A 72,089-nucleotide genomic window follows, 5' to 3' on the forward strand; every position below is an offset into this window, starting at 1 on the left:
CTTTTTTAAGTTTCCACTAAAAATTTTCATGCTCAGTGGAAAAAGTAGCTTTTTTATGGTTAATGACTGACATTCATAAAATAATCTTAATACTGTGTCCTTAAACGGAGAATCATAAGAATATTTATAACAATTAGGTTGTAGTAAGAAACTTTATAATGTGCATTACAAAACACATATTTATTTTTTTGGCCAGAAAGTATTTTGAGAAAAACATTGATTACTGTATAACAAATTATCAAACAAAATTCTCTAGAAAAGTCTGCTGCAGAATCTGTTATGGCCTATTTTTAATAAAACAGTTTCTAATATAAAATTAAAGTGATACAGTATTAAAATAGATAGTTTAAGCTTTCAAATAATATATATTACTTTGTATTTTGATGACATTGAAATTTTGATGCTCAAGTTGATATTTTCGTGAAATTGCCCTGTACAAAAACAACAATTTGAATACATAAATGTGCAAATGTACAGTAAATAAATAACTATAATAAAAACATCAGTTTCTTCTATTTAAGTGTGCATCTTGCCTCCCATGTTTAGTTAAAATAAGATGCGAAGGTTTCCCTGATATTTGTAAAAGAAAACCTGCGATGTCTCTGGTTTGTAGATGCAATTGGAACCCATGTTGTCTTTTGGCATTTCTAATTTATCACCATCATTTATGACAGTGATATTATGAGTCCTTAGCATACTGTGCAGTATGCAGCATGCTACGACAAGAAAATCTACTGTTTCTTCTTTCAATGCTATGGGGCTCTACAAACCCAATAATTGAATGTTGCTTTTTTCTTATCCTTAGTGGCTGAATCAAGAGGGTAAGGTTTCATCATATTGCCTGCAAACTGTCTTCTTCTTCAAAACATTTGTCCGCAAGAAAGGATACATCAACGTAAATAACTCCCAAAATAGTGTCCATTTTTGTATTTGAGGGTGTCCATACGAGAGAGGTTTTTAATACATTAAACTTAATGCCTTGTTGCCGTGGAATTTAAAACTGTTAGTATAAAAGGGTAGTCCGTTACAAGGAGTTTTATTACTTGCGGCTCTCCCCAGTCTTGTCAGGTTGAAAAATTATCCGGTTTAATTAAGGGCCACTAACCATTTTATTGGTGTAAAATAGGTCGTACATGGTGGGGGGGGGGGGCTATGAATGAATGGTTGCTAACTGTGAACATAAAACAAATGTAATAAAAAATGACATAAGCAGATACAATTTGAACATTCACTTCTTAGAAGAAAATACTTACATTTTATTTTAGTTAAAAAAAAGAAAAGCACTTTGAATGAGGAAAAAAAAAGTGTTGCACTATTGAGAAATACTTTTCATTTTATCGGACGTTTTTAGACAGTTTTATTTGGTTTAAATCTTGTAAAAATCCACACACACTAATCCAGTTTTAATTTTATAATTCGGTGTTACAAATGATAAAATAATTGTCCGAAATAATCCTTCACACTTGATTATTTTAGGGTCAAATCACTACCTTTAGGTAAGGTAGTAATCACTACCTTACCTAGGTATACCTATTACTATATACCTAGGTATCACTTAAAGGTAGTGATACCTAGGGGTATCACTACCTTTTTGATCATTTGTAATCGAATTTATTTTTTCCTTGGACGTGGAGTAAACTGACCGAGACGCTGGGATTTTGTCTGAAAACTGGGACTTCTGGAAAGCCTACCTATTAACCAAAATTTTATATGCTCCCTCTGTTTCACGATCTGCAAAAAGGAGACAATTTTTTTCCGATTAAGTACGTTATTAAATGATATTAATTCTTCATTTTCTTCCAACTCCAGCAGCAATGCTGTATAATATAGACGTCTTTTAGTTGCAAAATCCATCTTTCGACTATGTCTCGATTTGTTTCAGTTTTGCAACGCAACATCTCTCTCTGGAAAAAAACGTCGATTTCCCAGCGCGCGATTGGGGCTGCCTAGGAATCCACTTCGGCGTAGCTGCTCGTTGGTCTTCAACTCGTCGCACGCTGACGTCGGGGATGGGCGCTTATATCTAGGAAACCATAGCTTGAAGGTTTGCAAGTATAGGTAACAAAAGGCCGAGATTATTCATACATTTAATACAATTGAAGGGCTCGGGTCAAAAATGTGACAAGTCACAAAGAGGACTTTTCGATCAATATTTTTGCTTCTCATAACTAAGATTTAAATAAGCATGACAATGGAATATGTCGTTTGGAGAAAATTTGGTTGTAGTATTGAAAAATATAGAATGTATAATGTCTTTGAAAAGTTCTAAAAATATTTTTTTATAAGTTGAAAGTTGCCTACTGAAAAATGTCACATCATGACATTCCCCGAGCCCTTCAATTTTACTCTACTTCACAGAAATTAAAAAAGAGAGGGGGGGGGGGGTGGAGATAAATGATTTTAAAATAATTTCTAATTTATGATCATTAATTTTTTGTTAAACTCAAAAAGTAAAGGAGACTGAAATTGAATGCTGCAGAGAAAAATATTCTTTTTATGTACAGCAGAGAGTCTGCTTTTTTCTAAATCACACCCTTTTTTAGGGAATTTAATAGACTATTATAGAAGAGTCAGTTTCCGGTTTAGAAGCTGGTCATTACGATTTTTTTACAGTAATATAACAGTATATATTACAGTAATATAAGTGCACATGATAATGACTGTGAAACTGAAAAAAAAAAAAAAAAAAAAAAAAACAGAGGGAGGTGGACTTTTACAAAAACTGGCACTCGAAAGAGGAAAATAGTGGTCATATTCAGATTCAGGGGGTCAATTTTAATAAGAATCAGTCCGATTAATCTTACTTGACTGAAATTGATGTTTCTCTGATTTTTCGGGTAAACAGCAGTATCTGCAAAAATGAGTTTTCAAGGTATTTGAAAAAATGTGTGGTGGATTCAATACTAACAAGAGAAAAAAGTTGGAATTACATGTGCTTTCAGGCCTTCTTTGCAGCTGAAACCAAATAAGCGAGCTTTTACAATAGAGAAAGCGTGCAATAGATGACGAAAATATAACAAAAAAAAAATAAATAAAGACTTGCACATACTGCCCTACACCTCACCACTACAAAATAACTTCCACTGTTTCAGTCTTAGCTTTTCCTTCGATAGAAGGGCTGTGTTTGAAATTGGACTTAGCCTATTATTCGTAGTGTATGAACGAACTTGTTGATACTTATTTGTTACCGGTATTTTAAAATACTGGTAGTCACAATCGATAAATAGTAGATATATTTTTTAGGTTGATGTATGAACTTCTAACCTAAAATAGCTGGAAAATGGTTTGAATGACTGGAAAACCGACTGAAATAGGTGCGTTAAGAGCAAGTCGAAAGCGTCCGACTTGCGCTTAACGCAGAATCACACTTGAAAAACCTAACCCTCTGTTTAGACAAGGGATGAGAGTAAAAATTAGTTATACGGTGTAGTGAACCGAAAGAATGCGCAGTATTTGTCGGGTTCGGATGTTCCAAAATAACTAATCTGTACTTTGTGTATCAATAAAACTTCTCAATGTTGAACTTTTTCAATTTCCTTGCATTAATTGCATAAGATAAATTACTTCCCATGTTTTTCCCGAGTAAATTTTGCTGAAAATTTCGATAACATTATATTTTTTGAACTGGATTGTCAGAGATCTTTACTAATAGTAAAACTTTGGGGAAAACATTGATAGAATTTGGATTCAGGGAGACATTTTAAATAAGGATCAGCTATGATTATTTCAAAAGTATTTTGAAGATTTATTTTTTTTTTTTCGTAGCGCAGTGTAAGATCGATGTTTGAGGATTTTTAATAGTCCTCAAGATTTACTACTGTTACAAGGGTTTAAATTCAAAAGCCTATCCACTTTAGACGTGCTACCCACATCAGGTTCCCTTTCTCTTCGTATACTATCGGTTGTCGCCAAGATCAGGACCCTGAAATACCATACGGTTTTTAAATCCTGCAAAGATATGCAAACTAGGGATTTCCGTGGCTCTGTTATCGAAGTTTGCTTCATGAGTTGGAGGTCTTGAGTTCAATTTACACCGGTGCCGTAGGTGTTTTCTCCTCTTTTGTGCTGTAAATCTTTCTTATGTTGTATTTGTAAACAAAGTAAGAAGTTTAACCTCTAGAGCAATCGTTCCGTAGTGATTATAAAATACTGACTCGCAGAATAACAAGTAAAACAACCACGTCGTCTATATTCAGAAATGATCAATTTTCAAGTCACATATCGTGTACTTTCCTAATGGTACAGCAAACCATGTAAATGCACGTTTGTCAACTCTTACGGTACAAAAAACAGGTGAATGTGCACCTAGAGTAGGCTGCATTTTTAAAATTCATCTCACAAAGTTTATTGCTTGGTCAAAGGTAGTTATTTTCTAAATATGATTTATTTAGACAAGAGCCCGTATCAAGAAGAGCGAACATGCGATCTTATGACAGCACACACTCTTCTGTATAATCTCAACCTGGGTTGCCAGGTTAAAATTCAAGAAAATAGTCGAACCGCATTCAAGATTTGTTGTTTCTATATTAAAGTCATCTCCTTTCACAATAGTCCTTTACAATCTCTGAATCTGAAGAACAACTATAAGAGCCCGTTTAGGAAATGGTGGTAAATATTAATAGAGTCATTTATTACAAGTAAGTAACGGGGAAATACGTGGAAAGGATACCTTATCAAAACGGATGAGTTGGAAAATTCTCTGTAAATGATTTGATAATGATTTGATCCTCAATGTTTATACTGAAGCCAAGACTCCATGTCAAAATAGTCACACTTGAATATGCAAGAGGGCGCTAGCTTTTACCAACAATTTTGTGCATCATCCACATGAATCCCTTAATTCTCTTAACTCCCCAGGATTTATCCCAATAATTTTATAACGAAACTTTAATTTGCCTAATTTATGCTATAGCTAATTAAACCCCAATTAAAATCACTACAGAATAATATGATTTGGAATATTGTTCTTATAGCACCAGCAGCGGATCAGTTGCCTTATAATCCTTCCTTCCCCATGGTCCCTGCTTATTTCCGTTTCCAATTTAAGAAATTACAATTTCCAATGAAAACGTCCTATGCCATCACCATCGTCAAATGTGAAGAAGAAATGTGTCACTATACGATTCATACTACAACGTTACGTACATGAAGATTTTTTTGTTCAGTGGGAATTATATGTTGGTCTATCCTCATCAAGAGATGAGGTAAGTCAATTTGTTTCAAACCTTATTAAATCAAATCAAAAAATATTGTTAGCTATTAAATTTTAATAGTTAGGAATATTTTTTAGTTCGTTTGTATATTAGGCAAGCACTAAAAAGTGTTTGCCTAATATTTACTTAGGGTGCATAGTTTTTAATCCGAATAAGGTCGGGACGGGGGCCGCTAGTGATACATAAAAATAAGATAAACTGTGAAAGTTCTTTTCAATTAACTGCTTAAATGTACACGTTCCGTAAAAATTCCTTCTGCGTTGCCAGAAATTCCTTCTGGAAGAGTTTTTTTTTTGGTCACAACAGTCCTTACACGTGCATTAACTACTGTATTAGGATTGGAAACAATGTTAAAACCAATACATCTTGGGAGGGGGCTAATATCTCCAAACCCAACGCTTCGCTGCGCCACTGACGCAGCACTGGATTGACCGTGCAGGTGATGGTGATTTACCCTTGAGACGTTGGCCAGCCAGATCCTCAAACCTAACCCTACGAGATGTTTTTAATGAGGTTTCGTCAAAGACACTGGATATGCACCACCATTGCCTACAACATTGCAAGAGCTGTAGGACCGAGTACACTCCAAAATGTACGTTATAGATGTGTGTCGCGTTACGAAAGGAGCACACATAGAACATTTGTGAGTGAAAAAAAAACATTTCACAGTTTATCTTTAGCAATGTATTATATATAGTGCTAAGTATAACTGTTTATGAAATATAAGTTTTTAAAAGCGGGATATTCTTTTATGCTAACCCTGTAGTTAGTAATATACAAAGTATAAAGAATATCGCAGCACCATAAACTTACAAATTACATGTTGGGAACAATTGTTTTTGAGAACATTAGCACCACCAGTTTGATTTATAAACTAAATTAAATAAGCTACTACAGACACATCTTCTAAGAAATCTTCAAACCAGATCAAACTTCCCGTACGCTCGTTTTGCACAGTCGGAAGGAGTGACGTGTATCAAGTTCACTGCATCACGACGATGCCAATTGTTCAAGCTGAGATGCGCTGGCTTCGGAAGGAAACGGGTAGCAAAAGTTGCGTAACAAACTGAGTCATTCAATGTGAAGTGGGGACGAAAACAGGTTCAATGGAGAACCGTGCGTCGTCTCCACCCCACCATCTCCGATTTGAACGAAATTTTAAAGTGAACCCTTTGAAACTCATCTAGCTTCCAAGACCCAAACCCTGAGGAGATAGGATCAATTAAAAAAAAAGGGCTCCAAAATGGCGTATCAGCTTTGTGAAACGAATTATCATGTGTTCAGCACGGTTCCACATTGGAGCCCACTTTTTTTCTTTCTAATGTTCTTTAGATCCTTATCATTTGTGTCTCGGAAGCTCAAAAGTTGTGTCAGTTTCAAAGACATCCTGCAAATCAGAAATCGTTGGATGGGTGATATGGAATAAATGTAAGATGTTTAGATTTTGCAGCAGTTTTACACACCTTTGCTACCTGTTTCCTGCCAAACCCAGCGTGACTCAGTCTAAACAATAGCGAACCTTTCTTACCTGCAGTGATGTACTTTCGCAGAAAAATTTTCGGACTTTGTACTATGACGTACGTCTGGCACGCATGGGCTCTTGGACTACTAAAATGGCAGTCACTTGATAATATCGACAACCCCATAAACTCGCGACTCAAAGATTGCGAACCCCCGTTCTAAAATTAATAGTCCTACCAGTGTAATTTATAAACTAATTAAAATAAGAAATTACAGCCACATCCCGCGGTGCGGATTCCTGGTTTTGAGTAAGCATTCCATTGCGCTCGCTCTGCTCAGTCAGAAAGAGCATCGTAATTCAAAATCGCTGCATTTCGACAGTGCCAGGGCAGGCTTTTCTCACCTGATAGAAACGCTAGAGTGGCTGTCACGTGACTTAACAGTTTTTTTTACTCCGGACCGCTGTTACAGCAGATTCTACATCAAATTGCTTTTAATCAGCGCTGAAAAAAAGGGGGGCGGGAGATTGACATTTCATCTGTGAATAATTAATTTCCCTTTTTTTAACGCAATTTGATTGGTGATGAATTTGATTTGATTTCAATCTTAAGGATTATACAGGGTAATCATAAAAGAATATACCGGTTTTAAAAATTTATATAACCTAAACTATTAAACTTTCCGCTATAAATGATACACAAAAATAAAGATAAAACTGTCTAATTTTTGAACGTACAAAACTACTTAAACGTGCAAGTTCCGCACTAGCGCAGCCGGAAATTCCTTCTGGAAGGAGCTTTTCGATCACAACAGTCCTTACACATGTATTAACTACTGTATTAGGATTGGCAACACCGTTAAGACCAAGACCTCTGGGGGGGGGGGCTACCCCCTAACACTTAACTGCACCACTGACGTTACACAACGCTGGATTGACCCTGCAGGTGATGACTTACCATTTATGCGTTGGCCAGCCAGATCCCTAAGCCTTTACTCCATGCGATTTTTTTAAATGGGGTTTTGTGAAAGACAGTGCTTATAAACCATTATTATACCTACAACATTTCAAGAACTGAAATATCGCATATGTGTAGCATTACTAAAATTTGACAGTGAAACACTCCAAGATGTATTTAGATGTGTGTCGCGTTACGAAAGGAGCACACATTGAACATTTGTGAGTGAAAAGAAACTTGGACAGTTTATCTTGGTTTTTTTATGCATGATTTATGGTGCTAAAAGCAATATTTTATGAATTATAAATTTTTACAACCGTGAAATTCTTCTATGCTAGCCCTGTATTTTATTGCAAAAGCTATTCATTACATGAATTTGGTGATGTAACAAATATCAGTTTTCTATTTGCGATTCAGAAGGGCATTGTCTATCGAATTTTCTGTTGGGCGAAAAGGAATTCATAATATTCGGTGAAATGCATTGAGAGTTTTTGAAGGCTACATAAAAAAAATTTCACTATGATTTTTAAAATGTTTTTAAATGAATATAATGTAAAATTGTATGTAGCAGCTTATTATAAGAAAATGTTCTCCTTCTTGTCAATTTCCGATAGTTTTAAGTTGCAATATTTATGCCGAAATATCACGATGTCACTGCAGAAAAATATTAGATACCATAACTCAAATTTAAAGAATAGATGAATTTTGGTCTATTGGATCATGGGCGCCCATATGCAAATTTGTAACGCGGGAGGGGGGAGCTCAGATATTTTCCCCATGGTTTAGCAGGATATTTTCCACATGGAAATTGATTTTAGTACATATTGGAGTCATTAAAATTTGACATATTTAATAACTTATTCACTAACGGCTACAGAAGAAATGTTTTTACATTTTTTTCAATGAAAAAAGTACTAAAAGCAAGAAAGTTCTCATTTGTAAGGGGGGGGGGAGGTTTGAGCCCTACTTGCCCTCCTCCATATGGGCGCCCTTGTACTGGATATTTGTTGAGCAAATTTATTAAAAAGTGCAAATAAAGTAAGGATTTGCAGTAAAAAACAAATTTTTCGTTGGTCGGAATTGGGAGAGGAGGGGGAGGGGGTTATGTCTCGTTATCCCCAGGTGACAAATAAACCCTCTGGATTTATTTAATTCATAATGCAGGTGAAATAAGAAGACAAAACATCCAATTTGTACGTTTAAATGAACTTCGTGCATAGTTTATTCTTAATAATGTCAAAATAAATATTAATACATTCAAATTATACTAGTTTACGCATTATTAGTCATCCCATGCACATTGTAGTTTCTGAATTCCTGAGATAATTGAACTGTAACACAAGTTCATAAAGAGAAAAACTACAATTAACTTGGGTTTCTTTGCACACGCCTAACATGATTTATGTGAACCTGTGACACCATTGGCATAGAAGCAATGTCCAGTTTTTTCAATGTGCATGATTTAAATGTTGTCGAAGCTTTTATTCGTGTAATGAGCTTCTGTTCGTCTTTCATGTCTAGTTTCTGGTCGTCGACGTCCTTGGGGGTCAGGAGAAGTATCTTCGTCGTTGCTTCGAACCCTGGGAATTCTAACTGGTCTCGTTTGTTCTTCGGTCCCTCTAGTACGTTCTTGTACCCTTTCGACATTTGCTTCTTCTTCAACAGCTTGTGGAGGTCGGTGTGCGAATCGAGACTAAAAAACAGTTATCAGAACTTTATAAGGTAAAGCTAAACTTTTACCTGAAGATTTTATAGTTTCGCAGTACTGAGAGATAATTTTGCTCTAGTTAAAACTCAAGAAATAAACGACATTTATTTATTTTGAAACTTATATGATAATTTTCTTAGCTTAGCTTAGTTTTCTTAGTTTTAATGTTATTTTTCTTTCGAGGAGATCAGCTAACTTTGTAGGTTTTTTATGCATAAAAAACAAACGAGTTTTGTGTTACTCCTTTTCTTCCTTTGTAAACCATAATTTTTTTAGTTTCATTTATTAAACTTTTAATTGACACTGTCGACTGTTTAATGAAGAATGTAGTTTTTTTTTCCTTATGCAAACTAAATTTTCTTATTTATTGTTTTCAGCATCAATACTTAACTTTCTAATTACAATTTAAATTCAAATTTACTTGGAAACTTATTATTTTTTGGAAACTTAATTTTTCTCCATACTCTGCTTGTGTTCTTAATTCAATTGGTTATTACTATTATAGTGTTGGTAATTATTATAAATGATCTGTTATTTTATTTTACCAAAACCTTAAACCTTTCATGTCCTCGTTATTAAAATTTATCAGTTGAATCTCTATGAAAATCAGTGATTACCAATTTTCACTAAATTTTACCATTCTTTTTTTCCAGATAAGTACTTTTCGAAAAACATCTCTTTTCAAATTTCGTAATTTCCAATTTTGTATGAAGCAAGCTTCTCGAAAATTTCTAGTAGCGTAAAAAAAAAAAAAAAAAAAATCTGCATCATTTGCGGAATATTGTGTAAATAATGTCTTTAATTTGTAAGTTTTATGCGATGACGGCGGTATTGTTTCCATAAAATACAATAGTCGCCTTAAACTCAATCACATTTCACAAGGATCAATAAAATATGTGTTCTTACTTACGTTGTCTGATCAATAAAAAAGTGATCACAATTTAATAAAAAACAACTATGTGCTCTTTTCCCTCAAATGTCTTTTGAAACATAGTCCGCATTATGTGTAAATTCCAAATATCTTTTTTTTTTTTTTTTTTCTGTGTTGAAACCCATGCTGGAAGCCATTTTTGGATACATCCTTCAAAACCGTACAAACCATCACACGCAACCATTTCGTCGGGAATCAGCAGAGCAATCTTGAAGTAATTTACGCACAAAGACGTTTGTATTTGAACTGAGTTTGATTGGAGCGAATAGAATGGCCATTCTTTCTGATAGTTTTATTACGTGATTTGACTATTTCTTCTCACTTTTACAATAGGAGTGTTAATCTGCAAATTCCCAGTATAGACTGAAAACCCGTTTTTAACACTTTCAGAACAGTGTTCCAGTGATCCAAATGTGCTCTGCTAAAACGAAAGTTAATGAAATGTGCTCCAAATGCTCCGAATGTATAGTTTTAATTATATTTCTTAAACGTAAAAATTGCTATAAAATTTTAGAAGAGATTGGGGGCACATTTGAGAACAGATTGATAACAAATTTGGTTTCACAAGCGAAATTATAGTTTTCTTTCGTAGAAATAAAATTTCAACTTCCCAGTCAATAGAATCTTTTAATATCATACCACTTGAAGTTTACTTGTTGTAATGAGTCACTTTGACTTGGTTTAGCGATGTTACCAAGAAATATTTTTTTCCCTCTCTGAAAATCGTATATCGCACAGCGACGTGTGACATCTCCCCCTAGAAATGTCTGTTATATTTATAGCAAAATCAACTGGTATGAACAAAAAGTGCTGTAAAAATGGTGCTACAAAGTGTTGATAAAAAGGACATGCCTCAGCGTTCAGAAAATGTTTTCGAATGCGTACTCGAAAGTGTCAAAACACTAAAGTTGTCTGTTAGTGATCAAGGAGATGTTTTGAAAAGTGTTCCATAGTGTGCTTCAACCAGTTCGAAAAAAAGGGAACAAGTGTTCGTGTTTAAAAGGTTTGACTATTTGTAGTGTAAACAGGAATACTGCAAAACATTCAAAAAATCCACTTAACGTTGAAGTGATCCGCAATATAAATGGATTTAAGTAGAATTTAGAGAATTCGTGCAAACACAGAAATCTACACTTTACAGAACTCGTGCAACTGTTGCTTTGTTACACGTTAGATTAAATGTTGCATTTTTCATCTTGTCATTCTTCAAAGTTCTGGTGATGGACCGATAATTGCGAACTTTAACTTCAACCAAAAATATAAACTTTAACTTCAACCATAAACATGACTTTAACTTCAACCAAAAATATGAACTTTAACTTTAACTAAAAGTATGAACTTTCACTTCTACTTTACGATGAAGACAAAACAGCCGCCATTGCTCTCAGTCACGCGTTCACGTTTCCTTACTTGCTTCGTGTGATATCTGCCGTGCGCTGGCGGATATGAGAGCGACGCATTACGCTTAGAAATGTTTGCGGCCACTATTTCTTGTTTTAAATGTATGTTATTTACTTGTTTTATTGAACAAATGTTTAACTTTTTGGTTTGACATATTTTATCACAAAGAAGTGTTCCCTAGCACAGCAATGGTGCACTTAAGCGGTGCATCCCAACATACTTAAGAAGAAATAATTGTTTTATTCTAACAAAATCTGCTGCAAATTAATCCTGAAATATATTTTGTGAAACATTCCCATAACAGCATTATTTCTACACATTTCCTACCGTTTTGTAAGAGATACAGTTGTTTGTCCACCAATGTTTATAAAGGCGTAATTTTTCCATTCACACTGGTAAAAACCTATGTCAGCGTCCCCGTGTGTATATTTAAAGGAAAAGTAACACTATCGCTAACATTTTTAATTTTTAAATCTCATTTTTCCTCACCAATTTCGGTCACCCATAATTTTAGAACATTATTTAGCTAAGACATTTGTTAGAGATAAAGTTTATAAAGCACCACCGAGCGAAAAGCATTTTTCACCGATGTCTTTCCTGATATGATGCAAAAATATTATGCGTGCATCTTTTCTGAATTTTATGATTGGAATGAAAAATCAGGAACTGTTGCTAAATTTTCAGCTACTTAACTGCGAATTTTTAATGATAAAATCAACGACATTCATGTATAAATGACATTCTACTTGTAAGAAAGTTCTTTATGGTAAATTAAAAATTTCCTATTTTGCATGATACGTTACTGATTTCAAAGTGCACGGTAATATAATTAACTCTAAGGATTGGAGTTTATTCAAACTGGGCGGACCGTAACTGCATTAAAGCCGATACAATTAATAAACACGTTGAGTCAATCTGTAAACTGGAAGTTAAAAATATTTTTACACCAGTGAAAAGTCTGCATTCATGCAACTTGTAGCAATTGATGAAACTTTTTTGTATAAATGATTTTACAGGATAATAGATGAAAATCTGTGAGTTCACGAAATATTCCATGGAAATAATCAGTAACGTTTCAGAATTTGTTTAGTGATCCCCCTAACCCATTTAAGAAGAATTTTATTTATCTTGATAAAACATAATGTCGATATAACTGAACAAAGGACAAAACAAAAAGTAAAACTCATTGAAAAGACATTTAGTAGTAATTGAGTTTTTTGCATTTGTTCGTTTTAACTTTCAAGTTGCAAAAAAATCACTAAAGCTTCCAAATGAGTCACAGCATTCCAGTTAAAAGTGCATGTATCCAGGGCGTACCTTACTGCAAAAAAAAAAAAAAATACGAAACGTCCCTTATTTTTTCCGCAGAACGTTTCGGGATTTCACAGGTTTTTAAAAATTTCCTAAGAAAATTAACTATTATTGTCACAAAGTTTCCTAAATTGCAATAGGTTGCACGTTGTCCATTGTAGCAAAAGCCTCAAAGCGAACACCAGAATTTAATTTGCTCAATCTCAAAAAAAAAAAAAAAAAAAAAAAAAAAAAAAAAAAAAAAAAAAGGCAACGTAAATTTTTTTAGCGATTTCTTTTAAATAACTTTTTCACGCTCATTATCTTAGCTAGTGCAAACATAAAATATCCAATTTAAAATTAGTTTTCCTTGACTCAAAAATGCTTAGAACTTTTTTCCGGGTAATTTAGACAGTTTTGACTTTCAGAACCAAGGACAAAAAACCCACTAAGGGCTGTTTTTACGAGTTTTTCAATAAAACTAAAATTGTGAAGATCCGATAATGTTTTTAGGGAGACATAGCTATTTCATACCCTATTTGAGAAAATTAAACTGGGTTTAAATTAAAATTGGAACGGTTTGCTATGTTTTTTTTTGCGTTCGAACCCCCCCTCCCCCCCCGACTGTTCCTGATCTCTTAAGTACCTCACTGCTAAATTTGGAAGAAATCCGATGTAAACTGTGAATTTTTATAGGGAACAAACGCACATATGTACATACGTATACATTTCTCTCTCTCTTTTTTTTAAATATATTTTTAGACAATACTTACCATTGCAGTTATAGCACTTTGTGTTCGCTGCATCTCATACTCGTTATTTTCACCTTTACTTAGTTTTTTGTTACTGAAATAGCAAAGTAAAACATATTATTTTTTTATTCGCATTATTTCGCTAATTCATAAAACAGAACCAATACCAACTGATAGTTAAAAATTGCTAATACAAAAAAGCTTGTTACTTTCGAGTCTAAATTATGTATTTCTGCCTTAGCTGTGGCTATAGGGCGGTAACTTACTGAAAATGTGTCTTTAGTTTATGATTACCATTGGTTTCTACTTTCCTCTGAAATTCAACCCATTCTCATAAGATACGAGTATAAGGCATTAGTCGTCTCTCCCTTCCAAAAAAAAAAAAAAAAATCATCAGTATACGTACCGTTTAAAAAGCTTGTAAGCGATGAAAATCAAGAGTAGCGAAAAAGCTCCTAGTGCACCACCAATGATTGAAGATTGCTGCTGTCCGGCTGCCATGGCACCTATTAAAACAAATAGCAACAAAAATTTAGATGCGTATTTATTAGTGAAATAAAACGTATGAAAGTACCAATTTACTATTTAACTTCTTGATATTCAATCCACTTGAAATGTCGACGTGAAAACATCAAAAGTGGTACATAAAGGGTACGTTCGACTTCAAGGAACGGTCGCACCGGTAGAATCTCAAGAGTGTGGAACTTTGACGTCAAATTATCCTTTGACGTCAATTACCAGCATTCGGAAATGTTCGGAGTGGTTAACTCGGTTGAAATCGCTCTCACCTACACTGTAAAAACGATTCAGAAACGTTTCTGGAAAATAACGGGCAGCTGATGTTTGTGTCCAATTACTGCCAGTAACATACCTTACAAAAACCAGTAACGTTTTTCGCTAAAACTCAGTAACCTTCCTGAAATTATCCCGGAAGCTTCCTAAAAAATTCAGAAATCTTCCCGCTTGAAGGGAGTCGTGTATCTGGAACTTTAGACTAAACTTAGGCAGGTATATCATATCTCGCCGCCTTCCTTTTTTTTATTAAGAAAGCTTCATAAGCCGCACTGTAAGCATGGCCCAAGCAAAGCCAGAACTGCAAGTACTTATCGCAAAATTTACTCTTTACAGTTCTTGCAATGCAACGTAGTCTATACTTATTCACTCCCTTACACTGTAAAAAAATTCCGAAACGTTACCAGTTATTTCCGTGGAACGTCTCGGGATTTCACACGTTTTCACCTATTTCCCCGTAAAAACAAGTATCTTTACAGAAAAGTTTCCTGAATCACTACAAGTTGCACGCGTGCAGACTTTTCACTGTTGTGGAAAATATTTTTAGCAACCAGTTTAATGATTGGATGAGCGTGTTTATTAAGTGTATCGGCGTAAGGTTGTTTACGGCCTGTCAAGGTTGACTAAGCTCCTAATGAGAGCGACAAAAGTCAATGGATAGCTACAGCTTTGCAAGGCAGGAGATATGGTTGGTTCCTTCTTGCATAGCTTTGGTCATAGTCGCTCTGATTTTTATGGAGCCTTCTTGGAAAATCTGAAAGGTTCTAATCAATAACACTAACCTACTTCATCTTTCTGGACGGTTCTAGAGACATGGCTGGCTTTAACAGGGGAGATTTCGCACTTCTTCAGAAAGTTTACTGACTTTTAGCGGAAAACGTTCCTGGTTTTTCCAAGATAAGTTACTGGAAGAAATTGGGCACATGAGCTGCCTATTATTTTCTAGGAACGTTTCTGTATCGTTTTTACAGTGTAGGGAGCTTAATTAGCATCGACCAACCGTAATGGAACTGAAGCCGATAGACTTTATAAATATGTTCAGTTAATCTTTAAACTGGGAGGTAAAAATATTTTTCACAACAGTGAAATGTCTACCTTCGTAAAACTTATAGCAATTCAGGAAACTTTTTGACAATGATACTTGATTTTTCCAAGAAGTGGATAAAAACCATTGATATCCTTAAACGTGACACGGAAATACTCAGTAACGTTTCGGAATTTTTTTACAGTGTATCTCTCATCACAGTCTTGACGTGGTTAGCTAGATCACATGGTATTTTTTGGCCAATTCGGGCGTGTTTAAAGTTTTACACTGTTTCTGATAAGAGCGCCGTCTGCTGTCGCACTAGATTAACCGCGTTGTAACCAAGAGTGTAGGAAAACAAAACTGTTCTTCTGGCCTAACTGGAAAAATACCAGCGCTGCTGTTACTACCGCAACCTGATCAGGCATGTTGTGTAATCGGTGATTGTTTCCGAACGCAGTCAAAGTGAAAGAGATTTAGAAGACGTCATAAGGGCACAAAGGCACAAAAAAAAAAAGTGACGTTTCAATCTTCAAAGAATCTGTAATGTCTAACGACTCCTGACATATTCGCGAACAGGGTTATCGTCATTTTATCAGTTAGTGAATTTATCAATGTGTCGAAAGTGTCAGTTACAGCCGCAGAAGCAAACAGTATGTTTGCCTCTGCGCAGACGCATATATCTTGCACAAGTCGGATTGGGTGTGATTATCTTTCTCATGGTTTTGTGGTATGTGTTTAGAAAATATGTAACCGACTTTGCCCCCAAGCACTGAAGTCCTTCCTGCTTAGAGGTAAAGTAATAAATTAGCATAATGGAGGTTCTCGCATTAAAATTCACCAAGGAAACATCTTGGATCCTACAACCCCATCAATCCACATTCGTACGTCAAAACATTCGTACGTCAAAACATTCGTACGTCATCAGGCAACCAAACAGATTGCGCCTCGACTATTTCACGCTTTTTGTTATGTTACTTAATAGAAACAAACTTTTAGAATTTTTGATAAAATCGCCGCAATCAATGAAATATGAAGTCACGAAGAAGTATTTAACTCCTTGTTGAATAGAAAGAAATATGAGGCTAAGCAGCTTCACACAAAGTGACTGTGCTATGCCGTCTTTAGGTATAATCTTTTTGTAAATTAGAAAGAAAAACATTGCATGTAGAAGCTCAGAAATAACAGTGTATTGATTTATAAAATTGTGTGGTTCGAAACAATATATATATATATATATATATATATATATATATATATATATATATATATATATATATATATATATATATATATATATATATATATATATATATATATATATATATATATATATATATATATATATATATATATATATTAATGCTTCTCAAAATTTGTTCCAGTTCATCATCATTTTGTATTATTTCCAAATTCATACAAACAAATTTCAGAGTTCAGAAAGAAGTATTTGCTAAGTATACTTACTTAGGACTACTTCATTTGTGGTGTTACATAAATATCCTGTGAATAACCCATGGCAGCTATTCGAAAATAAAAACAGAACCATAACTTACAATTTTGTTACATAAAATTTTGAAATTACAATCATTGAGACAAAAATGAATGTTTCATATAAATTTAAATGTTATGAAATTTACTCTATACTTTACTTTTAAATAAATAACTTGAAATTTTTATTTGAAAACTTAAGGTTTATATTACCAAAGTGTACCTATCGAAAAAAAAATCACTATTTTCAAACGCAACAACACGCACACGGAACACAATAGAGAATTGCTTTGTCTAAAACTATTCAGCTCTTAGCAAATTTTAAAGTTACTCTGGTATTTGGAGCACATACAATTACTATTGTTCGATTCCTGAGCCGTTCTGAGTGAGCAGGTGCAGAAAATAGATTGCCACTTCAATATTGAGTGTTAAATCCTGATTTTTTTTTCATTTTTGGACATTTATAAGAAAAATATGGTTCTTCACAAAACTTCATTAACAAAGGTAACATGTTCTTAAGTTATCAGTAACAAAGCTTATTATTTCTTGAACTAAGTAAAATGTTCTTCAAATAAAGAAAATGTATGCTCCACTATGACAATTTTTTGTTTTCATAAAATTATTTAAAGTATCATAACAAATGAATGGCTTAAAATAGGACTTCCTTGTTTTTTTTTCACCCCTTATATATTGTTATTTCTTCAGATGTGAATTTGAATCTTTAATTTTAAAACTTAAAATTTTAGTTTTTAAATTTTTGGGGAAATTAATACCCATGCTTTTTTTTTTCGAAAATAACTTTTCTCAACCACGCATATTTCAGTTACAAGCTGTCAGGAACTTACTTGCAGTAAATATGCAAAAAATGTATTTTTTTTTCCAAAGCAACTAACACTGTTTTTTTTTAAATTGATCTACCAGAGTTCAGTACACAACCCGTGCTCCTTCAAACATTAGAAATTTAACTTTAAATTTTTCTTTCCATTTGGTTCATAAAAAATTGCCAAATAATTATTTTTCAAAGCTGAACAATTTCATTTTCATTACTTATTTTTAAAATGCACAATATAGAATGAACACTATCTTCTCCTAAAGACCAAATGGAAGAAACTGATCTTTTCCGACTCAAAATCAGCACTCGAACGGTGTGACAAGACTGACGCAAGAAATTAATTTTCTTCTCCACTCACTCAAGATAACTTGTGCTCTCCACTGGATACCCGCTCTTGTCGTAATCGAGGGAAAAGAGTGGGCAAATGCCCTTGCAAAGGAAGCACGTCACCAAGATCAATCTCTAACAGCCACCTTCACAGACGTGAATGCTGTTGCCAGGCCAAGGATCTACGATCAGCTTTTCAGCAAGGCAACAATCCCTGACCTTACTGCCCAAGAGACCTCTCTTCTACAATAGCAAGGCTACACACTGGACATTTCAAGGACATAAAGATATTACCAATTAATAATAAATCCCATCCCATATGCAAGCGCTGTCCTCATTTACAACCCACCCCTGATCATGTTTTTAATTGTCACGCCATTATTCACTCCCTCCTCCAACTAGGAGCGTCACCAATTTAAATCCTGTACAGCCATCGGGCTCCAGAATTAGCAGATCTTGTTATCAAGACTTTTGGAGGCATCTAAACCTTTCGCACTCTGCACGTCATTAGGCACGACAACAACAACAAAAACAAAACAACAACAACACTATCTTATAACAAAGACAACTGATCAATAAGAAACAAAAAATGCAAATCTATAAAATCTTACTTGCAAGAGAACCCATCACTTCCAACTGGAATACATGAGCCATGGACACAAGGATTTGGATCACATACAGCTGCAAAAAGGTAATTGTATGGAGCTAGTTATGTATTACATACTAAGTAATAGATAATACAAGAGTATTTCTATGTGTAAAAGTTTACTGTATGTAGAGAAGTAGCAGATAGAAAAATAGTGAAAAAAATGAAAGCAATTTATTGAAAAGCAAAGAAAGAAAATGAGTCGCAAAAGAACATAGGAAAGCAAAAACCTAACTTGTTGTAAACTTCATTTAATTGCAAACAGTTTTCAAAAAAAAAAAAGCGCGTGACCATCTCATTTAAAAATGTCATTTTTTTTTTTAATTTAGAAGAAAGAAATGATAAAGAAACTATTAAAAATAACATCCAACACAACAAAAGAAATAGCAACTGATAAACCTTTTTTATATATACGTATATCACACAGTCGCGCTTAAATATATAGCCCTGGATCGCGTCTTAAGTAGCGACACGTTAGCCATTTAGGGGCTGAGCATATTTTTCTACCTTTGTCTGCTGTAATGAAGTAGCGTGCTTTGCTTCTTGATTGTGGGTTAACGTAGAGTTAATAAGAAACCACAATCAAGAAGTAAAACACGCGACGTAACCTTAGCAGATATAGGAAATGAGCGTCGTTCAGCCCCAAGATAGCGAGCGTGTCCCTAATTAATATGCGATCCAAGGCTTTACTTAAATATGCAAATATACAGGATCTATATTTTCAGATAGGAGGATAAATACTCAAATCAAAATGTTTTACAGATATTGCCTTAAAATTTCAATGGTTTTCAAGTTTATAAGAATTCATATTCAAGTTAATAAGAAACCACAATCAAGAAGTCAAACAGGCTACTTAACCATAGCATACATAGGAATAAACATTGTTTAGCCCCAAGATGGCGGACGTGTCGCTAATTAATATGCGATCCAGGGCTTTACTTAAATATGCAGTTATCCATGATCGATATTTAAGTACTGGACTGATGTTGCATTTCACTGAAATTTACACAAATTGTATTGCAGTCACCTTTTTTCATCTCAGTTTATGATATTTTTGCTGTTTTTTTTAAGTTAGAGAGAAAAAAAAAATGCTTCAAACATTAAGATAAATTTCAACTTGTTAAAAAATGAAAGACTTTATACACTTGATATTAATAGGTGCGTTATCCTGCTTTTTATTTGATTTAACAGATTTTCTTTAGCAATTGAAAATATACGATTTTCTTTTGCACTGATGTTATGATAAGATCATATAGATAAAAAATTTTGCGAGGAATTTTTCTAATGATGTGTTACACTTAAACCTATAGTGGTGGTAAAAAAAATTGCATTACCCGAGCCGCATAGGAGAGGAATATCATCCCGACTGCCCCAACACACAATCAAGCATCACGTATCCCAGATGATTTGGGGATGTGTTTCTGATCAAGGAGTTGGTGGGCTTCACTTTGTGCAAGGAACAGTAAACGCTCAGGTGCATATTGGCATTTTGGAGGAGAAATTGCTTCATACTATCCGGGATCACTTTACTTAGTTCAAAAGTCATTTTCCAGGATGATTCTGCTCCGTGCCATAGGGAAAAACTGGTAAGTAACAGTTTAAAAACCTTTATCCTGCCATTGAGACTGAAATTGACGTGGGGTTAAGTAATTTTTTTTCTCTAACTCACACCTAGGTTCAGAAATGGGAAAAATGAGCATGGGGTCAGCAGTTTGCCTTGGCCCGGAAACAGCACCGATTTACGTAAACAATTATCGGATTCCTGCAGTTAAATGTTTATTTCATAAGTTTGTTAAATTTCACATACATTCATCTTTAATCGGTCGACCAAAACTTCTCACATAATCTCATTGTTGTGAAAATGCGAGGGTGATGCAATTTTTTTAACCAGCACTGTATATTTATAGAAGTTTAGCTATACTAAAATCTGCAAAAGAAAAATATTTCTTAAAGATATTTTTCAAGAACCATAAAAATTACTCCAAAATGTCTTTACAAAACATTTTTGTTAGACAGAACGAATTATTAATTTCATTGATTTTCATAGCGTTTTGTTTCCAATATGAACACCCATAGCTTGTTTTGAAATGATTAACTTACGTATGCAGCCCTCTGTTTCTATATCGTTTTTGTCTTCTCGTCTATACCCGTCTTCGCAAAGGCATTGGTAGCTCCCGTAGGTGTTGACACATTTAGTGCTGTTCCTGTGAGGGCAGTACGTTGTATTCAAACATTCGTCGGTATCTGAAAAGAATGACGGATATGAATTAAACAACATAGTCTAGAGTCGAAAAAACTGGTTGCCCCAAAGTAGTCATTTAAACAAGAAATAACGCCGAAATACGTAACATCGATAATAACTGCAAAAATGTCATTTAAACGTGAAAATAACGCCGAAAAACGTAACATGGTTAATAGCTACAAAATTATGTCTGCGATGGAAGTCAAAAAAAAAAAAAAAAAGATTGAAGTGCAAATTTTTAAAAAATAAAATGCAAACGGATGTCTTCTAATGTTGTTTTTGCGGCATCCATAGTAGGAGCTATTACGTGTAAACAAAATTTTTTCTGAATTTTTGGAGAAAAAAAAAATCATAGCTAAAACTATTACTTGTGGCTTCAAAGCTAAATTCTTCTAACAACAGAATGTTTAGATTTATATAACGATTAATATTACTCTTATTTTTTCCTTAATCATATCAGTTGTAAGGGACAAAAAGAAAAGGAGTCTTTTTTCTTTTATAAGTATTAATTTGCCGTAACTTGTTTTTGCATATTCCACTGTAGTTGTTATTTTAATACACAAACATTGTTTTCTGACTTGGTAATATAATAAAAAAATATTTTTTTTTTGTCTTCTATAATTTTGTTAACCATAAAAAAACCCGTGCCATTTTGATTTTAAAAAAAATGTCAATTTGCTCAAAAATCAATTCAGTCCATTATTTTCATCTATAACTAATAAGACTGCAAATTTTAAAAAGAAAACAAAAATAAAGTCGTTCACTAAATGTATTTTAAGGGGAGAAACCTGTTTAGATGGGTCACGAAGTCCATTTTTTTTACCCGACTGCGCGTGCGCGAAGCAAAGGAGAGTTATGTGTTTATCAGTCCATGTATGTATGCTTGTTTGTTCCTATGTGGCGTTGTAGAGGCTAAACGCCTTGGCGAATTTCGATAATTCGTACGTTAATCAATTTGTCTTAATCTTGGAAGAGTCACTAAACACATGACAGTAATCAAATTTCACCATATCAACAACCAGTTGCCATATTTTGTCAGTTCGGGATAGTGTCGCATGCTACCTGCGTGCGACACAGCTAGCGACAAATGTAGGTAGCATTTTCAATGCCTGATTTTTTTGTTTACTAAGTCTACCGAATTCGATTTTAATCTTTAACATGTTGCATTTGTTTTTGCCTTGATTCAAGGGACTGAGATTAGCGACGTGTACTTTCTTGATGGGCTTTCTGAGTTTTGCGAGAAAGAGTTGACTGACGACGTTTCTGAATTTACGTTATCATGAATTATACAGGTTGTTTATATAGCTGTGACGTGGTTGACTTATTAAAAAAGCCGAATTAAAATGATCAGTAGCTTAGACCACTGCAAGTTACTTAATAAACCTCACGGTATAAACTCTCTCAATGAAATAACAAAACTTCGAAATTTACCGTTTTATAATAAAAATAACTAAGTCAATGAATATTAACTTAAAAGTGTAAAATAAAAATAATTATTAAATAAAAACAAAAAACCCGACTGTTTTAAAAAAATCCAAGCCCAGTAGTTAAAATTTTTTAAGTACTACTAAATAACAACACCATTAAAATAGTTTTTAAATCGATACACACATAAGGCAAATCATAAATTCAAAAGCAGAATAGAAGGATCAACAGTCGGAGCCCATTCCTTTTGAAATCAAGGAGCCCCCGTAAAATTTGAATCGGCCCCGACTGTTGATTCTTCTATTTCTCTTTATTCTGCTTTGAAATTTAAGATTTGTCTTATGTGTGTATCCATTATAAAACTATTTCAATAGTCTAGTTAGTCATTAGTACTTAATAAAATTCTAAACTACTGAGCTTATATGTATATTTTTTTTTTGGTTTTTACGCAGTCGGGTTTTTTATTTTTATTTAATCATTCACGTAAAAAATATTAGTAAAATTACTCTAGAATATGTTGCCAAAAATTCAGTGCGAAATTCCGATTAGTTCCGATGCTATGAGCACTGGGGTGGGCCGAGAAAGTTGTAATAGCACAGAATAGTTGCGAATTATAAAGACAAAATAAGGAAAAAAAGAATTATGGAAATCGATTGACATCTATCGGTCGCGCATAAAACCTAAATTTTGACAAAAAAAAATTGCGATTTTTTAAAAAAGTTCTTAACTTGATATTTTTCTTAATGTAATAGTTTGTGACCTCTTTAAACAGATCCTCATAACATTGATTTCGATACGTTAATATCCTTCGGTCGTGCAAGCCCCAAAATTTCCCAAAAAACGAAAAATATTACATTTTTGCACGTTTTTGGCATTTGATGAATAATCAATATTTAAATGGAAAAGTAGAAGTATTTTCTCAGTCGAACTGATAATGAGATAGAAAAATAAAACTGTCAAGTTCAGTCAATATCTTCCTGTTGTGCAAAGCCTTAGAAGCTGTCGTGCGCAGACGTCAGACAGAAATCCAGACAACGTCACTCACCTGGCTGGGGCGCTCCCCTCCACTCCATCTCCACCTTTCAGGGACCACATCAGCTTTCTCCCTATATTGTTTTTCAGTCTGCATCTGTCAGTAGTTATTTCAGTGCACTATTTTATTGTTCGATCTGGCTGTTTTCGCTCTGCAACTCTTGTAGTTTTGTGTCAACATATATGCCTGTGCAATGAGTAGTTAGTTTCCTCCATTTCAATGAGTTGCCATTCCACCACATGTTTTAGCTCTTGAATGGTAAGCAAAGGGGGCTAGTACCTTTAAAGGGTGAATTGGTTAAAACTTGAATGCCAAAATATACCAATAATTAAATTTCAGAGTACTGATTGCCTGGTCACGGAGATGATCGAAACGTGCCAAGCAAAGACCAGCAACATTTCTTTGATATTTCAAAGGCAATTCAATCACGAACCTGTGTAGAAGATTTGGCTGTACGAAACCCTGTGTGTTCATCAAATTTGAAGTGGTTGACGAAGGCAAGTATAACTCTCAGATTGAGTGTAAAAGTGAAGAAAGCTTTGCACCTGAACTTTAAGAATTAGCATTGTTTATATTGAAATAATTCAGGCCAATGTAGTTTACTATCAAACCGTCTTAAGATGGCCCGAAACTTGTTTCCCAAGCAAGACAAAATATCAGGTATTTGCCAAAACCTTTGCTTTATGTTGTCGACACTGCGATCAAACGGATGGTTTTTTCGCCCACTCAGAAAATTTATTGTAAGCCATGATTCAAGATGGCAATAAATACATAAATGGTCGGGGTCGAAAAATTCTGAAGGCAATTCCAAGAAGAAAAACATATGGAACCAAAAACCGTCACCAAAATTCAACTTCATTGGGCAAGAATACTTAGAAATGGTCAACTGGATGTATTGTGAGTTATCTTCTCCCAATTGTTGGCCTAAATCAGTGTTGACGACGACATCAAATCGCATATCGACAGTGACTCAATCCCAGACTTAGATGACTTATTTGCTGGTGAAGTTAGGCATGGATTATTTGGACAACAGAGTGATTTTTATAAATCCGTCTCGAGATTCAGCTCCACTAACTTTTTCCGAATCTATAATGATAAGTTTTACTCATCGTTCAATAGCCAGCGTGTGCGCTGGGAATTGCTTGAAAGTAATGTTCCACACAGCCAACTAACTTTTCACCAGTTGTTTCTTTAGAGGCACTAGGCGCCGTTGTCTTGCCATCCGAAAGTTGAAACATGTGGCGGAATGGCTACTCACTGAAATGGAGGACACAAACTACCACTGCATAGGTATACGTCATGTGTATAGTCATCACAGAAACCTACAAGAATTGAAGGATAGAAACAGCTAAATCAAACGAAAATATAGTGCACTGCAATCATTACTGAGAGCTGAAGACTGAAAAAACACTATAAAGATACTGCTGACGTGGTCCTAGGAAGGCGGGGATGGAGTGGAGGGGAGCGTCTCAGCCAGTCGAACGACGTTGTCTGGACTGCTGTCCGACGTCAGTGCAAGAGAGTTTGTAAGGCTTTGCGCCACAAGAAGACATTGACTGAGCTTGATAGTTTCATTTTTCTATCTTATTATCAGTTACACTGAAAAAATACTTCTGCTTTACATTTAAATACTGATCATTCATCAAATACCAAAGACACGTAAAGATGAAACTTTTTCGTTATTTTGGGAAATTTTGGGGCTTATGCGCGACCGGAGGATATTAACTCCTCGAAACCAGGTTTAAACACATTGTTTTGAAGTTCTTTTTAAAGAGGTTACAAACTATTACATTAAGAAAAAAAATCTAATTAAAATTTTTTTTAAAAAAAATCGTACAAATGATTTTTTTTTTTGATATTTTTCAAACTTTAGGGACCATGCGCGACTAGAAGATGTAAAACGATTTCTAGAATTCTTTTTTTCCTCTATTTGTCTTTATAACTGGCAATTTTTCTGCACTATTACAACTTCGAGATAGCAATGAGTACTTAATTCAACCTAACACGCTCATTATCAATCTCATATGTTTTAAAATTGTCTAAACTATTTTAAGCTTTACTAAAAATATTAATTAGATTCTATCAAAATATTGAGTAAAATAATATTTTAATCTATCTACTTCGCCATAGCAACGCGTAGCTGGGCCAGCTAGTACTGTATATGAACCTATCTCTTTGGCGATTTTATTAATAAAAACAAAAACAAATTAATACAAGAAGTGTAAAAAAAAGTAGAAAAACATAACATTGTAATCAAACGCCTCAAAAACATGCAACTTTCAACTTGTTTGATTACAATAATTTTCATATTTTTAGGAAATATTTTGTTTACAAGAAAGAAAAAATGTAATGATTACAGATAAAGATTGTGGCATCGGTAATGCCCACCCACAGCAAGCTCTGATGGCGATCACCCTCGGACAGCAGCCTCTAACTCCTCTAATTTGAGTGGAAATGACTTCAAAAAATTACAATGAATACTTCAAAAGAGGAATTAAATGTTCTCAAAGTTTAAAGAAAATCTGATTATTTCTTTCCTGATAAAAAAAAATCACGAAAAACACTAAAAGTTGGGCCTCCTAAACTGGTTTCCGCCTTAAGCGAAAAAAAAAATCTGTTGAAAAAATTAAGTGTTCAGAACGTGAAATAATTTCGTCTTCCTTTTAAAAAATTGGTCATGCTTTTTTTGATATTAAAATCCTCATTTACTCGTTTTATTTACTATCATGAAATTACACTTTCTCGATCTATGTAAAAAATTTTATTTTAAGTTTGAATACGTTTGCCGTACTTAATTTGAAGTTAGAAGAACGAAAATGAGAAAAGAGTTTGTCCCACTCGACAAGATTTAAAAACCCACGCCTTTTAAAACCTTTTTATGATTTTACTGTTACGCAGTTAACCCCTTCAGACCTGGTGTCCAGTATACCGAGCATAAGCTTTAAACAACTGCTAATAATTTAATGATTGATGAAACTATTTGATTTTTTTTGGATGAATCTTTTTATTCTGCTTAGCATTATCAGTGTAAGAATTTTTCGTTTTGGGATTGACGACACTAACAAGTAAAGGCTGGAAGACTGACATTGCTTCATTTTTATAATCACGGTTTCTTGTCGCAAAGGTCAGGTTTTTATATCTGAATTTTTAAGAAATATATAATATCTTACTGATCATTTCAGATGCTTTTACTTTGTTTTAACATTGTTTGGAGAACATTTTACAATAAAGTTTGTTTAATGTTTCAACTTTTTTTTTTTTTAATCGTAAATATGTATTTCAAAAATGTTTGTCCGGAATATTGGAATCTTTTAATTTCTCATCTACAAACTTGAAAACTTGTGCATAAGATACTCTTAACCATAGCAATCTGTCTACCAAATGAAAACATTTGTGGTTAAGTATCTCATAATTCCGATTGAAGGGGAATATATTTAACAACTGCAAGAGATTTCGATTTGCATATTTTAACGAAAAACAGTTTTAGTTTTTTTAAATATTATTTGTATCGTTGATTAGGTGCGCAAGAAAAGTATGTGGTGTGAAAATCAACGTCTTTAAAATTTTTTTTAACTTAAAAGAACATCTCTGATTGGAATCATGTATGCATTAGAATACTGCTGTTAAGTCTACAAGAAATGGGGTCGTTCCCGAAATTTTAAAAGTATTTTTTTTTCTGAAAGAGCATGCTCAAAAACATAGGATTTGACTGTTTTTATTTAAATCGGTGCGCAGATTGAATTTCTTTTTTCACCGTTCTGCACATGACATCACAAGTGATGAAATGTCATTCACTGATGCCATTGGCGAAGAACGCAATATTTAATTCGCTTCTTCACTCATATGTGGTGGTACTGATATGGTTGATAGCAAGTGTACAGCGCAATATCAATTTCGCTTCTTGATTATCCTGTCGCGAAAACGCGTTAGATAGCAGTGCGCCAGTGAAAAAGCGCGCTCAAGTTCATCACTTGTGACGCCATAAATACCAAGTTCTTCATTGGTTGAAAATCTGACATTTAAAAAAACATTTAAAATTTAAAAGTTTTCCCTTTCTCCATGTTTTTTTTCTCTTTTTTGCTTATTCTATCAAATTCAGTTACTAAATGCAGTAGTTTTGACTGATGGAAACAACCCCATCATCCGATCTGTTCTTACCTTCACATCTTTGAACGAAAGTGGCCATGTCATTGGTGGGATTGTACGATCCGGTTGATTCAAAACCAGTTCCACACTCACACTGGAAACTTTTCTTGGCATTACTCACACAACTAGTTGTAAAACCACAAAGTTTATTTTTCACATTTTCCATGCAAGCGTCTGTAGGTTTGAAAATTCCTAGAAAAGGTTTAACTAGTAAATAAAATTTATGCAATATTATAAGATATCATATAATTTGGATGTATGTATTAGTTTAGAAAATATTCTTGTACTGTTGCAGCTGAAAACAGTAAAACAGTTGTGACTGATGTTAAGAACCAAAAACTAAACACATATTTTTGACCGTAACTTTTTTGCCATAAGCTAAAGGCTCTTTTCTCCAAATTTTTGAAGGGAATATTTACGTAGATGATTAAGAATTTTACGAAACTTCTTCTTCAGAACAAGAAATTAAAACTTGATTTAAAAAAAAAAGAAATAAAATACCTTGCAATAGCTATTGATCGAACAGTAAATGCATAATAGGCTGAAAACCAAGTCGGTATTTATTTTGATATAAAACTAGAAAACAATTCGCCAATCCTTTTACTGCCTCACGAGTTTCAGTGTTTCATCTTCACCACTTCGTTCATGAAGAGCTTTAAACTATCGCTCGCTTTTCCTTCCCGAAAAACATTTGAATCAAATACAGCTAGTTCTACGAGATGCTCGCTGAGTACAGTTAGTCGTCGAAAGCCTTTGATGTTTCCCTATTGTTATTTTTAAATGCTTCAAGACGCTGAAGAAAATTCAAATCATTTATCGGTGCAAGCGCAGCAAGGGATGTTGTGGTAACCAACCTCTTGGAGATTCTTCTTCAATGTCGAGTGTTAAAAGTGTTTCTTTCACAAACTGTGCGGGAAGTTGTTGAAAAATTTCAGACAATTTGGTGCACTCTGAAATTGAAACTCACAAAACAAATAAACACACAAAAAATCATGAGCCTGCGAAGTATTAAGGTATAAACCGCATATTCTGGCAACAGTGTGTTGCTTTTCTATGTTTTTTTTTAAAAATGAGTCGAGGACTTTTCGGACACTCTGTATATTAGAATATATTTTTGGCAAAATAGAGGGTAACAATTTTTTGAAGTCAAAAATTATACACATTATCTGTCAATATTTACCACACTTCAATGCACTACTCTCCAAGGTCACGCGTACATATCACTTCACGTGGTTTATCTGATTAGGTTCTAAAGATGCCTTTGTTATTTGATTCCGATAAGAAGCAAGCACCCCTGATCCAGTACATCCAGATGAAATGGTTTGAACTGGAACCTTAAAGAACTTAGTAATCACGACATTTTTAACGTGCATTAGTCACCTATAAAGAACGCGGAGGATCTGCGATTGACCGACGTCGAACTCGTGACACTCCAGTCAAGAGTCCGATCAAGCCACTACAGCTTGTTATCTTTTACTTACTTCCATCAGCGACTTTCTTCATAACGAGGTAGGGTTTAATCCAGCAGAATGTCTCATTCAGGCTCACGCAGGCAGAAGGAGATACAATTTGATTGACTTCCTCTTTATCCAGAGGTAGATTCAGTTGCATCTCCACCACACAGTTCAAAGTACCAGTCTCATCTTCCCTGGAGACACATTAAAAAGAAATGTAATTAGCCCCTTCAGTCGGAATTTTGAAATAATAAACCATAAATGTTTATATTTGGTACACAGTGTTCTATGGTAAGGAGAATCTGACGGAAAAAATTCCAAGTTTGTAGGCAACAAGTTGAGAGTGTTATGGTCCGTCCAATATTCCGGACTTATGTTTTTGAAATTAATATTTCAGAGAAAAAAAACGATGAAATAGTTTAACATTTTCTCCAAACAATACTAAAACATAATATAAGCGATTGAAATGATCAGCAAAAGATTATTTTTTTTTTCAAAATGTTGCAAAAAACCTGAACTTTTGTGACTAAAACCAATGGTTGAAAAATTGAGCCACTCAATTTTTAAACTCAATCTTCCCAGCCCCTATTTGTTAGTGTTGTCAATTCCAAAATGAAAAATTCTTGCACAGGTAATAATAAGCAGAATGCAGAGTAAATTACAAAAAAAGCAAGTAATTAAATCAATTATAAAATGATTAGCAGCTGTTTAAAGCTCATGTCTGGTATAACGGACACCAAGTCTGAAGGCGTTAGCTAAGCAGTGATAATAGAATATCCGTTTGCTACTTTTAGAGATAGGGGACAAGAGGGGCGTATGTGAACACGGGGAACTTGTGAACATTCCCACAAACATTATAATAACTAAAAGCAAAAAATTTTGGAAAATTCTCCAGTGGCTGCAATACCAGTCCTCCCTTTTTCAAAACTTTCAGTGTAATTGTCCATTTTGTCTTTTTGAATCTAATAGATTAATATATTTTCTAGATTTTGAAATTTTAAACCTGAAAAAAAAAGAAAGAAAACTTCTCGCTGTTATTACGATATAGGATAATTTAAGAAGTGGAAAAATGAATGTAAACTTACATATAGTGCAATAATTTTGTATCCTTAACGTTTTGATATACGTGGTTTAGCTAAAAAGAAAGAAAAAAAAAATGAAAATACTTAAAAAAGCAATAGTATTACAAAATATGATAAAGCAAAAAATATAAAATTCGCGCATTTTGCTTAAACTTTTTTTTAATTTTCAACATTCAACACCATTTGCTCTTAATGGCTTTCCAAAAAATAAATAAGAAAAACGAGTGAGATACGAGCATTTCCATCTAATAACCAGGGTTGCCAGATTTAAGAACAGTAAATAGAGTGGGGGGGGGGAGTATTTTTGAGGTTGGGGGTAATTACCGGATATGGTGTATTTTCAAGGGGTGCTTTCCAATGTAGAACTTCTCTTCATGATAAATCTAAAAAATTCCATCGTAACATAGCATTAAACCTAACAAAATGCCGCCTAACAAAGTATAAAAATCGTTTTCATTGCAATGACGACGCATGCACAGAGATATATTCCAACATCAGTCAATGAAGAAAGAGGAAGCAATCATTCAGTTCGTCATGGTCTAGCGTTAGCTACCACATGATTTTCCTATTATTCTTTATTTCACACATTTTTTGTTTTACTTCATTTTTCCCCTTAAAATAATGTTTCGTTTTGTAAATTATTGTAACAAAAGCTCGAATATGGGACTTTAGCCGTCCCGTATGGAAATTCCCCGGGACGCGAGACAATTTTTCAAAATACGCGACTGTCTCTTGAAATCCGGGGCGTCTGGCAACCCTGCTAATAACGGATAGAAATACCCAAAGGTTGCCTTCAATTCACGAGTCGGACCACACTATGCTGCGTACACTCACTGGTGAGATAAATTTACATTATCTACCAGTTTGCTGGCTCTCTCAGCTTCAATCAAATGACATCTGCCTCTATCTCTGCTATTAATTTATCCAAACTAGTGTGGTATAAAAAGAATGAAATAGCCGTTTCTGGATGGGATAACCGAGCAACCTGGCATACTGCATTTTACCTCAGCTCTTTGCTTAGGCCAGTAACTTACTGCTAACTAGTTAAGTTTTGTTAACGTATTCGAGGTTTTCTTTCTAGTCGACTGTAATGTGTTTCATTTGGTGCTTTATTTTTTTCTTAGAAAACACGCACAAACATATTGAAATGCTTTTATATTCGAAAAATGCATTATCAAAAACAATATCTGTTTCAACTGCCTAAATCACAGATAACAAAAATCAGATTTTTAAAAACTATTTGCCTGCTACTCCAACGTAAATTTCAAAAAATCAAAATGTAACTTGGAACAAACTGCAGAAACTGCTGTCTCTGCATTCTGTAATTGAGATGTTCGGTATATGCTTGCAGTTCTGTCTTAGTTCGTACTATGAGGCCGTAAATTGTAGCACTATACCCTAACTTTTATCTTCACGTTTTCGAGGTAGAGCCATACCATGCTTGCAGACCTCTCAATGGTGGGACTTCTTTTTATTTTTTAGCTTACACAAAGAATATGCTTAGCATCTACGTGAGGTTATTTGCCTGCAGACCAGTCACAACTGTTCCAGACTTAGGAGCTAAAATCAATGACAGTACTGTAGTCTCTGAATGCTGAAATTGAAATATTTGTTATTTGCTTATCTCTCATAATGTATAAAATGAACTTTTTAAATTGAAGCAAATAAAAATTTTCGCAGGAGGAAAATTAAATGGAATGTCTTTTATACTCTCAGTTTGAAATCATCTCAGCTTACAGGGGTGAATATATAAGTTGCACTGTTGGGAAACATTTTGAAAATATAGGTATAAAGTACAACTTACTGATTTTTCTATTTCCTTAGTGAGTTTTACTTCGTCAATTGTCTCCCCATGTTCCTTTGTCCTTACCACGTAACGATCTTTTAGTACTGATATTACTCCAGTGTATGAGTTCCTTTCTAAAGAAAAACATGTGATCATGCAGACAACATATAAAACTGTCCACAGTTGTTATAAGTGCATTATCACATACAGATTACATTTTTTGTGTTATTAATTTTGTAACTCGCGATCTACAGTTTGAAGCATCTTGTTACTCAATAGATGGCGTTACTTAAACTATGCATATTAAGAACAGTGAATTTTACTTGGGGTGTACATCGAGCAACTAGATAACTAAATACCATTTTGTTTTCATCAACAAATGCATTAAACCAAATGCTATTATATTTAGCACAAATGAATTATACATCTCAGGTTTGTCTTTTCTGTTTTTTTTTTTCATTATAATGAAATTCATAAGCCTTAGTATTATCCGAAATAAATTTTACATTACTGAAGCATAATAAATAAATAGAAATCGCTACAGATCAATTAGGTTCTCATAAGGATTTTTTAAAAACATTTACTGCATCATTTGCATGAAAAAGATAAAATTATTTGCGTTTAAATCAATAAATTGAAAAAAAAAAAAGGTCATACTGTATTTAATGAAAAACAGTTTCTAAAGAGAAAACTGCAGAAAGCCATTTCAGGGGTACAATGAAATCCCAATTTCAGTTACATAAATCAAAACAGACGCTGTTGTTAAGACGGTTAGGTTGAAATTCAATCAATTAAATCTCAATACGAGACGAGGGTCAACTAATCAAAAGCCAAAGAACAGAAAAAATATGTTCTAGAAATCAATCAATGTTGGCGCATTACAAGATACGGTTTTTCCAGTAAAGGTTGTTTTTCTCATCTGTAGGAGCAATTCTGATTATTTTTTTCCGTATCGGTTTTCTATTTGATTTTTATATCAGCTTGATAAAACATATTACCAATACAGCATCAACGTTGACTTTAGTAACTGAGAAAGAAACTTTACAAGTTTTGAAGCACTAAGTTACCACCCTTAAGCCCCGGATTGCATAACTGGTCCGTCGCACAGTGGGGCGAAAACGCCAAAAAGCGCTTATAAGTGGGTTTTTTTTTATACTAAACCAATTGAGGATTAATAAATTTGCACAGGCCTAACTCTTAGGCAATCAGAACTAGAATTTTAGAGCCCTTCGTCCACTACAAAGCTGAAAGGAGCCTTCAGAAAGTTAAAGAACCATAACTGCAGGAATATACAAAAATTGCTTTTAAGCAATCTATTTTTTTTTTTCTTGTTAAAGACCGGTCCGGTATATTTAATTTCTGTCGTGTCCAACGATAGTAATAGGACGAAAAAAATGAGTAATCGAATTCTCAAACCAAAAATCGGTTTCGATCAGCACCAAAAATTTCGGAATTCAAGGTTATTTTTTTCAAATCACTCTAAAAAAAAAAAAAAGTCCTCTTATGTCCGCTCAGAAAATAATATTAATTATTCATAAATGGCGTGTAGAAAGCCCTGAAAAGGAATTAGCTGCGTAAACCTGCGAACTTTGGACCTTGAGCCCAAACAAATCGAGAAAATACCATTATAACATGCCTGTGCAAACAAACAAGCGAGAGCGTTTTAAAAACTCTTACAAGCGCTTTTTGATGCTTTCGCCCCACTGTGCGTCGGTATGTTGCATGTATAAAAGTTTTGTTTCACAGATGTTTGATACGTGAACCTTTCGGGTTGCGGCAGATATCAATGCGGAAATCTAAGTCTTGTTCAGTCGCTGTAACATGTCGCGATCAATATTACCAAATGAGGTTATGGTCTTTTGGCTTAAATCATGTAAATCACGTGGAACATAGAGCACGAAAACACATTATTTTATTACCCAGTAAAAACAATTCAGGACGTTCCTGGGAAATAATGGGCAGCTGATGTGCCCAATTTCTGCCCGTAACATATATTGCAAAATCCAGAAACGTTTTTCGCTGAAATTCAATAACATTCCTGACATTATCCTGGAAGCCTACTGAAAAATTCAGAGATATTCCCGTTAAAATTCAGTCGTGTCTCTGGAAAATTCGAGTAAACTTAGGAAGGTATAATATAACATCTCGAAATCAAGGCCGTTTCAAGAGCATTTTTGAAAACATGGGCAAAGCTAAGCCAGAATTGCTGGTAAGTAATGATAAATTTACTCGCCTGCAATACTTGCAAAGCAACGTTTATTCGCTCCCTTTGGGTGCTTAATTAGCACGGACGGCCCATAGTTGAATAGAAGACGATACACTTGATTAATACACTCATTTACTCAAACTGGGAGCTAAAAATATTTTTCACAACAGTGAAATGTCAGCATTCGTGCGACTTGTAGCAATTCAGGAAACTTTTTGACAATGATGCTTGATTTTTCCAGGAAGTGGATAAAAACCATTAAAATCCCGAAGCGCAACACAGAAATTCCCAGTAACGTTTCGGAATATTTTTACAGTGCACAAAAAAAAAAAAAAAAAATGTCGTAATAGGTTGGCCCCATTTTGATCTGTAACAGCGAGTATATCAAGAATGAGACTTTATAATTAAGGACTAATTTATCCAAAGGGAACATATCCATTTTCTAAAAATGTTCAGAAGGTGGGAAATACGTAAGAGCAAAATAGTTTTATCAACTTCTCTGGGTACAGAATTGAGCATGAAAGCACAGCAAATCATGACCCAGAGTACGAAACGTTTGTGTAAAAAAAAACAAGGAGACATCGCCATTGTAACTTTGGATATGTGCCTTTTTGAACGAAAACCTGAATGTTGAGAATTCCAATTTCAATAAAACTCTAATATTTCACTTGCTTATTTTCTCTTATTGAAGTACTTGAACTTAAAAGTAGTGGATCAAAATTTGAGGATTTCGGACATGTGTTCCTTTGAATCTAAAGTCTTCATACTACAGATTCTTTCAGGATATGTTTCCTTTTGTTCAAAATAAAACGTGCAGTGGACGGATTTGTTACCTTTTGGTCAATAGACACACTTTACCCTTAAATAAAATAAGATTTTCCACGTTTGGATTTCTTCAGAGTAAGTGATTTGATTAATGTCATCAGAAAGATTTAAAACATGTCATAAAATGCTTTTTTTTCTACAAAGTGGACATGTTCCCTTTTGCTAAATTACTCCTCAATTGGTATCTGCAGCAGTATGAATGTCACGGCTGTGGTGGGGTTATCGGTAAAGCATCGGATTGTGAACGAAGGGTTCCGGGTTCAATCCTAGCCGGTCGAAGATCGACCGTCATCATTAATGAAGATGGTGTGTGTTCTATTATACTTTTGTGTATGTTCCTGAATCACCATCATTAATGGTGACTAGGAGAGGTTAAATATGGTCGTGATCACAAACATCCTCCAAAGGAAACGATACCCTTGGAGGTGCTGGACTAGGGATTGCTCGGTTTTTGGAATGGATCAAAATATTAGCACTGTCTTCAGAGTCCCATCCAACTGGTTAAACCACAAATAGTGTTATGTATGGGATACCATGGAGTGAAAAGTACGAATGGCACATATAAAACATTTGTGAGGCAAATATTATTCAGTTTCTTTTTGTCACAGTAAAGTCAACGTTTTTGCCGTATTGATACTGTGCTGTTAATCTTTCATATGGTAGCTTTTAAAAGCCTTTCAAACTCGGCAATTGTGGCACACTCTGTACATTCAGTATATTTAAATTTCTTGCAAAGAATTAGTGGGGCAGAAAATCAAACAAATAATTACTCTTTAACAGTATGAACAAATTTCGAAATTTCAATAATCTATCTTGGCACTTACCAATAATGCGACACGGCTGATTTTCGTACTTCCGGCTCAGTAATGGAGGACACTTACATATAGGCTCCAAATCGGAACTAAGAACACACACAGCAAATAGTCTTTCGCACACATTACGATACTTCTTTAGTTGACATTTGTCTGAAATGTAATAACGTCATTTTACTCAAGTCTGTTGTTCTTTTTCATAAGTTATGATTAGGTCAATTAGAAAGACTTTTGGCGGTTTTTTCGATTAGCGCTATTTTTTTTTTTTTTTGCCATAGAACTGAGCCTAGTGATTTTTGGTATTTCCTACGTTATCTACAGGAAACGATTATTGCTCGAGCCAACCTCACTAAAACAGTTTAACAGAATGATGTTTAATACGGTTAACATTAGGTTTCTTAGTAGTTATAAAATCTGCAAATTACACCTTCTCCCCTCCCCCATAAATTTATCATTCTCACCTTTAGAAAAACACTTCAAAAACTACAACTACAACCTCAGTAAGTTCAAGCGACTGTGAACAAAACGAGAATGTTAAAACATTTTAAGTTAATTAGTATCAATTTGCATGTTTTTCAATATGCGTTAATGTTTAAATAAAAACTTATAACTTCTTGCGACGGGTATTTTTTAAGAACACAATTTTGCATTCTGCTTCAAATTACAGCCTGTAAATTGAGTAAATAGACATAATATGTCCACGTTACCAGAATCGCGCCGCATCCTGAAACGACAAATAAATATAGAATTATTGCTATAATTTAGCGTGACTTAATAATTAACGTCATAATCATGAAGCACCTCCCCTTCAAAAACTTTAAAAATGATTTTAAAAAATATTTTTTAAGTAACACGAACCATTCCAAAAGTTTCGAGAACTTATTTTAAAAGTGCCATTATTACATTTTTAGATTAATAGTATAATTTTGAGTGGAAGCTTATAAAATCGCTCCGTTCTATTATAAACCGTTATTAAGGTAGAAATAGAATTCACTGGTTATAGTTATTTTGCCAGAGCAAGAAATTGGTGGAATTTTATTGATTGCCAATTGGTAATGATGGATTAACCACTATCGTCGGGAAAAACCGTAAGAATTGGTTCACATAGACTTCTGTTCATTTAAAATGTAAAAGCAAAAAATATGCTAACTTAAAATTTCTGTTCAATTGTTTAACGTTGCAATATTGCAGATTTCTGAAAAATAATATAAATGCTTCATTGTAGCTAATTGTATTGAAAGTAATAGACTGACTTACTTCTGCATATTCCATTGCTATCTTCTTCGGAACCTTTGTTGCAAACGCAGCTAAATCCTTTGGTTTTGTCCGTAGGATCTTCAATGCATTTAGCTGCGAGCTTAGAGCACTCTTGATCTCCACCTCCCTCAGTGCACATCAATTTCCCTAAACAAGAGAAAAGATTAGGCACAATAAAAACCAAAAACTGCATTTTGCAAATGATACGAATTCTGTTACTCGGTTTGTTTAAAAAAACTTAAAATAATATTTTTGATTTTTCTCCTTATGACAATTTTTCCCTTTTCTAGAACAAATACTCTTTTTCTTTCATTTAATTTTTTATTTATTCATTATTTTTGAGCAATCACGATTGCTTATTGTTCTCACTTGACTGTGTTTGACGTGCTATCATTTTATTTTCCAACCGCCAATCTCTGCACCATCACCGTCGAGCGGCTCCTCACGATGCTACTCCTATAGCAAAAGCAGTCTCCAGGTTGCATCCATGTCCTACACACACGCGCATACATACACAACTGCACACACACACGCACACACACACACACACCCACACACAAACAAATACACCTACACACATACACAACTGCACACACACACGTACACAAACACATACACACATACACCTACACACATACACACACGCTTACATACTGACACCTACACATACACACACAAAAACATACACACACATGGACACACACACATACACACAACTACCCACTCATTCATGCCTGCACACAAACACAAACACATATGCCTACACACACATACACATACCCCCCACACACACACTCATTCATACACACAACTACCCACACACTTATGCATGCACACAGACACAAACACACATAAAGTATGACACATGCCTACACACATACACATACACACACAAACACACATACCCCCCAAACACAAACACACACTAGTGATTGCGAAAAACATAATTTGAATTCAAGATGTCACAATTCAAATTATTATTTTTTATTGTTCTTAATTTCTTCTCTTTTTCTGTATGCAAGGTTTTTTTGAAAAAAATTACTTATTTCATTTCCAAGTTCTTACTTTTTAAAAATTTTATTTGCCTATAGATACTATGAGCCTCTAAGAGCAGAAAATAGTAACTGGAGAGAACTAGTCTCATCATTCACTTAGGAAATTCTGAGGCAAAAATCTCAAGTCACAAGATTCAACTTTGACGAACAGGAGACACGTTTTTCTTGATTCAAGCTGAAGAAACCTGATTTCTTTTCAATACTTTACTTTCAAATATATCACGTAACTTGATATCCTACAAAAAGCCTACAAGAATAAAAGGCTTCATTCCCTCCACCTTTTATTTCTTCTCAATGATGTAATCAGTGTTCCCGCACTCTTAAGCCACGCCTCAGGGCGCCATAGTTAAGCTCGGACATCCGCGAGGACTATAATACCAGTATAACAGAAGTTTTTTTCGACTTCTAATGAATTCACGATTCATTAGTTAGAAGAAAGCTTTACGGGATTATTGACGGAGTCTTTACAAAGAGAGGGGGCGTGTCTTAAGAGCTAGTGAATGTTGATAACAAAAGAAACAATTCATCTCTAATTGGAGATACCCTCTATTTAGCTTCAAAATTGTTAGCAACTTAAAACTCAGATGTAAATTAACAGAAATTCATACTTTCACAATGGATGCCATCCATCCCTTGTCTGTATAAAGGATTTGAACAATCACAAATATATCCAAACTTTTCATCTGGAATGCAGAGTCCCTGAGGACATGTTTCTTTCGGCAATCGTTTTGCGGTGCAAATATCTGCAATTACGAAAACAGTAGTTATGTAGAATTAAAGTAAATGCAAAATTAGATTGGCCATAAATGAATAAAGCTCTGACGACTGTCATTATTCAGTAATGAAGCACAGAAAAATATCACATGAGCTACGATTCAAAAAGCATTTCAAAAATATAACTGAAAGGAAACAAGAGTAAGACCTGGAAAAGAAAATTCAAAAATTCCAAGTAGAAGGCATTTTTTCTACGCATACTAAATTTCAGTCATGCGTCTTTCTTTTTTAAATGCTTAGTAGGCTGTGCAATATCAGGCATAAATGTGCCCATATTGCATGCAGAATATCGGCAACCACGGTTATAAATATACAATGTTTCGTCTTTACTTTGGACTCATCCGTCTGAAATAATCGACAATGGAACTGGATTGTAGCTGAGATTATTAACAAACTGGGAGCAAAAGCTAAGTTCTCGCTCTAGCAAGAATCCACTAACAGGAGTGCGGTTCAACGAGAAAATGAAGATTACAGCTTCAGTAATAACCAGTAAATTACCACCTTTAAGCAAGGGCTAAGGCAGTGCTAATAACCGAAAATATATATTTTTTTAAACTGCGCATGTTGATGTAGTTTTTCACACTATCGCCTGTTGGCTGATTCGCAAGCAGAGTAGGAGTTAAAGATGGGAGCGTCTCTTGAGCATAGATACAGTGGTGGTAAAAAAAAGTGCATCACCCTCGCATTTTCACAACAGTGGGATTATGTGAGAAGTTTTGGTCGACCTATTAACGATGAATGTATGTGAAATTCTGCAAAACTTATGAAATAAACATTTATCATCAGGACCCCGATAATTGTTTACGTAGATCGGGGCTGTTTCCCGGCCAAGGCAAACTGCTGACCCCAAGCTCATTTTTCCATTTCTGAACCTGCGTGTGAGTTTAGAGAAAAAAAAAATTAATCCAATGCCAATTTATGTCTAACGGCAGGATGAAGGTTTTTAAATCGTTACTTACCAGTTTTGCCCTATAGCACGGAGCAGAAACATCCTGGAAAATGACGCTTGGAACTGAAGTAAAGTGATCCCGGATAGTAGGAAGCAATTTCTCCTCCAAAATGCCAATATACACCTGAGCGTTTACTGTTGCTTGCACAAAGTGAAGCCCACCAACTCCTTGATCAGAAATACATCCTCAAATCATCTGGGATACGGGATGCTTGACTGTGTGTTGAATGCAGTAGGGATGATATTCCTCTCCTTTGCGGCGCGGATGATACATTTTTTTTTACCACCACTGTATTCTACTTTTAGTATCAATCGATAGATGGTAGCTTTATATATCACGATCTCTGTAATATAAGCATTTTTGAAAGTAATGAAAGTCACTATGAATTTTTCATCCACCTAATCTGCTAGCAACCGACCACTGAATTTTCATACTTAGGGATTGCACGAGGAAGGCTCAGTAGGTAGCCGGTGGGTATCTCTTTTCCGGAACCATCCTAATTCCGATGCTCTATCCACTAGTCTACCTATGGCTCCGCAGAATACACCTTGCAGCTGGAAAGTTTAAAAAGCAATCTGTGGAGCAAATACTTCTTTAATAATTTATAGAAACATGTATTTAGAAGTCCCAAATATTTGCTCATAGGAATGAAAATCCATATACAGTCAAACCCGCTTTGTAGAACATTCATTCTGCCATTAAAAATATTCTAATATTCGGAATATTCCATTACCCGGGATCAAAATAACACATTACATTGGTTCTGGGACTTCGAAGATGTATTATATTATGCGGAATGTTCCTTTGACCGATATTTTAATGAGCGGGCACGACTGTAAATAAGAAGAGTAGTATTAATGAATAATTATAAGTAATTTTGACTCAAACTCCCTTTTTTTGCTATACAAATATTCCTTAGTTTGACAAAAATATGGCAGGATCTATTGCAGGGAATAATGGACGACCTGTTTGTTTTGATGCCACGTCGTATTTCCGATTGTATAGTTGTGTGGCTACAGAAAGAGGTGGCTACGCAACTGTTTGATTTCTTACCATTTTCATAGAATAACTTCTCCAAAATAATTATTTCGCTCTGAATTTCCAAACCTTTCTCTAATTGCCTCATACACCACATGCATGTCAAGATTCGTGGTAGTATCTCGTTTCTTTTTGGGTACATAAATTTTTCTGTGACATATATATGCAGTGGATTCTCTCTATCTGAACACCTTCAATGTGAACACCCCAATATGCTGAGCACATTTTGATGGTCCCAGCAAATGCATGTGCATTATCCAGTCTCCCTCTATAATGAACACCCCCATAATCTGAAACTTTTGTTCAATCCCATGAGTGTTCAGAATAGGGAAAATATAATGTATACGTATATATAATTATATATACATATTTTTACTTCCTTTACAAAAAAGAGCGTACTGTATTCGCGAAAAAAATTTTACTCAAAAATCGGCCTCAATTTATATTTTGCTCACCCCTGAATGAATGTTGAGTTTTTTTTTTTTTTTTTCAACCCGACCACACGTGGATACGTGCCTAAGAACGTATAGACCCCCGAAATATCCATTTTGACAATCCCCGAATTAATTACAACGAGTTTTCTCGTGACGTCCGTATGTACGTATGTATGTGCGTATGTGCGCATGTGCGGATGTATGTCGCATAACTCAAGAACGGTATGTATTTGGTACGTAGACTGCTAGTGGGGTCTAATTGTGTACCTACCTATTGGTTGCATTCGGGAGTTCCTAAAGGGATCTTTTGCACCTTTTTGAGGGGAAATCATTGTTAATTTCGTTTAAAACTCAAGTGGTGTTATAATTTGGCTGACACTTGGCAATATATCACCAGTCTTTTAGTCGTCCAGTTTTGTCACCAACTTGGCGACACATTTGGCGATTATTTTGTTCGAAATCTGGTTTTGATTTGGCCATTGTTTGTGATATTTAGAGACTTAACAATTGAATCACATTAAAATTGCTAATAATGGGGAAATAACATCAATCTCGTTTTTTACAGGAACCGAATCGCGTTTTATACTTAACTAAATTTTGTAATAAATAACAAAAATATTAAGTAATTGAATATTATTACTTAATTATTCCTTGTGCTTAGGTTAAGTATGATACAGGGAAAAAATGGGATAATTTTGAATGCACTGTATTATAAAGCAAAAAATCAGGAAACAATGAACATAAACAATAATAATGAAAATGTAACGGTTACAATGATTAAAAACATTAATAACCTTCATAATAAATTATAACTCATAAACGTTTAATGAAGTTCAAATTAATGCAAAGGAGCGTAAAAAACAGTTATATCATTACTTCACACTTAAAAGCAGGTTTTGAAAAAAGGGTTACCAATTATTTGTGAAAATATGGCTGATATTTACCGATGCAGCTGTTGTTGATGTTCAAATGTGTAGCGGGGGGACAAACACATGCATCGGCATCTTGTCTTTTTATGCAAACTCCAGCACCACAATCACGATTGCATGCTGTTTCTTCTTGAACACGAGCTGAAATATTATTTCACAATTATTAAGTTTAACTAAAATGCAATGCCAAAATTTATCCCTTTTCTCTGGATTGATTTAGTAATTTTGTTTAAGAAAATCAGATGTATCAAATAAGGGTGTTTTCCTAATTTTGCAGATGTTTTTTAAGTTTAATTAATAGTACTATTAGAATTAATCTATTCTCCATAGTTAACGGTATAATTACCGACATTAGAGTAATCAATCCTCAAAACGTGTTTTATAGTGCAGTGAACATTATAATACAGTAAAAAATCAACACAGTAAACACTCAACACTGTAAAAAATTCCGACACTTTACTGAGTATTTCCGTGTAACGTTTCGTCATTTCAATGGTTTTTATCTATTTCCTGGAAAAATGAAGTACTATTGTCAAAAAGTTTCCTGAATTGCTACAAGTTGCACGAATGCAGACTTGCTACAAGTTGCACGAATGCAGACTTGCTACAAGTTGCACGAATGCAGACTTTTCACTGTTGTGACAAATATTTTACTCCCAGTTTAAAGATTACTGAGCGTACTTATAAAGTGTATCAATCTACGTTTGATTTCCGCCCGTCCGTGCTGGTTAAGCTCTCAAAGGGAGCGAATAAGTATGGGCTACGTTGACTCTGCAAGAATTGCAGACGAGTAATAAAATTCTCGTTATTTACTGCAATTCTGGCTTAGCTTTGGTCGTGTTCCTATTACTGCTTATGCAACTTTCTTAATTAATCAGGAAGGTCCGAAGCTGTTACATTATACCTACCGAAATTTACTCCACAGTTCCAGAAACACAACTGGCTTCAAACAGTAAGATTTCTGAAATTTTCAGGAAGCTTCTAGGATAATTTTAGGAAGGTTACCGAATTTTAGCGGAAAACATTCGGAGTTTTTGTAAAGTATCATACTGGTAGGAATTGGGCGGGCACATCAGCTGCCCATTATTTCCAGAAACGTTTCTGAATCGTTTTTACAGTGAAGGTAGCACAATCAACAATGAAATTTTCTTCAACGACTAGTACTAAAATTGAATATCACGCAAACAAACACAACACCAATGTTTCTTCTCGTTCAATGATATGACGATTACATTTTTTTGCAATATGAGAAGTAAGCACTCACAATGTTTGGCTAACTATCATTTTCAGTTTAAGGATTGACTTCTTCTAATAACATGGCTTATTCTGAAACTGACGCCCAGATCACAATGACCAGTATTATTCTTGTCTCTCACAGTATAAATCCCTTACTGATACTATCAAATTTCCATTTGATAGTATCAGTAAGGGATTTATACTGTGATATTATATATCGTTTGATTATTATGACCTAAATTAATGCAAGTACCAATGTAAGAAATACCATCAGTAACTTACACCCAAAATAATTCTTACCGATACTATCAAATACTCATTTCAAATCAGGACAAAAATTGTCACGAATGCCCTTAACAACACGACCAATACCATCATTGGCAATCACCTTTTAAGGTACGGACTAATATTATCAATGCCTCATCTTATATCATGACCAAAATTAACGCAAACGTAAGTTACCTACGTGACTAATACTGATACTACTTGCAGTAAAGCAGCCAGTACTACATGATTGCTGTACCAGCAATGGTATCAGCCATATGACTTCGATTCTTAACTACAGAACTGATAACGAGCACGAGTAAAATGTTGGTTCGAGGAAATGTAATGAGTACAATAGATAAATCCTTGGGTTTCTAGAAGTATAACAAATATTTTTCAGTTAACAATTAAACAAATGCAAACAGTGCTATGCTTTAAAAGTTGCATATTAAATCGTAAAAACTTTTACAGTAAAGAAAGAAAGCATTAGCCAACCTTTGCAAATATATACTCGGTTACAACTGAAACTTAGTTATAACAATTGCATAAGTATACATTTTACTTACTGCAAGTGAAATTATCTTCATTCAAAGCAAATCCGTCGAAGCAGTTGCATTCACCAGTTTTTTGAACACACTTTTGTTGACATTTCGAAGTTCTTGCTGAACACAGGTCAACTGTCAGAAAAAATATTTATTGTTAGTTTATGAAAAGTAACAAAGAATATAAATTTAAAACTAAGTAAATATTTTTCGCCGTTTAATTCTATAGTATTAAAAAACCGCTGATTTTGATATCATCGGCTCTCTTCTACTGATAAAAACTCTATTCAGTCGAGCCAGTTCTATTTAAAGTAGTACATACAAGACAACATATAAGCTGCAAAAAAGTAGAAATTTTTTTCGGTTTAAAAAAAATCTTTTTTGTAGCTAAAAATATAGCTTTTTTTTTTAAATCTCGAGATCAACTTTTATTAAAAATAAACGAAACATTTTTCAAGCTTAAAATTTTACCATGCAAAATAGAGAAAAAAATTACTACTCTTAAAAGATTTGATGTTTTGAATTCCTTAATTTGATGAATTAATTTAGCTATTTGTTCAAATGCAAGACATTTTTATCAGTAAATTAGAACTGACTTCAGAGCGGCTAATTAATCGACATATTTAAGATAAAATCATTGACTACACAGTAAGCAGAATGCAAATAATCGCAATCAGAAAACGCAAACCGGCTTTATTACTCTATTTTAACGAATGGAATATTATAAGCTTCATCCCATCGGAAATCCAGGCCGGACTACACAAATTATAAATTGTTGTTGTTGTTTATTGTGTTCACTTAATAAGCACTACGGAAATATTTGGACCATTATTCAACAGGTTGAACTTCTTTATTCATTTCCAGAGGAGACAACAAAAGAACGATTCACAGCACATAGACATAGAGAGAAAATAACAATGGAGCCCAAGGCCTCCGGCTTATGAAGCAAAGCTTCTACCACAGAGCCACAAAGAACCCCAGTCATTGATTATTTATTTTATAGTTATTTATATGTATAACATGAATCATTAATAATTTATAATATAATGTAAATATTTCAGTAAAGTCTTTAAAGTACTTATGGAAACGCTGATGATAACTGAACTAATTTGGATGAAGCAACCGGCAATTTATCGACAAAGATATTTACTATGCATATGGCCTTCGATGTCCTGTCAGTAATGGGATAGTTTTATGTCAATAAGACTTTTTTATGTGCTTCAGCGGTGCATGTTGCTTTGAAATCACTCTTTCTTAAAATGTAAACACCAACCGGCAATTTATCGACAAAGATATTTACTATGCATATGGCCTTCGATGTCCTGTCAGTAATGGGATAGTTTTATGTCAATAAGACTTTTTTATGTGCTTCAGCGGTGCATGTTGCTTTGAAATCTCTCTTTCTTAAAATGTAAACACTTTGGTTCGAAGTACCTTTATTAAAGGAAAGTGCAAAGTCAATTTTTAAAAATTTTACTTTTCCTTTCATTTTAAAATTAAATTGTGATCAAAATTTGTGACCATCAATTCACCTTTCGCTTTGATTTAAACTAGCATAATAAAGAGCTACAAAATAACAATCAAGATAGTAAAACGCATACACAAACTGGTAATAGCGTCTCTCAAGAAAGTTCATATTTATTGTCACAAAATTAATCGATAAACTGTAAGAGTTAAAAAAATTGCTAAGCTAAGAAATGTATTTCTTAAATTCTTTGTATATTCACTTGAGTTACCCATCCAAGTTTTTCTTGTGGAAAATAATAGATGAAATTTATATGCTGGCCCTTTGCTTATGTAGTTACATCCATTGTTTATGAATTTGAAAACAAAATTGTTCTATCAATGTTAAGCATAAATTCGATTACAATTCCCACCTGTTTTGAGTTATTTATGCCACGAATAATGCAAGAAGTTATACTTCCCATATTAAGATACAGGGGAAATTTTTTTAAACTTTCCTACATTAAAAAAAAATATTCAGAATGTTTTTTTTTCTTTTCCGTAGGACCAGCTTTAATATAAATTAATTTTAAAAAATGTCACAATTTGTCATAATCTTGCGGGAAGCAGTCATTGAAATATTAGCTGGAGTTGGATTACGTCATTACCTTTTTATATATGTGCTCATCACTCGAGTCTCATCCAAGAGAGATTTGTATTAACCCGCTTGTTTTGAGAGCTGACACGTGCCAACACACAAACGCTGTGTTTACGATTTATGTAAAGAAAGTTCAAACTTTTTAAACTGGTAGATATGTATTTTTTTTAGTATAAAATCATTTGCTTTTTGACCCTGAAATGGCATATCTTGGTCAAAAAAATTTCCTGATAAAACATTTTTGCTATCAGTTTAAAAAACGAGCTGATGTGTTCATCACATGACTTCCTTTTACACCAATTAAATGTTATTTTCCCAATATTGTCAATTTCAATGTGATTTAAGAGTTAGCTCTCTAAATATCACCAACAATGGCCATATTTAAACCGGATTAAAAAACATCGCCAAATTTGTCGCCAAGTTGGCGACAAAGCTTTGAGATCAAAAGCCTGGCGATACATCGCCAAGTGTCCGCCAAATTATAGCACCACATAAGTTTGCATCCATATTAACAATAATTTCCCTTCAAAAAGGTGTAAAAGACCCCTTTTAAAACATCCGAATGTAACCAAAAGAGGAGGTGCATAACTAGACCCGACTAGGAGTCTACGTATCAAATTTCAACTTTCTAGGATATACCGTTCTTGAGTTATGCGACATACATACGGACATACGCACATCCGCACATACATACATACGTACAAACAGACGTCACGAAAAAACTCTTTGTAATTCACTCGGGAATCGTCAAACTGGGTATTTCGGGCGTCTATACGTTCTTAGGTATATATGCACGTGTGGTCGGGTCGAAAAAAAAAAAAAAAACTCAACATTCATTTGGAGGTGAGCAAAATGGAAATTAAGTTTGATTTTTGAGTGAAATTTTTTTCGCGAATACAATACTTCCTTTTTTGTAAAAAGAAGTAATTAGCAGAGCGTATTTATTTAATGTAACCACTTCAGTTCGGTTGTGGCTCGTCCTAAAAAGCTAAGCTTCCAATGAGAGCGAACAAGATCTGGGTTCCGTAACTTTAAAAATTTGTAGCTATGTGAGGGGCTTGGTACATGCTTGCAATTTTGTCTTAGCTGTCTTTGTGTCTTCCGAAGGTGCCGAGCTATTATTTTAAACCTGAGTAAATTTTTCTGAAGGTTCCTGAGACTTTACTGGCTTTTATCGTAGAGATTTTTAAAATTATTATTTAATTTCAGGAAGGTTTATGAATTTTAACGGAATACGTTCCTGTTTTTCGCAAGATACGCTGTTGGCACAATCTGGGCACAATAGCTGCCCATTATTTTCGAGGAATGTTTCTGAATTGTTTGTACAATGTATTACTAATACAAGTCTATTTGCTCTATATTACACTCTTCATCTATTTTCAATAACATCATTTACACTTATCTTACAGTGCTAAAATAGCTTTAAGTAAATATATTTCAATGAGGTCGTTCTCTAAAAATATTTTTATCGAATACGATATTGAAGTTCTCAAGATATATGATTCAATTATAATTATAATCCCTTTACGCAAAATATTGAAAGATAGAATTTACTGCCGTGTTTGAGCTTACCTTTTTTGCACTTGTTGCCGTCAAAGTAATAGCCTTCTTTGCAGACGCAGATGGTCTTTCCATCTCCCAATTCTTTGCAGTCTTCGGTTGCTTTGCACCTGGTTTTACTGCAGAAGTTAGCTACAAAATTTAAAAAGGTGTAACTTAAATGATTGAAAACTTACAGTATATTAAGATATACCATAGAGCAACTCCTAAAGTTGGTGAAGAAATGATTCTTTGCTTTTCCGAATAAAATATTGGATTTAGGTTATTTATCTGGAAACATAAAGAATTTAACACTTTTGGAAAGAAAATGAGTTAAACAGAACCTTTATTGATTGTATTATTTTAAAGAATAGTTACAACTTGGAAAACTTTGCAATACTATTAAACTAAGAAAACGTTTTTCTCAAGTTAAACAAATAAAAATTAAAAAAAAAAAATGTGCTTTTAAACTCTTAACTTAATTCCTTCTTGCGTGGTTTTTATTACGTATTTGCTGTTGTTTCTAACAGTACTGCGTATTGGCTTTTTACCATTTGCAGACTAAGAGAAATTATTAAAGACTGAAAAACATTTTTTTTAACCCCCATGTTTCCCACTAATTTAAGATCATTGTGCTCTTACGATTCTAATTTCATCCAAACCAACGATATACTTTAGGGATCTGAACACACCAGCGTAATCATGAAACATAGACATTGAGTATTTTCTGCATTTAAGCATCCGTCGAGGACAGTCGGGTTTACACTTTTAAATAGTTCTTTTAAAACTTTTAAATAGTTACAATTTCAACACCATGTCACTATGCAACCCTACAGGTGTCATTCATTTTTGTATGTAATTGTTCAAGACACGAATCCTGTGACATAAAAAAAGATTGACATTCCATCAGGAATAAGAAAGTGTTTTTAAAACACACGTACATTAGAAAAACATAGCTTCTGACGAAAAATTGACTGTCAGAACGTATTTTGTGCCTTATGCTTCTAGGTAGCAAGTAGTTTACAGTTTTGATGACATTTTTCTTCTTAGCTGAATTTGTGCAAACTGCACATGCTGTGCTTTGTAAGCTTAGAATTAGTGTCAACCCATTTTCTTTGGCCTTTAATGTCTTGTTTTTTATGTTATACAGAACCTGTTTTCGGAACAAAAGCAATCACGCGTATTTAAGAAATTATTAAAGTAGCTAAATATATATGTTTTTAGATAGTAATATAAGGATTGAACAAGAAAGAACAAGTGAGAGTAGTGAAGTTCATTTTGGTTGACTTGTACAGGTTACAAATACAGTATATGATAGTGTTTCGTCATATTTTTAGATATATATATATATTATATATTTAGATATATTTTTTTTATTGCAGCTGCGATTGAAGCGTAACGGTATCCATAATTTCCCTGTGTGCGATTCCAAATAACAAATTTCTTTTGATTGTTTAAAATGTTTTGAATGAAAAAATCATTAGTAAATCAAAGTAGTATGCATAAAAAATGTCTAGTTAATATAATTTGATTTAAAACTAATTATTCCGAGATTATGATTATTCGAAAACTTTACTAAGTGCAACAGTTTTATATGTAGTGTGTTCAAATATTAACAGCATGTATCACAGCCGGAGCTACTAATAAGAGAGAGATAACAGTATGACGATTTGGGATAAAGTAGCCTTTTGGTGCCGGAAATGCATTTTCCATGCTACAGGCATTCTAAAGAAGTTCTATAGTACAAAAATTCACTCTAACGGGAGTGCCATACGGTGCGAAAAGTATTTTTAAATGATAGAAACCAATGTTTTTAAGCAAAAAAAAAAGCCCCTGAAATATTGTTGCGGATACGTATTTTCCTGTTACCAAATTCTCTTGTTTGAATACAGAAAAAGGCTGAAATTGGTGCGTGAAACGAAAGCTACCAAAAAAAGCCTACTTTTAAACAGAATTTGAGAGATTTGTTTATTTACAAATGTTTGACAGGAAGGCAATGAATACATTAACAATCACTTATTCTATGCGTTTAGCACTATTTCATGTTTTTCCGACTATCGTAGAGCGCCCTCTACGTCACAATAAGGGCAATTTCGACCCTATATGATTCCGAATAGTATAGGAGTAAAACTGCCGTACTAAGTACAAAACTCGTATCTGCACTTTTTATAAAACTTAAGTTACTATCACGCGATGGTTCTTTATGACACTTTTTAAATGCATAAACTGTTTTATGATTATTTGCAAAAGGGAAATATTTTTGAAAAAAGTGGAATCTCATTCAAATATACGGAGATGAAAAACTTTAAAAAGCAGCTTCTCATTTTGAGCTCAGCTACACAAATTCTGTACTTAGCTCGGCAGGATACGTCTCGACTAAAAAATTGTAACCACTATACAAATACACCCAGTAGGTTTCATAATAAATGAAGTCATCTAAATTTCTTCTTCTAATGTTTGTATTACAATTATGTTTAAGTCAGTTTAACGGTTATAAAAGAATATCAATCTTTTTCAACTTACGAATGCAATTGTTATTTTGGTCCATCACATAGTTTTCCACGCACTTGCATTTATTATTTGCACACACGTGGTGCTCCCCACTGCATTCCCCTCTGATGATCATTTGCGTACACTTTGTTATAGCTAGGCGAAAAAAAATGAAAACAGACATAAACAACTTATTTATTCTATACTTGTATAAATTAAAACCTAAATCATTGAACGGATTTCTTCAATTTCTTTTTTTGAAATGTAGTTTATTTTGAATTTAGATTATTAATAGATTTTATGTTTGAAATGTAGTTTTCATATACAAAACGATCACAGCAGCTTTAAAACAAATGCATATTATTGAACATTTTCTTTCCTGGCATTTATTTTCTCTTAAATTTATATTTGAGGTAAAAGTAACAATATTATTATTTCACAGATCTTCGGGGCTTCAGAAATGGATTGATTACAATAAAGTGGTAAAATTAAATACAAATGAACACAACTTCATATAAATTTTTAAAAGCATATAAAATCCCTATCTGTTATTAAAATCCTCAAAAATTTTCAGTTTATACTGCACAATAAAATAGTAAAGAATTTTTTACATGTGCATATAGGGCAGTCCCATCGCTAAATGAGTACGTACTAGTGAATGAACTATTCAATTAAATTTTTTTAATAAAGTTAAAAAAAGTACTGTCAATAAGTTGGCAGAAGTAACTACTTTCAGTTCAATTCCAAAAATGAGAACAAGAGAAGAGCAGCAAGATAGGACACACACACACACAAAAAAAGACCCTAATCTATAGAATATGAATAGACCTCAATAAAACTCTGTTTGAAAGATGGTTTCACAGGTTCATCAATTAGAAAATTTAGCGTTTGTGGACTGGTTAGACATGTTTAATTCTTAGGTTGCTGCACGGTGTTTCATCGAATCCCTCCAACTCGGCAAAAAAAATCCCTAAAAGTTATACAGTTTAAAGTATAACTATTTACATAAATCATTCAAAATATTTTTACTGCCACGCACCACATGCTAGTTTTTGATGATATGAGTTTTTGAGCAAGAAAATGTGTTTTAATCTTTTCATTTACTATGCGAGGTATCTTAGCATAACGACGATAAATGGGAGCATGGGCAGATATGAAAGATTTTCTGTTCCGTTTTAAATAAAAGCCCTATTCTGAGGGTTGAATTTTTGAGCATTTCGCTTCAATTTTAAAGCAATGACTTATACTTTTAGCTTCCATTTTTTTCTGAGTTACTTTATTTGAAATAAGTGACTGATTAATCATCTTTGGTTTTCCTCTTAATTTATATAGTAAGTACTGCTCACTAAGTTTTATGCAACTGAAAGACATCCTTGGACTAAATCATATAGTTTAATATTAAATAAATGACATTCGTATACAGTAGTTTATCAAAGGTCTTTATGATTGTAAATTTGATATGTTACTTGGAAAAGAAAATTCAAACTTATTCAACGTATTTCGTATGTTTTTGCGATTGTTTCAAGAGATAAGTTTTTGAAAATACGTCTTTCATGAAACGAAATCCGATGATCTTGTAAGTTGCGTAAAAGGATGCAAGAGAATAAGAATTCCGTCTGCTAGATGTGTTTACAGTTCATATACTTGTAATGTCATCAAACCCAGCTGGAATTGCATTAAGTACATATGATAGTGTAAAAGTCCAAAATATCGTAACTGTTAAGATTACCAATGCATATCAACATTCACACACTAATAATATCGATGGATGTCGAATATATTATGTGAATCGCCAGTGAAAGTCAACAATTTACAGTTCCGATTATTCATAGTAACACATAAACTGTAAAGGTCTGACAACACTGTAAAAAAATTCCGAAACATTACTGGTTATTTCCATGGAACGTCTCAGGATTTCACACATTTTCACCTATTTCCCCGTAAAAACAAGTATCATCACAAAAAAGTTTCCTGAATCGCTACAAGTTGCACGCGTGCAGACTTTTCACTGTTGTGGAAAATACTTTTAGCAACCAGTTTAAAGATTGAATGAGCGTGTTTATTAAGTGTATCGGCGAAAGGTTGCTTACGGTCTGTCCAGATTGACTAAGCTGCCATTGAGAGTAAAAATGTTCAATAGATAGCTACAGCTTTGCAAGGCAGGAATTGCAGGCAAACGATATGCTTGATTCCATCTTGCTTAGCTTTGGCCGTGGTCGCTCTGATTTTTGTGGAGCCTTCTTGGTAAATTAGGAAGGCTCTAATCAATTACACTAAACCAACTTAATCTTTCTAGAAGGTTCTAGAGACCTGACTGGCTTTAACAGAGCCGATTTTGAACTTCTTCATAAAGTTTCAAGGATAATTTCAGAAAGGTTATTGACTTTTAGCGGAAAGCGTTCCTGATTTTTCCAAGGTATGTTACTGGAAGAAATTGGGCACATCAGCTGCCCATTATTTTCCAGGAACGTTTATGAATCGTTTTTACAGTGAACTAGCAAACGTTAAAACTAGTCGACGTATACAACATTCACACATAGTCTCCATGTTACATAAGTTATGAGTTGCTATTATGAGGATAATTTCACTTTCAATTAAAACTTCGGTTGACCAACGAAGAAAATAAGTAAATAATATCAATCAAAGAAATTTCGATTCCAATTAAAATATTTACTGTTATCACAAGCTCTATACATATCCTAAAAAATGATATGATTTAGTTGTCAATCTCAGAATAACTAAAGAAATCTTACTTTTACACTCTCCTTTTTCAAAGTACTTGTCCTCAGATTCGCAATCACAAAACCCAATTTCAGTTTTTAAATCAAACTTGCAAGTTGCTTTTCCGCAGATTCCAGGATTTCTTTTGCACCATATGCTCTCCGTACAGTTCTTTCCTTCAAAATGTGCATCACATGCGCAGCTGTAATCTGTTCCGTTTGTACTGCAACTGCCATCGTTCATGCATGGATTTGGATAGCAAAAATCATAGTATTCTTACAAAAATAAAATTATTATTATTATAGTTATATTGCTCATCAACAAAAAGCACTTTGAAAAACAATAGGATCTGTGTGTAGGATTTTTAGTGTTTATTGAAAATTAAAATTGGTCTTTACTTTTGATTTTAAAAAGTCACGAAGGGATTTTATTTCTATCGGTTTCAATCAAACTGTGGTGCGGTAAACAGTTTTAAAAGCTCTGCAAAACACGTTTTTAATCAAAAAAAATTTGTATTAACTTCACACATTAAATGGTTTTGTAGTTAAAATGTGAACATTACTATTAAGAAAAAAATAGCGAATTATGTATATCATTTTAAATTAATGTACCATATGGATAATAATTTTTGAGGCACAATAAGCAAAAAACATTGCAAATATTTCCCCTTTTAAACCCTGTAACAAAATAGCGTACTTCCTTAAAAAAATCCAATTCTTCTAGAAGCTATTACTTTCCTCAAACATCATTAAAAAATGGTAATTTCAAGTTGAGTAAAAATTAGAATTTCAGATATAGGTTTTTACTACAGTAAAATGCGAAATATTGACAATATCCTTAAAAAAAACTAAGCAACAAGGCTGTTAATGAACTAATGAGTAAACAGCATTACCTTTTTCGCATTTTTCTCCAGCAAAACCGTCAAAGCATTTGCACACTGCCCCGGTTTCAACCAATTCACACTCTCCATTTTCAGTGCATTTCATCTGCTCACAGATATCTGGGTAACAAGTTCAAACATTTCTTTCAAGAATAAAACACCAAATTTGAACGAATTGATTTTATTGTTTTATTGAAAGTTTGATAAATACGATGCGCTTAGAAATATAAAATTGGAAGCCCATTCAACACAGTTTGCTTCGTCTGAGCACTGGGAATTTCAAGTTATCAGTTACTGAAGGTTTTAAAAGAAAAAAATAAAAAAAAAAAAACACACACACACACACACACACACACAACAGCTAACATCCTGCTAGTGTCACTGATTTTTGTTATTTTGTCATCGTCAGTCCGAATTATGGTTTTCGCCATCACAAATTGCAATTGGCCCCCACCCACAATGTCTCGTTATTTTGTACAAACGGCTCCTATCGCAATGATAATGGCGAAAAACATTTTTGTGTGCTGGATGTAGGTTTTTTTTTAAACGATTGTATAATATCGAGAGGTTCTGGTTTACACGAAGTCAATTTCGGGGGACATGGCAGCAACAGCCCAGGAGGAGCACCCGTACGCGGAAGCCGGTACACCTCGAGAAGGACATGAAACGTCAACTTTAATCAAGTTGGGACAGATGGCAATTCGTGATTGCTCAAAATCAAACAAATAAATGAATAAATAAAGAAATATTTAAAAAAAAAAACTTTAAGTTGTATACAATGTAATTGTTTACTGTGTAATTGTACATAGTTGCAAAACTAATATGCATATTATTACGAGCATTTGTAAAGGAAACTGTTTAGTGTTCAATTGGTGTATTAATCTTTAACAGGGGAGGTGCGGTCTCACAGACCACTCAAAAGTTCATCTAACCACCCCTATTTTATTTTCAGCCCGATTGAATGGTTTGTCTCAACAGCTTTTTGTTTTGTGACCTTGAACACCTCCCTTGCTTATCAGGATGTTTTGGCAAGTGCACTTGGTTTAAATTTCATTGTATTTTTTAGAACCGATCTGTGAGACTGCTCCTCCCCTTACGTTACGTGTTACAATTTTCGGCAGTAGTAGACATGGGCCTTAACGTTACAACCACGGATATAGGTTCATTTATCTTATCCGCGTTATGCGGAAGAAATGCAAAATATTCTAGATGAGGTTGAGATTTGTTTGAAATGTTTGCAAATGTTACGCAATCATGTTCTAAGGACAATAAAGGCTGAATTATTCCTGGAAATACGACGTGAAATACCAATAGTTACAGGGCTATCAAAATTTTCAAGTAATGTGATATAATCAATTTTCTGGCATTAAAATGTCTTGTATATATTAAACAACTAAAATAAAATCATTAATTGATAATGGATTTATTTTTATTACGAATAATAAATTATTTACTGCAGCAGATGATTTATCTCGAAAAATCTGCAGGCATTTGTTAAACTTCCTTGAAAAGGGTAATTTCAGTGCAAAATTTAAAAATAATTTTCCCCGTGCTAACAAACGTGCAAAGAATATTTAAAAAAATTTACAGGAATGTATCTTAATCACACGATTTTTAAAAAAAAATGGAAGTAGAGCGGTCTCTGAGAACTCACGTCTCCTGTTACGTCTTATTTTTCACCTCCCCTGTTACGGGTTAATCGTAAAGATCTAGTGGGGGATTAGAGAAGGCAATAAAATACATTCAGTACGGAGAAGTAAGATCCTGCGTGTATCACGTGAGGAAGAAGCTTTTTAAATTTAAGAGAGTTCACTTATAATTGCTTTCCTCGGCAATAAATTGTACTTTAGTCGAAAAAATAGCGCCCCCGTCACGCGACTAAAACTGGTATGGTGGCAGGAGATGTTGATTCCCACGATGGAGAAGGTATGACCTCTCGATATAACTCATTTTGCTTCTAGTAGGGGAATGTGGAGCAAAGTGAAATGGTGAAATATTTACTTTGCTTTTACCTTCACCTACCTCGTAATATTTTAGCTGCGTAAAAACATTCTTCTCGGGAAAAAAATGCCTCTAATGGTCAAAACATATGGTAATACAGGCAGTTTTCAAAAATTGACATTCAAATTATGAGATTTTGTTTTATAGGTCAAAAATTAGTTTTGTTATTATCAAATACCAAAGCTCTTGTTACTAACATTAAAAAAGCAATATTCAGACCTTCCAATATTCGGTGAAGTACTTATTTAGTTAATGCTAAGCTTATCTGTACTTTAAATATTGTGCTCTGTTAGTCAAGTGCATGCGGGGCAAAGTGGATGGGGCAGTTCATTTTAAAATTCGCTTATTTTGTTACACATTCACTTTTTTCTGATATATTGCTACTTTTTTCACTCATTTGTTTTTCCTCATTTATTAACTAATTTATTTATACATTTATTAGTTTATTGCTTCATTATTTTTCATTTATTCATTCATTCTTTTATTTACTCATTTATTTGATCAGAAACATTTTTTTTCCAATCGAATAGAAATTATTTCATCAGAAAACGATTTCATTTTTCACTTTGCCCCATGAAAAAAAAAAGTGAAAACTTTCATTTTTTTTTTTTTTTTTTTTTTTTTTTGAAAGCAAAAACTACTGCGAAAAAAAATATTGTTCTGCTGTAAGCTTTATTATAAAATACATTGTTCTTTCTTTATGTACTGTAACTTTCAAAACACATTTCTAATTTGTTCATTCTGAAAAAGCGAAGTCATCCTAAATATTTGCCCCACCATTCCCGAATTTATCAAAGCCCTCTAAACCTGGCTAAATCCAGCTAAGAGAGATCAAGATATCAACAGGGAAAAATAAAAAAAAAATGCTTTGGTTAGAGCAGGTTCTGGTGCTTTTCTTGTAACGACCTAATATAAAGTTGACGGAAAAGATGTAAGCATTGCTCACTTCTGACACTCATACTTTTTTCTGAACTTTTAACTTTCAATCATTTTTTAACGAAAAATTTGTAATAACTTATTACTATACTTGCAAAATATTAGTTCCGTGACGATTAAATTATTTTCATTTTCTTACCAATGCTACATTTCTCTCCAGTGAAGCCTTTATCACATTTACAGTATTCTTTACCTGCGCTGTCGAATGCACAAGTTCCTTTCTCACAGCCCAGATTTTCACAGAGATCTATAACAAATTAAAGTCAATTATGTAATGCACTTTTTTGTTTTTATTTTTTTAAAGTGGAGGGCTGTCCTTTTTAGCTTCCGGATATTTCAACGTAGCGAGATGGATGGCTAGTGTTTTTAGTAGAATTTATCTGGCAATTTAACTATTCCTAAACTTAAGCGCAGTTCATTCGATCAACAGATGGCGTCACTAGCAATCATTACCTATAAAAGCGTTTTTCAAACTTTTTTAATCCACTGACCGGCAAGAACTTTTACAAAAAATTCGCCGACCGATTTTTTTTTGTGTGCGTTTGCCTCATTGTTAATTTTTCTTCCTTTTTTTCGGAAAAAAATAAACCTTGCATTTGCAGATCTTTTCAAACTTATGACTTTTTCACATATAGTACAGTGCAATTAGACATAAACCTCAACATCCAAAGTAAAAGTTTTCCGTCAACTCCAAATTGTTGTATACTGTCCAAATATTGTTTGGTAAAAGGTTACACCGTTTTCAGCGTCGGGTTTTGGGGGGAGGGGGGAAAAGGTTGGTAAATTAGTAGTTTTTATCAGTTTTTTTAGAAATATTTAAAAAACTATGGGGTTTAGCGCAAAAAGTGCAACATACAAAACAATCTACACTAAATTACGAACAAAATGGTCTTAAGCATTATTTTGTTAAGTGAACGGTTCCAGAGTTACGGCGGGTGTAAAAGTAGAAAATTTTCAGATTTTTTTGGAAAATGAAATTCTAACTACAACGTAAACAGAAATAACTAAACAGTTTTATTAAAAAGTAATATTGTATAGTCGTATTCCAGTCTAAAAGAAGCTAAGAGGCATTACATGGGATCCCACTAGGCTTGGCCTACCCTCATCGAGTTTCCTAAAATTGTTACCATAGATGAAGAGCAAAAGTTGTAAAACGTGAAAGTAAGAATTTCTACCTCTTTCTAGAAACGTAGAAATACTGGGAACGGGAACCGGTTTACTGCAATTTGCGTGAACTGTGATCAAGCATTTGAAGTTAGACTATTAGCTTTAAAAAAGACTGAGGACAAAACATTCAGAGATACACTTGAAAAGAAAGTTAGCTGTTCAGTCTTTAGCCTCCATTAAGTCTATGAAAATTAACAACACCACTGTATGTGTGAACCCTAATACCAGGGGTGTTTTTGATCCGAAATTTCAGAAATTTCCAAAAATTTTGGGTTAACAACACATTTTAAAACGGAAAAATTATTTTAAAAAATTTAAAAAACTTTTAAAATAATTTTCATCAATGATTTAAATGATTTTTGTATGCATATTTGAAGAGTTTACTTTGGAGGGGGAAGGGTCGAGCTTCCTCATAGTTTCAGAAAATTTCACATTGCTTTCAGAAAATTTTAATTGAGTCCACGTGCGCCCCTGCCTAATACTCTCTTACATCGGATGGTGTGCGCTGCATGAAAATATGAGAGATTGTAAGAAATACTGTCGAACCCGCTTAAGTGAATAGCCATTTTGCCACGAGAAACTATTTTAATAAGCGGGATATTCCGAAAACCTGGATAAAAATAACACATTATATTGGTTTGGTACATTGAAAATGTATTATATTAAGCGGGATATTCTTTTAACCGATGTTCTAATAAGCGGGCTCAACTGTATTTTACTTTGAATTATGTGCATATCCTCCATCCTTGTTCGACGAATCTGGCTTCATAAGGATGGGGAGCAAATCTTCAATGGTGTCTGTTTTGGTTCCAGATTCAAATGAATCATCGGTCACCCCAGATTTAGAAAAAGTGTCCTACATCATTGATGATGATCACCTTCTTCATTGTGTTTTCTGAGGTTTCCCAACTACTTTCAGACAGATTTGCGAGCAATACATAAATTACGTAATTGCTCATTATAGGCCAGCAACTTGTTTTTGATGAATACGAGCAAGGAACCACAAAAGATGAAGAACAATTACGTAGATCACATTCTACCTTTAACATTGAAGTCAAAGTTGAAGACTCAATCGATGTAACTATCAACCAAAGTGAATTTCTAGCTAACACTAAGAACAAAATGGGCCTTATTTCTCTCCTGACAATGTACTTGCAAAGAGGTGGTTGCACAATTCATCAAGCATCAGGTGATGCTGTCTTATTAATAGTTTTAACAGCGATTGATAAAGCTAAGAATGGAGTTGAAGCTTGTGTGATCGGTGATGACATGGACTTACTATTCTTGTTGAATGTTCACACACCATCAGAAAACAAATTGAAAATAGTGGTACCAAAGAAAGGCAATCAGCAGGAGAAGGTATGCACTGTTTCGACATTCAGCGAAGCATTGGAGATATGAAGGGTGTACTCTTTGCAATATACGCCTCCACAGGATGTGACAATGTACCATCTTTCTACAAGAAGGGAAACATTTCACCGTATAGGAAAGTGTAAGCCAACAACGCTCTTCGTACGAAGCTTCTAAGTCTTTAATGATTCCAAAGCTGAACCCAGTGCAGTGGCTGACGCAGGGAAGTATTTCTTTCTTGCGATGTTTAGAGCAAATAATACTGAAGATCTATATAGCTTTCGCTAGCAGTGTTACTTGCAGGCTATTGCAAAGCAGCCCATACATTCATTGTTCAAGTTGACTTACCGCCACTTCAGCAGCAAATAGGCAGCATTCATATAGACCCTATAGAACCTATTACCAGGTTCAGGAACGGCTGGATGAGAAAAAGAATTTACTTCCAGTGGGGGTGGAAGAAGATTAGTGAATACCTGAGACCAATTATAACAATGCGTTCTCCAGCTCCCTGGGAATTACTTTCCCTCATAGTGCGCGTTTGCAAAGCCGAATGCTTCCGTAGCTGCGAGTGCAGAAGTAGTGGTCTAAACTGCTCAAGCATGTGCAGCAATTGCTCAGGTCTAAGAAGTAATAACAGGGGCACTAATATCATAGACGAAGATCTAGAAGAGGACGGTGGTATGCTTGAAGAGGACTGAATACTGGTGAATAATTTACATCACAATCTGTCGCATTCAACGTTCTACATTTTTATTAAACATTAGTATTGAACTCAGTTTACGAACGTCAAAAATATACAACAATAAAATATGGTTGTAATATGCAGGCAAATATGCCTATTTTCTACAGAAAAAACTTCAAAAGCTGCACTTAAAAAAATGTCATAATTAAAAATGATATAGCAATAAGTCATAATTGTTATGAATTTTTATAATTTAAAAAATCATCTATGCTTAAAATATATTCTTTTTTATTGCGGCATTGTCTAGAGAAAGTTTGTGTTTCTCCATGCTGCAGATTTATTTAGCCACGGTACATGAATGCTTCTTTTCCCTTAAAAGTAGAGCCCCTCGAGTAGGTGGTGAGGTTGTCGTTCCTTCAAGGGTTTATCACAAACATACCACCGGCCCTATAGATCGCAATTTGCTTTCACAAAACACTCCTCATACAAAAAATTAGTTTTCTAAGTGATAATGAATATTTTTTCCGAAAAATCTAAAAAAAATATGAAAATTTTCTATTTTTCACCTGCCGTAACTCTGCAACCATTCACTTAACAAAATAATGTTTAGGACCATTTTGTTCGAAATTCAGTGTAGATTATTTTGTATATTGCACTTTTCGTGCTAAACACCATAGTTTTCTAAATATTTCGGAAAAACTGATAAAAACTACTAATTTACCAACTTCTTCCCCCATCCCCCCAAAACGACGCTGAAAACGGTGTAACTTTTTACCAAACAATATGTGGACTGCATAGAACAATTTGGAGATGAAGGGAAACTTTTACTTTGGATGTTGAGGTTAGGCCTTTTTTTGGTCTATTTGCACCGTACTAATACGGTTGAGGTTATTTTCCTTTTTTTCATTCTTGCTTTTTTTTCTCTTTTTGCAAAAAAAAAAAAAAAACTTTTGACTTTTGCCCGGGGATCGTTAAAAACTTGTAAAATAGTTTTTCTGACGGCTGAGTGCTTTTGCTTTTCTTTTTTTTACTGCCTTATATAAATAGCTATAATAATAATTACAATAATACTAATGAATGAGTTAGAAAATATATAGATAAAACCTTACTTGGTTACAGCACTAATACAAAAAATATTTAGATGTTAATAACAAGATAAGTATGTATTGTAATAATGGTACATAAGCAATAAACATTACTGAAAAACCATAGAAGCTCAAGAAAATAAATCACAATACTCGCGTATAAGATGCCGTTTTGGATATTATTATTAATAACGGTGTTTTCTTTTCTCTTTCCTTCCCCTTTTTTAATTACTGAAACTTTTTTAACGTGAATGAGCAGAAATCTCTGTAGACGGGTCAAACTTTTCTGCGAACAGGTGCCGGTAGGCCACACCACTTGTTGAGAACCGTCGACCTATACTACGTGCATACTTGACTAAAGGTGTATCCATGTTGTTTTCTAAGCCAATAAACTAATGTGCACGTATTCCGCGTGATCTTCGTGATGCATTTACTCGTATTTACTCTCCGTTTAACTGCATGCGCACATGTATAATAGTTGGGTAATGTTGAGCAAACTTTAAATTCTAAACTATGCTTTTTTCCTTCATTTAGTGACTGCTTTCACAAACTGCGGCAAAAGAATAAATAATTAGTTATGTACTTGATGAGTATATAAAACACATGTAAGCTGATGTAACATGTAAAAATCAACATCAAATCATTTGACGTTTCTAAACCAGAATTCATGTCAAGTACACACACAAATTTTCATGACTCCAAAGTAAATATTTTCTTCACTTTTATTTCATTTTCTGTGTTTGTATTTGTAAATTTAATCAACTGAATTTTATTTTGGAACAAAAGACAAATACTTTGAATATTTTGGTTATGAGAAAATAATGACAATGCATCTAGGTTGACCATCATTTTGATTCTTCTTAAACCACGAGGTGAGTGTACCTTGGGACAGCCAAACATTTTGTACCTTCGAACACGTTCCAATGTACAACATATGCATGGTTCTTAATAATTAAAATATGTCTGGGAACATGGAACACTGTTCTGATCTTATGTAGTCATTTAAACATATTTAATTTTAGATATTAATTCATAATTCATTATTCATAATTCATTACTCTTAAGTCATTATTCGTAATTCATTATTCATAATTCAATATTCATAATTCATTATTCATAATTAATTATTCATGACTTAATTCACTACCATGGAAAAATATTTTTTTTTTTTGTTTTGTTTTCTGGTGCAAAATTGGTTCAAGTATATCGCTGTTTCCTGAATCTTGAAGACTTACCCATAGTACAACAGGATGTGTTCTAAGATACAATAGTATGTTGTACTTGGGGAGAGCTTGGAACTTTTACCTTAAAAAGCTGGCAATATTTTATTTTTAAACTGTCTGAATTAATATATATATATATATATATATATATATATATATATTGCATAGAAGTATGTTAAAGTATTGTAATGCGACTTTTAGATTTTAAATTTGATTCAAATAATTGATGTTAAAAATTAAAATATGAAAAGTGTCCCAAGATACATTACTCTCCCCTACTGATGTTTTGGGTAGAAAAATAGACAAAAAGAAATATGTTGAACTAGAAAATAAATTATTAAGAGATAAGTAACAGGTCTAAATTTATCTGTTTGAAAACGCGTGAGTTTTGCTTGGAAAGATGAGAATTAATGCGATCAGTTTTCTGAAAGCAGTAAAGAAAATGATATAGTAGGAATGCTAACCACGATTAAGATAAACTAATTATGTTAACTTCAAAAACATAATAACTATTTGTAAAGAAGTCACTCAATTGATAGAGCACTAACATTTGAATTCCTTAAGTCTGTTTAAGTTTCTTAGTGAGCAGTTTTTTTTTACTTATTAAGAAGTTCTTACACTCTTATCAGTCTTGAAACAATTATTTGCAGTACTTTCTGTGAGTGTTATAAATATTTTTTCACCTATTGTATACACTATAGTGTTTTGCTATTATTCGGGTAATCCGCAGTTTTCACTTATCCGCGGTTACCGTGCCACTCTATTCCACGGATAATTGGGTGTAAATGTATTCAATAAACTATATATTTTACTTCGCTTCCAAGTTTGAAACATAACACATTGACAACTAACCAGTTTCACATTCGGGCCCAGCAAACCCTCGGTCACAACTGCATATTGCCAAGTTGCTCACTGCGATCCACTTGCATTTTCCATGATTGTTGCAATTTCTTCCTTCACAGTGATCTAAGAAGAACAAGGAAATTTGATTATTTATTTGAGGATATTTCAAAAACACAGAAATTATGAAACGTTCGGAAAACTGTTGTAATTTCAAGTTTTATATTAATGATGAAAATAAGTATTTTTTTTTAACATAACAAAATGCTGTGGCACAAACAATATTATTATAATATTATTAATTTCAAGTTTTATATTAATGATGAAAATAAGTATTTTTTTTAAACATAACAAAATGCTGTGGCACAAAGAAGCAGTGTTTTAAAACATGAAGGTACGGTTCTTTTTGCTCTTAAAGTTGACTCTATAAACGATATGTTAAGAAATAATAACAGTCAATGTAGGAAAAAGTAGTCACATACTGTACTTAGAGTTTAAACTATTTTAAGCAGAAGTTTAAATTAGGCACATTTAACAAAAAGAAAAAAAAATGTTTTAAATGGTATGGTACTACATTTTCCGACTATTAAGTAATTTTTTTTTGTATGAAAAACTCATGTCTGCCGAAATCTGGTTAGGAATCTATCGTTGGAAATATAAAATTCACTAACCCTTATGGGACCATAAAATTTGAAAAAGAATACAAAAGTCAAGGTTGCTTTCAAGAAAAATAAAAAGATTTACACTTTTTTAACAGACTCCTTCAGTTTTAATATTAAGATTGTGATTTCTAAACAGCATTAAAACTTTTCATTCTTAAATTATTTGCAGTCGTTAAGTTATAAGATAATTTTTTAACTTAGTGGACACATATGTCCTGTTTTGTTGTTGTTATCGTGTTCTTAAAAGAAATCTTGGCAATGTCACTGGCAAGATTAGAGTGTCAAGCTTCTAGCGGTGGGTCCTTAGTCCATGAGGTGAAGGTCTGCATCATGTGGACAATCAAAGACATGGAATGGTGGAAGTTCTATGTTGGGACATTTACCCCCATTCCTTGTACCATGTAGCTTTCATATTTTTGTGATGCGTTGTTTGAAGTCTAATAAGAGTGGTGGCTGTTTTAATACCGATGTTAAGATACGTTATTTTATATTTAACGTTAATTCCTGAGAGGACAATTATTTTTGAACTTGGAAAAGCATTTGCTTCTGTAAGCAAAGTAAGTAATGTCGAGTGATCAAGATCTCTTGTGTTCTTTGCCAAGGAATCTGCAATTTCCTTGAACTCGAGGCTCACGTGAGCAGGAATCCAATGCAAGATGCATTTCTTTCGAAGGTTGTGAAGTTGATCAAGCCCTAAAATATTCAAGATTAGTCTTGAAGAACACTTGCTAAATTCTTGCAAGACAGACCTGTAGTCGCTCTTTCAAAATCTTTAGCATTGTTTCAGTAGATTAACTTCGTAAATCAGGAAGGTACCAAGCTGTAGATAAAAACCTATCTGAATATTATTTGAATGTTCCTTAGCTATTCAAGAAGGTGAATAGGTTAGAAAAGTTTCTAAACTCTCTAGAGATATTTCAGGAAGATTATTGACTTTTAAAAGGAATGTTTTATGTTTTTTCGGATAAAATAGTGGCAGAAATAATGCTCATTAGCTGCCCATTATTTTAAGGAAACTTTTCTGAATATTGTTTTACAGTGTGGGAAGCATGCGTCATTGACACTCATAAATGTTTATCATTGTCAAAGTTTACTGATGGATTGTGCGATGCTTTGAATAAAATATATTGATACAGAAAACGATTTCAAATTAGCATTAGTTTCTTATAGAATTAAAAGTTTAGTGCCTTTGTTCAACAGAATATTTGCGAAAGAAGGAAGTACATAACTGAATGCTGTGTTGGTCCTAACTATGAAAGTTTCATCCACCTTTGGAAATTGGGTGTTTGCCTACCTTAAAAAGATTAATGTTCAGTAAGCTCGAAGAAAAAATTCCTAAAATAAATACGATAAATTATACTTACTAGTTTCACATTCAGTACCACCAAAGCCGTCATTACAAATACACTCGGTGACACTTTTTTCTTTATTCCACTCACATTCTCCATTTCCACTACAACTTTTATCTTTGCATGGATCTGTAAGAATTAGTAGTATTATACAATCTAATTAGATATGCCTATTGTTATTTGAAATGGCTAGTGTATTAAAATATCTTACATTGTTCGCATTCAGTACCAGCATATCCTCTTTTACAGATGCATTCAGGCGCATTGGTTGCATTATTCCATTTACACTTCCCGTTGTCACCACATTTCTTTTCTTGACATGGATCTATAATAGCATAACATTCATATTCAAAATACTTCTTTTTGAGCACTTAAAGTAACAAATGCCCGAATTTATTAAAGTAATAATAAACGTGGAATCATCCTGTTACTTTATTTTAGCACGTTTCCACAAATGCAAATTTTTACACATAACTATTTATTTGAATGAATCTCTCAAAAACTGAGAAACGCATTGGAAATTTTAAGCGTAAATCAAATAAGTTTACTTTCATAATAATTCGCCTTAAAAAGCATGGACGTTAAATCTAGCTAAACCGAAATAGAAAAAGCTATCGGTTTTACCCACAAAATTAATTTAATATTTTCAAGCGGATTAAGAAGAATGTGTTGATGAGATACGGTGTCTTGATTTCAAGTGACTTAAAGTGTATTTTTTTTCATGAAAATAACATACATATCACGTTTACGAAGAATGTACAATGAACTGGCCCAGAATCGTGATTTAAGGATTCCAATATCACACATAAAGACCATCAATCCACCGATCATACTTTGAATTAGCCAACTATCTCCCTAATTATACGAAATTTTCAGATTGCGCTTTGGGTGCAACCTGTTGACTCTTTAGTCAATAGGAATAGGCTCACTATTTAACTTATCTGCCTATGTAGAGCGAAAGTGTTTGGTTTCTAGAACTGAGGTAGAGTGAAGCAAAGGGATGTAATTGGCAAAATTAAGAATTTGGAGCTAACCAGTACAAATAGTAGGGGTACCTCTCCTATGTCCTGGGGCAATAAATAGTATTAGTAGCCCTGGTAGGTGCTGCTACATTTAGAAAACAAATTCAAAAGAAAGCCTACCTAGGATGTAATTTTTAAACGCGTTTTACTCAAAACTTGAAAATGTCAACTTACACCCTTTTGCTTCTCACTGCCTCAATTGTGCTTCAGAGGAAGTAATGTAGTAGAGTAAATGCTTATTTTTTTCACAGGAAACCTATCACTTTCTTCACTTTCAAGTAACAGCTTTAGCAGAATACACTTAGCGCGACGATCCACTTTCGATCCTTGGTCATTATTGGCTTATTCATGTCAATCCAAGTATTTCAAACTATTTCTTCCCAAATATGATAGGGAGTAAAAATCAAGAAGATGAAGCGATGGTATTCATTTAACGATAAAGCAAAACTGGTAAACTGTTGGTGAGTGAAACAGCAACAGTAAACTTTCTCTACTAAACGTATGCTCTATGAATCACGTTGGATGAGGAGATGCGTTATCTGTTCCTTTGCAGGATTCGTCGGATTGCAGGATTTCGATGAAGCTTTATACGCGATACTGTGCTAGATTGTACTGCTGTTTCACGATATAAAATCGTACACTACGCAGAACTAAAGTGGTTTTCAATTATGGGTTCAAAAATTGATGGTAGTTTAAGGAAAACTTGCGGAATTGAAGTATAATGGAACAGTGGATTCAATCCCAAGTTAAGCTTAGACTTTATATGACAAAACCAAGATGTGCATCAAAAAAGAAATTATGACGGCGGACATATACAATTAAAGATTCTTTTTATGCACTGGGATTTTTTGCCGCTGAAAAGGGGGAAAACTCTATTATAAAGCAAACGAAGTTTGAATTTTACTTCTTACCTTTCTCGCAATTTTCCCCAGTCCAACCATTAAAACAATCACATTTTGCCTTACTTTCCACGGTAGTCCATTTACATTTGCCATTTTCTCCACACTTCAGAGCATCACAAGGATCTGGAAAATGTTGCGACATGATTTATTTTAATGTTCCATAGAAAATTAAAGGAATATACGAAAGCTATTTTAGTTAAAAGTGGAGAAATGTTTTAAAGAAATGTGTAAATGAGAGTGATGTAGGACATGTGAGAAATTGTTAGAGAATTTAATATTAAAAAAAAGACATATTGTATATTTTTAGATTTAAAACTAGTTCAATCTCGTGCAATATACCGACAGCATGGTTATCTTATTCAAAGACAGTAGTTTTGTCCTTGTTTGTACAGTTGGATTGATGGGTCCGAAGAAGGACGAAATTGCAGTCTCTGATTGGGATAACCGGGTTGTCGGTATATTACATGCATTTTTACTTCAGCCCTGGTTTAGGTGTGGTAACTTACTGATTAACAGTTCAATCTATGTTGTTTTTTTATTACAGAACACTAAAAAAAAAAAAAAAATCCGAAAAGTTACTGGGTATTTCCGTGCTACGTTTCGGGATTTTAATGGTTTTTATCCACTTCCTGGAAAAATCAAGTTTCATTGTCAAAAGGTTTCCTGAATTGCTACAAGTTGCATGAATGCAGACTTTTCACTGTCGTGAAAAATATTTTTAGCTACCAGTTCAAAGATTAACTAAACGTATTTATAAAGGGCATCGGTATCAGTGCAGATACGTTTTGTTCATGTTAGTTAAGCTCTCAAATGGAGCGAATACGTATGGACTACGTAACTTTGCAAGAAATGCAGGTGCGTAAAATTCTCGCCTCGTACTTGCAATTCTGGCTTAGCTTTAGCTATGTCTGCAATAATGCTTCTGGAACGTAGTTGATAAATCAGGAAGATACAGAGATTATATGTAATACCTTTCCAAGTTTACACTAATTTCCCATAGATACGACTGGTTTTCAACGGGAACATGCCTGAATTTTTCAGGGGGCTTCCAGGATAAGATCAGGCAAGTTACTGAATTTTAGCAAAAAACGTTCCTGGATTTTGCAAAATATGTTACTGGCAGAAATTGGGCACATCAGCTGCCCATGATTTTCCTGGAGCGTTTCTGAATCGTTTTTACAGTGAAGGGAGAAAAAATATATTTTACATTCTGCTCGCGTAATTTTCCCGCGAAGATTTTTTTTTTTTTTGGCTATATATATCCGTTTTATTTTCATTTTTGCTCATTAGCAGTACTGTCTAACTATTTACTGATAAAAATATTTTGATTTGGGCTAGTTTTGAATTGAATCGTCATCTATTTTTCACTTTTCCTTCAAATTCGAATCAAGTTCTTAGGGAATCTCAGTTTTATATCATGTATTAGCCTGGATATTCAGAAACGTTAGGCGAATAAGCAACTTGCTATTATTATGTTGATCTTACATCAGTATTTTTACAGTGACTGTGCTTTAAAAGCGTGGGGAGAGCTGGTTTCTACATAAAACCGGTTTTTCACAACGGTTTTGGCTCTGATCAATAGGGATTCGTTCTAACTCTTTTTTTAGTTTGATAAGTATCGACCAAGTTGTACCAAATAACAGACGAAAAACGCTTTTAAAAATTCATCAGTTGAGCTGACTTTCATGCTAATATAATAATTATAATAATTTTCAAAAGTATCAGTCGAAAAATGTATATTTTCTATACTAATAATAAAGCTGAAAGTCTCTCTGTCTGGATCTCTCTCTTTCCGAATCTCTGTCTGTCTTTCAGGATCTCTGTGACGCGCATAGCGCCTAGACCGTTCGGTCAATTTTCATGAAATTTGGCACAGAATTAGTTTATAGCATGAGAGTGCTATAAACTAAGAGAGATTTTTCGAAAATTCGGGTTAGTTCTTTTTCTATTACAATTTTAAGAACATTTTACCCAGCAAATATCACAACAGGAACGAGAAAATTACCAAATTATCATAACGTAGAACCGCAACATTGGCAAGCAAATAAACATACCAAATTGGGGAGAAATTCGTCATCCATTAATTGTAAATATACAGGCAAATCAAAGGACCTTTTGATTTATGTAATAACTATGGGTATCAACTATGAGTAAAGCTGTGCGGGTACCACTAGTAATAAATATAATACCATACATGCTTACCAACTTCACAGTATGCACCAAAATATCCAACGTTACAGATGCACTCAATTTCGTTTGTTGCTTCCTTCCATATACATACGCCACGGTTGTTACACATTTCTGCCTCACATATGGCTAGGAGACAAAATTATTTTTCTCGTCATTAAAATCACAATCCAAAAAAAAGTTTTTGAATTCAAAATACAATTACTATCTTACGATGTTCACATTCATCTCCAGCAAAATCCTTTTCGCAGTCGCACTCAACAGAGTTTTTAGTCTGGTTCCACTTGCAATTTCCGCGGCCACTGCAAAGTTTTCCTTTGCACGGGTCTGAAAAAAAAAAAGATCTTAGCTAAACAGGCATCCTTAATTCAAGATTATTTGCTACAATTTTGTACAAAATTGTGCCCCAAATTTGTTGACTCAATTAAACATATTTGTACTAAGAATTAAAATTGATCATTTTATGCTTTTATGTAAACATTTTTAGGAGATTTCAGGGTGCCATGCTATGAGTCAACATCATTTACGTACTTACTAAGCATTTCCTCTTTAAGTTTCCCCAGTTTTAGCTATCCAAACTTTGCACACTTTTAAGCCACGCCCCATTTTGTAAAGATTCGTTCATAGTACCCGGTAAAATTAACTTCTAGCAAATAAATAGTGAATTCATCAGAAATCGTGCTTATCGTTATGGTACACCCTGTCCCATAGATATAGACACTAAGCATAAAATACATGAATGGAGAGATTTATATCATATGTGTATAATAATAAACATTATTCGACCGCCACATTAACGGACTAAGAATACGAAAAAATTTTCCAAAGAGAAAAAATATATATAAAAATGATTTGGAAAGTTATTCTTTTTAATGACCATGTCTAAGCGTTTAAAATGAAATAATAGCTTACAAATATCCCATCCGAAAGAAATTGCTACAACAAAAAAGCAGACGCATGTGAAAAAAGCAAGAATTCCGAGTAAAACGAGTACAAGTTATTGAAGGGCATTCTGGGATTGAGAAAAACTTAAAATAAACTGTATGTTTATTGTGAAACCCATGAAATCATGTACAGGAACTTTTAAATTAGTTTAAAAAAATTGCCAACAGGTGGCGCTACACACTATAATTGCAATAGAAGTCTCCATAAATAGTGCTGCGAAAAGGTTCGTTGTTTGAGCAGCCACCTGTTAGCAATTTTTTAAACTAATTTCCAAATTCCTCTATATGATTTTTATGGGTTTCACAATAAACATGCCGTTTATTTTATTCCAATATGTTTCCGAGATATTTCATTTTGAAACCAGGGAGTCCTTTGCTGGACACCCTGTACCATACTCATCCTACTTGCTAATGGGATTTTTTTCATTAAGGAATTCTTTTAGAACATTTTTGCGGTACAATATCTTTCCAAAGTCTTTTGACAGTTATTGGACATTTCTTTTCAACATATCAAGCAACAGGAATTGAACTAGGTCTTTTAGAGGACGATAGCTTTGGAAGCTAACCTTACTCAACGCATACAATTTTCAACATACAATTTACAATTCCGATCCTAAACTCAGAGAATTGTTTGTAACAATTTTACTATTATATCAAAACTTCGATCTTTTTGTTTTACGGCAAACATGTAAAAAGTATCTATGCGACGACATATTGCAAGGAGAAGGTATGCAGAAAAAATCATGATTGTCCACGAATGTCAAACAAGCGGTCTAGTATAATTTAAAAAAAAAAGGCAAAATTTGCCAAAGAAGCGAAAAGTCCTTTTTTTCGTTTCTTTCTCTGAGTGAATTTTGTTTACCAGCGCCGCAGAGAATCAACGAAAACAATTTTGTAAGAACAAGACTGATACATGATTGCAACCTACTAAATGAGTACAATTCTAATCACATAACAAAATTAGTAACCGATCAGCGACACGCCTATCACATCAGAATGCAATTTAGTGTTTACTTGCATACCATATGAAAGTGAAAATTTTTTTAATAAACTTAACACTCTCTAAAAATGATCAAAAGGCAGACCGAGGATGTGTGTGTTTCTTTATTTTTTTACAGAATTTGCAAAAGGTTACTTAGCAGTGCTAAAACTGTTTAAACTATTTTGAATGTCGTTCTCTTTAAAAAGGCTCAATATTTAGCATAAGAAAAAAAATGGCCGTTTGGAAAGCACCTTCAATAGGTCTGCCTCATAATGAGGGACGGATGTTCGATGAGTGTCTGTTTGAATAAAGAGCGGTGGATAGAACTCTAACAGAACTAAAAGGTTAAGACGACATTATGAGAGGTGTCACCTTCATATATAACCAAACTACTGGAACTAAGGGAACTGATTCTCATATATGAAAGCGTGCAGATATACTTCAATAGTGTTTTAAATCATTTCCTTTTAGGAACTCTGTACGATATATATATCTTAAGAACAATTTTAAGAGACTGTTTTGAAGATGATAGTAAGCATTTCGCGAGTCTTTTGCAAGTAAGTTACTTGAAAATGCTTTTAAAAGGATATCTTATAAAAATAAATGAAAGTTCAAAATTTCTCAAATCTAAATGATTTGATCCTCAATGTTTATCCTGAAAACAAGAAACGTTGTCAGAAAGATTACACTTGGATGTGCGAGTGGGCTATAG

General features: G+C 33.8%; 1 protein-coding gene across 1 annotated transcript; it reads right to left on the reverse strand.

Annotated features, from left to right (window-relative positions):
* Positions 1 to 8,833: 8,833 nt before the first annotated feature.
* Positions 8,834 to 37,201, reverse strand: LOC129228110 (fibrillin-1-like). Its single transcript, XM_054862751.1, has 12 exons — positions 37,093 to 37,201; positions 35,848 to 35,988; positions 32,011 to 32,126; positions 30,210 to 30,259; positions 29,152 to 29,318; positions 27,683 to 27,862; positions 20,925 to 21,068; positions 18,790 to 18,859; positions 16,996 to 17,051; positions 14,119 to 14,218; positions 13,734 to 13,806; positions 8,834 to 9,323 (listed from the first exon to the last, which is right to left on the reverse strand). Coding segments are annotated over exons 4-12 (1,023 nt in total). The 5' UTR covers positions 30,212 to 30,259; positions 32,011 to 32,126; positions 35,848 to 35,988; positions 37,093 to 37,201; the 3' UTR covers positions 8,834 to 9,092.
* Between the last annotated feature and the right edge of the window lie 34,888 nt (positions 37,202 to 72,089).

The sequence above is a fragment of the Uloborus diversus genome, chromosome 8, assembly GCF_026930045.1.
Source record: "Uloborus diversus isolate 005 chromosome 8, Udiv.v.3.1, whole genome shotgun sequence".
NCBI lineage: Eukaryota > Metazoa > Arthropoda > Arachnida > Araneae > Uloboridae > Uloborus > Uloborus diversus.

Coding starts and splice junctions, on each gene's coding strand:
- LOC129228110 (XM_054862751.1), bottom strand. Junction 21,069..27,682: donor TTTCGTTCAAAGATGTGAAG/GTAAGAACAGAT, acceptor CATTCTTTTCAG/ATACCGACGAATGTTTGAAT. Junction 9,324..13,733: donor AAAGTGCTATAACTGCAATG/GTAAGTATTGTC, acceptor ACTGTTTTTTAG/TCTCGATTCGCACACCGACC.